Here is a 70,996-nt window from a genome sequence, read left to right as displayed (position 1 = left end):
CTAGCGCCCCGTTTTTGGCCGTACAAGGGCGAATTTACGGATTTTTTACGAGTTTACGGGGCTTTAAGGGCCTTAAACGTCAATGCAACGGGGACCGTTTTGGGGAAAGTTTCTCGGCTGGTGGTGGGGCACCTGTGTGCCGATTTTGAACGAAATCGGGGGGGACCCCCCATTGACCCAAAATTTTGATTTTCCCGTAAAAACTTTCCTATGGGAAAAAAGTGGAATTTTCCTGCAGGACTGTGTCTGGGTAAACGAGAGCTTTCGATTGATACCCATTTTTACCTGTTTGTGACGTCATTTCTAGGGGAAAACGGGTCATAAAGGTTTCCCTCTACCCGGGCCTTTTTTCCCCCTACCGAATCTGTGCTGTGCTGAATCTGTGCTGAATCTGTGCCAACTTCCGTTACATGTATCAGTGACGTCAAACGGATCTAGTTTGGCTCTCGGCCCGATGCGCATTACAAACGGAATAGCATACAAATGTGGCGCACTTCCGTAGCAATAGAGGTGACTAAATTAAAAATTTATTATCTTATGTCTTTTTTGCATTTAATCTGCTCAAAACATTCTCGATTAACTTAACAAAAAAAAAGTTGAACATAAAGTTGTCTTGCTTTGACTCATTGGGCAATTGCCTCTCTTGATTCGTCTGTAGTGCTGTCAGAAAAATGTTTCAACTGAAATTATGTGGATATTTACTACTTGGTTTTCACTATATTTATTGTTGAAAACTTGACAAAATACCGATATATTTTTTTTAAATATTATTTCAAAAGAAGAAAATGAAAAAACCTATTATTTTGCATTTTAATGTTTCTTTTTGCGAAGAAATAGTTCCTGTAATACGTATCTTGGTCCTATTCGCTTCTAAGACGTGCATATAGTTGCATCATATTCACATTCAGATTCGCGTGCACATTCGCGGACCCCTTCGATTTGGCTGAAAATTGCACAGCAGATAGACCATGAGCTCTTAAGTGCAAAAATCATCTTTCTATTTACCGACATTAAGTATTTTCCAAGTTATTCACGTTTGTTTTACTAGTACAATATTCTGGTTAGTAAACTTCCCGGAAAAATCGGACCTCATCAAATTTCAAGAAAATTTCAGAAATGATTAAGACTCAGTAGTTCTTTACAAAAAACTAATTTGCATCAAACGCGGTCGCATAGTTTTCTCAGTAGAAGTCTCTAAAGTTCAAGGTCGTTCAAGGTCATGCAATTTTTCTCACTTTTTCGAGTCGTTTTACACGTGACAGCTTCGTATTTATGAAGGACATTAGCTATACATACTGCAATAACAATATACTTAAGCACCAGAGGCATTGTTAGACCAAAGGGCGAAAAACAGTCGATAAACCTATCGAGCAAAGCCAAGAGGCAAATACAAGTGATATTCAGATTTCCCGTCCTAAAGTGAACTTGCCGGACCCCTCCGATTTCGTTCAAAGTCACAGGAATGATGCTCCTTGACCTCCTGAACACGAAAATAGTGCTCCTTTTGACCGACATCAAAGACTTTTCCAGATATACGCATGCGTGCACATTCAAATTGCATATGTTGCATATGGCACGTTGGGCGGACCCCTTCGATTTCGCTCAAAATCACAGGAATGATGCTCCTTGACCTCCTGAACACGAAAACAGTGCTACTTTTGACCGACATCAAAGACTTTTCCAGATATACGCATGCGTGCACATTCAAATTGCATATGTTGCATATGGCACGTTGGGCGGACCCCTTCGATTTCGTTCAAAATCACAGGAATGATGCTCCTTGACCTCCTGAACACGAAAACAGTGCTACTTTTGACCGACATCAAAGACTTTTCCAGATATACGCATGCGTGCACATTCAAATTGCATATGTTGCATATGGCACGTTGGGCGGACCCCTTCGATTTCGTTCAAAATCACAGGAATGATGCTCCTTGACCTCCTGAACACGAAAATAGTGCTCCTTTTGACCGACATCAAAGACTTTTCCAGATATACGCATGCGTGCACATTCAAATTGCATATGTTGCATATGGCACGTTGGGCGGACCCCTTCGATTTCGCTCAAAATCACAGGAATGATGCTCCTTGACCTCCTGAACACGAAAACAGTGCTACTTTTGACCGACATCAAAGACTTTTCCAGATATACGCATGCGTAATCACAGGAATGATGCTCCTTGACCTCCTGAACACGAAAATAGTGCTCCTTTTGACCGACATCAAGGACTTTTCCAGATATACGCATGCGTGCACATTGAAATTGCATATGTTGTATATGGCACGTTGGGCGGACCCCTTCGATTTCGCCCAAAATCACAGGAATGATGCTCCTTGACCTCCTGAACACGAAAACAGTGCTACTTTTGACCGACATCAAAGACTTTTCCAGATATACGCATGCGTGCACATTCAAATTGCAAATGTTGCAGATGGCTGATGGCACGTTGGGCGGACCCCTTCGATTTCGTTCAAAATCACAGGAATGATGCTCCTTGACCTCCTGAACACGAAAACAGTGCTACTTTTGACCGACATCAAAGACTTTTCCAGATATACGCATCCGTGCACATTCAAATTGCATATGTTGCATATGGCACGTTGGGCGGACCCCTTCGATTTCGTTCAAAATCACAGGAATGATGCTCCTTGACCTCCTGAACACGAAAATAGTGCTCCTTTTGACCGACATCAAGGACTTTTCCAGATATACGCATGCGTGCACATTGAAATTGCATATGTTGCATATGGCACGTTGGGCGGACCCCTTCGATTTCGCCCAAAATCACAGGAATGATGCTCCTTGACCTCCTGAACACGAAAACAGTGCTACTTTTGACCGACATCAAAGACTTTTCCAGATATACGCATGCGTGCACATTCAAATTGCAAATGTTGCAGATGGCACGTTGGGCGGACCCCTTCGATTTCGTTCAAAATCACAGGAATGATGCTCCTTGACCTCCTGAACACGAAAACAGTGCTACTTTTGACCGACATCAAAGACTTTTCCAGATATACGCATCCGTGCACATTCAAATTGCATATGTTGCATATGGCACGTTGGGCGGACCCCTTCGATTTCGTTCAAAATCACAGGAATGATGCTCCTTGACCTCCTGAACACGAAAATAGTGCTCCTTTTGACCGACATCAAAGACTTTTCCAGATATACGCATGCGTGCACATTCAAATTGCATATGCTGCATATGGCACGTTGGGCGGACCCCTTCGATTTCGCTCAAAATCACAGGAATGATGCTCCTTGACCTCCTGAACACGAAAACAGTGCTACTTTTGACCGACATCAAAGACTTTTCCAGATATACGCATCCGTGCACATTCAAATTGCATATGTTGCATATGGCACGTTGGGCGGACCCCTTCGATTTCGTTCAAAATCACAGGAATGATGCTCCTTGACCTCCTGAACACGAAAATAGTGCTCCTTTTGACCGACATCAAAGACTTTTCCAGATATACGCATGCGTGCACATTCAAATTGCATATGTTGCATATGGCACGTTGGGCAGACCCCTTCGATTTCGCTCAATATCACAGGAATGATGCTCCTTGACCTCCTGAACACGAAAACAGTGCTACTTTTGACCGACATCAAAGACTTTTCCAGATATACGCATGCGTGCACATTCAAATTGCATATGTTGCATATGGCATGTTGGGCGGACCCCTTCGATTTCGCTAAAAATCACAGGAATGATGCTCCATGACCTCCTGAACACGAAAGTAGTGCTCCTTTTGACCGACATCAAAGACTTTTCCAGATATACGCATGCGTGCACATTCAAATTGCATATGTTGCATATGGCACGTTGGGCGGACCCCTTCGATTTCGCTCAAAATCACAGGAATGATGCTCCTTGACCTCCTGAACACGAAAATAGTGCTCCTTTTGACCGACATCAAAGACTTTTCCAGATATACGCATGCGTGCACATTCAAATTGCATATGTTGCATATGGCACGTTGGGCGGACCCCTTCGATTTCGCTCAAAATCACAGGAATGATGCTCCTTGACCTCCTGAACACGAAAACAGTGCTACTTTTGACCGACATCAAAGACTTTTCTAGATATACGCATGCGTGCACATTCAAATTGCATATGTCGCATATGACACGTTGGGCGGACCCCTTCGATTTCGCTAAAAATCACAGGAATGATGCTCCTTGACCTCCTGAACACGAAAATAGTGCTCCTTTTGACCGACATCAAAGACTTTTCCAGATATACGCATGCGTGCACATTCAAATTGCATATGTTGCATATGGCACGTTGGGCGGACCCCTTCGATTTCGTTCAAAATCACAGGAATGATGCTCCTTAACCTCCTGAACACGAAAACAGTGCTACTTTTGACCGACATCAAAGACTTTTCCAGATATACGCATGCGTGCACATTCAAATTGCATATGTTGCATATGGCACGTTGGGCGGACCCCTTCGATTTCGTTCAAAATCACAGGAATGATGCTCCTTGACCTCCTGAACACGAAAATAGTGCTCCTTTTGTCCGACATCAAAGACTTTTCCAGATATACGCATGCGTGCACATTCAAATTGCATATGTTGCATATGGCACATTGGACGGACCCCTTCGATTTCGCTCAATATCACAGGAATGATGCTCCTTGACCTCCTGAACACGAAAACAGTGCTACTTTTGACCGACATCAAAGACTTTTCCAGATATACGCACGCGTGCACATTCAAATTGCATATGTTGCATATGGCACGTTGGGCGGACCCCTTCGATTTCGCTCAAAATCACAGGAATGATGCTCCATGACCTCCTGAACACGAAAGTAGTGCTCCTTTTGACCGACATCAAAGACTTTTCCAGATATACGCATGCGTGCACATTCAAATTGCATATGTTGCATATGGCACGTTGGGCGGACCCCTTCGATTTCGTTCAAAATCACAGGAATGATGCTCCTTGACCTCCTGAACACGAAAATAGTGCTCCTTTTGACCGACATCAAAGACTTTTCCAGATATACGCATGCGTGCACATTCAAATTGCATATGTTGCATATGGCACGTTGGGCGGACCCCTTCGATTTCGCTCAAAATCACAGGAATGATGCTCCTTGACCTCCTGAACACGAAAACAGTGCTACTTTTGACCGACATCAAAGACTTTTCCAGATATACGCATGCGTGCACATTCAAATTGCATATGTTGCATATGGCACGTTGGGCGGACCCCTTCGATTTCGCTAAAAATCACAGGAATGATGCTCCTTGACCTCCTGAACACGAAAATAGTGCTCCTTTTGACCGACATCAAAGACTTTTCCAGATATACGCATCCGTGCACATTCAAATTGCATATGTTGCATATGGCACGTTGGGCGGACCCCTTCGATTTCGTTCAAAATCACAGGAATGATGCTCCTTAACCTCCTGAACACGAAAACAGTGCTACTTTTGACCGACATCAAAGACTTTTCCAGATATACGCATGCGTGCACATTCAAATTGCATATGTTGCATATGGCACGTTGGGCGGACCCCTTCGATTTCGTTCAAAATCACAGGAATGATGCTCCTTGACCTCCTGAACACGAAAATAGTGCTCCTTTTGACCGACATCAAAGACTTTTCCAGATATACGCATGCGTGCACATAGTCGTATTGAATGTAGAAGCTTCTAAAGAGACCTATGTTTGTCTATGCACCCCTTAAGTGGTCTTTAGGCATGCGAGTCAATTCAGAGGTCAACTTAACGGTCTCTCCTGCCTAAACTAAGAAAGATACAGAAACCCTGTTACCGCCATTCGATAGTCCGTGAATGTATCTAAAACATATAGGAAATTCAAGGTCTTGACGTTTTTGGTCTGGCCGCCAGATGGCGCCAAATTTGACATATATTTGCGCCATCTGGTGGGCAGTTGTAGAAGTTCGACGAAAATGCGGTTCTAACATGTTGTAGCCACTTCAATTCTGCATCGACTGACACTAGAAACTTGAAGATCAATTCAGTCGTTTTGAGTCTAGAAGCTTCTAAAGAGACCAATGTTTGGATATACACCCCGTAAGTGGTCTTTAGGCATACGAGTCAATGCAGAGGTCAACTTAACGGTCTCTTGCCTAAACTAAGAAAGATACAGAAACCTGGTTACCACCATTCGATAGTCCTTGAATGTATCTACAACACATAGGAAATTCAACGTCTTGACGTTTTTGGTCTGGCCGCCAGATGGCGGCAAATTTGACATATATTTGCGCCACCTGGTGGGCAGTTGTAGAAGTTCGACGAAATTGCGGTTCTAACATGTTGTAGCCACATCAATTCTGCATCGAATGACACTAGAAACTTGAAGATCAATTCAGTCGTTTTGAGTCTAAAAGCTTCTAAAGAGACCAAAGTTTGGCTATACACCCCTTAAGTGGTCTTTAGGCATACGAGTCAATACAGAGGTCAAGTTAACGGTCTCTCCTGCCTAAAATAAGAAAGATACAGAAATTCGATTACCGCCATTCAATCAGTGGCGGCGGAAGGTAATTTTGGATGGGGGTGCAAAGTTTTCTCAAGGGGCCCCTCTGGAAGTTTTGGGCCCCCTTCAGTTTTTTTTTAGTGATTTTTATTGATTTATGAAAAACGAAGAGTTTGGAAAACTCTCCCCATACACACAAGTTCTGTAAAAGGTTTGAAATTGCAGTGTACCTACCTGTCTCAAATAATGAAAGCAAAAAGAAGCAAATGCAGCTAGTTTTTATCGGCTAATCTTTTAGTCTAGCCACCACCCGCAGCGTCTCAAACCACTTTTTCTGGATCCGCAGTGGACCATTGAGGGCCCTACGAGACCGTTCCAAGAAGACCGTGTTTAGAAGCCCCTTGGAAACCGACCACATAGAGACTTCTCCAGAGGACTACATGGCTCCCCAGACTGAATGAGCCCTCCGATCAGGGTCAGTCCCTTGAAAGTTGCTGAAAGGTTTCAGAAGGCAGTATAGGCTCAAAAGCCTTTTGAGGGCTCTCAGAAACCGGCATCGGACCCCAAAAAAGCCTGTATATGGAGGCCCTCCAAAGCCGGGATGGAGGCCACAGGAGCCGATGTTTAGCCTAAAGAGCTGGTATGGAGGACTGAATAGAGGAAAGGGGTCTCAGTGGGGCCTTCAGGGGCAAGCGTTTGAGCCCCAAAAGTATGTGTGGGGTCTTAGAGGCAGGTAGACCCCTGGGGTATGCACGGGGTCCCAGGAGCTCGCGTGTGAGCCCTAACCTAATATTCGGCTGGCGGCTACTAGAACCAGCATGGGGATTCTTAGAAGCCGCTTAGACCCACATTTCATGGGTCATGAGTCCCAAGAGTCGATGTAGGGGCCATAAAAGCCGGTGTAGGGCCCATGGCCCCATAAGTTCTGACATTGAGACTCTCAGAGGTCGGCGACGGGGCACCAAGAGCAGATAAAGTGCCTCAACAAGCCGACATGGGGCCTGAGAATCAGTGTGGAATTCCAGGAGCCTGCGTGAGCTCTCGGAGACCCTCGTATTTCGTAAGGTCCACAAAGGTCGTTGGATCATCTGAATCTGAACTCTGCGGGGCCCTCAGAGGCCAGCATGTCTCCTGGCACCTGCCTGCGTTGAGTTGAGACCCTCCGAGGCCGTCGTAGGGTTCTTCAGAGGCCAGCGTTGGCCCTTGAAACCTTCGTTAGGCCCTAGAAGCCGTCAAGAGGGCCCTCAGAGGTCAGCATGGCCCCTGGAGCCTGCCTGCGTCGAGGCCCTCAGAGGCCGTCGTGGGGCCCTCAGACGCCAGGCAGTGTGGGCCTTTGGAGCTTGCGTTGGGTCTTAGAGACCATCGTGAGGGCCCAGAGAGGTCGTCGTCAGGGCCCTCAGCCCCTCAGGGACCGTCCTGGGGTTCTCAGAAGTTGTTGTGAGGGCCTTTAGATGCCTTCGAGAGGATCACCAGAGGTCGTCATGAGGGTCCTTGGCCATATTGAAGGTCTTTATGGGTCGTCTGAAGCCAAATGGGCCGTCAGACTTGATTTGGGTCTAGGGCCGTCACAAGGGCACTCAGAGACCGTCGTAGAGGCCCTCAGAGGCCAGTGGGGCCCCTGGAGTCCTGTAGGACCCTCAGCGGTCGTCCTGAGGGCCCTTAGTGGTCGTTATAGGGCCCCAGGGGACAGAGTTCGTCCTGAGAGCCCTCAGAGATCATCGTAAGGGCCCTCAGAGGCCGTCATAGGGGCCCTCAGAGGCCAGCGTGGCCCCTGGAGTCTCCTTGGGGCCCTGGAGTCTCTGTGGGACCCTCAGCGGTCGTCATGAGGGCCCTTAGTGACCGTTATAGGGCCCCAGGGGACAAAGCCCTCAAGTGGGAGCCCTCAGAGATCGTCATAAAAGGGCCCTCTGAGGCCATCGTGGGGCCCTCAGATGCCGCGTGGAGCACCAAACGCGGCTCGGGACACTTCTAGCCGGTGTGGGGGCCCCAAAGACTAGCATGGGGCGTTCCTGACCATAATTGGACATCCCGGATGATTCCACATCAGTGTTCGTTTCCCGATCACTGGTTTTCAGGAGAAATGTATTGGATGGTGCGACGGGCCCCTTGTACGGATTTTGGGGGTGCAAAAAGATATGTTTGCACCCCCATGTTTTTCGATGGGGGTGCAGCTGCACCCCCTGCACCCCCTATTCCGCCGCCACTGCGATTCAATAGTCCTTGAATGTATCTACAACATATAGGAAATTCAAGGTCTTGACGTTTTTGGTCTGGCCGCCAGATGGCACCAAGCTTGACATATATTTGCGCCACCTGGTGGGCAGTTCTAGAAGCTCGACGAAAATGCGGTTCTAACATGTTGTAGCCACGTCAATTCTGCATAGACTGACACTAGAAACTTGAAGATCAATTCAGTCGTTTTGAGTCTAGAAGCTTCTAAAGAGGCCAATGTTTGGCTATACACCCCGTAAGTGGTCTTTAGGCATACGAGTCAATGCAGAGGTCAACTTAACGGTGTCTCCTGCCTAAACTAAGAAAGATACAGAAACCCGGTTACCACCATTCGATAGTCCTTGAATGTATCTACAACACATAGGAAATTCAAGGTCTTGACGTTTTGGTCTGGCCGCCAGATGACGTCAAAGTTGACATATATTTGCGCCACCTGGTGGGCAGTTGTAGAAGATCGACGAAAATGCGGTTCTAATATGTTGTAGCCACATCCATTCTGCATCGACTGACACTAGAAACTTGAAGATCGGTGTAGTCGTATTGAATGTAGAAGCTTCTAAAGAGACCTATGTTTGTCTATGCACCCCTTAAGTGGTCTTTAGGCATGCGAGTCAATTCAAAAGTCAACTTAACGGTCTCTCCTGCCTAAACTAAGAAAGATACAGAAATCCGGTTACCACCATTCGATAGTCCTTGAAGGTATCTATAACATATAGGAAATTCAAGGTCTTGACGTTTTTGACGTTACCAAGCGAATAACAAAGCTAAGGTCTCCAACGATTCCCCGATTCACGGACTACCTTCGCCAAGGTTCGTGACCTACAAGTTCATGACCTTCCAGGTCAATATCAAGGTCAAACGACGGGAACCGCTCTGCACGCCGAAGTTAGCGACCGATTTCCAAAGTTAAGGTGTCAAACGATTCCCCGATTCACGGACTACATTCACCGAGGTTTATGACCCTCAAAGTCATGACCTTCCAGGTCAGCACCAAGGTCAAATCACAGAAAGCGCCCTACACGCCAAACTTAACGACCGATTATTAAAGTTAAGGTCTCAAACGGTCTCAAACGATTCCCCGATTCACGGACTACCTCCACCGAGGTTCATGACCTCCAAGGTCGTGACCTTCCAGGTCAACATCAAGGTCAAACGACGGAAACCACTCTGCATGACAAAATTAGCGACCGATTACTAAAGTTAAGGTCTCAAACGATTCCACAGTTCACGAACTACCTTCTCCAACGTTCATGACCTCAAAGGTCATGACCTTCCAGGTCAACACCAAGGTAAAATGACAGGAAGCGCCCTACACGCCAAAGCTACCGGCCGATTACCAAAGTTAAGGTCTCAAACGAATCCCCGATTCAGAGAATACCTTCACCAAGATTCGTGACCTCCAGAGTCATGACCTTCCAGGTCAACATCAGGCCAAACGACGGAAAACGCTCTGCAAGCCAAAGGTAGCGAACGATTCCCAAAGGTAAGGTCTCCTGACTAGTCTCGTATGCCTAAAGACCACTTAAGGGGTGCATAGCCAAACATTGGTCTCTTTAGAAGCTTCTAGACTCAAAACGACTGAACCGATCTTCAAGTTTCTAGTGTCAGTCGATGCAGAATTGATGTGGCTACAAACATGTTAGATCCGCATTTTCGTCGAGCTTCTACAACTGCCCACCAGTAGGCGCAAATATATGTCATTTTTGGCGCCATCTGGTGGCCAGACCAAAAACGTCAAGACCTTGAATTTCCTATATGTTGTAGATAGATTCAAGGACTATCGAATGGCGGTAACCGGGTTTCTGTATCTTTCTTAGTTTAGGCAGGAGAGACCGTTAAGTTGACCTCTGTATTGACTCGTATGCCTAAAAACCACTTAAGGGATTGTTAGACAAACATTGGTCTCTTAAGAAGCTTCTAGACTCAAAACGACTGAACCGATATTCAAGTTTCTAGTGTCAGTCGATGCAAAATTCATGTGGCTACAACATAATTGAACCGCATTTTCTTCGAATTTCTACAACTGCCCACCAGGTGGCGCAAATATATGTCAAATTTGGCACCATCTGGCGGCCAGACCAAAAACGTCCAAACCTTGAATTTCCTATATCTTGTAGACACATTCAAGGACTATCAAATGGTGGTAATCGGGTTTCTGTATCTTTCTTAGTTTAGGCAGGAGAGACCGTTAAGTTGATCTCTGCATTGACTCGTATGCCTAAAGACAACTTACGGGGTGTATAGCCAAACATTGGTCTCTTTAGAAGCTTCTAGACTCAAAACGACTGAATTGATCTTCAAGTTTCTAGTGTCAGTCGATGCAGAATTGACGTGGCTACAACATGTTAGAACCGCATTTTCGTCAAACTTCTACAACTGCCTACCAGGTGGCGCAAATATATGTCAAATTTAGCGCCATCTGGCGGCCAACCCAAAAACGTCAAGACCTTGAATTTCATATATGTTATAGATACATTCAAGGAATATCGAATGGTGGTAACCAGATTTCTGTATCTTTCTTAGTTTAGGCAGGAGAGACCGTTAAGTTGACCTCTGAATTGACTCGCATGCCTAAAGACCACCTAAGGGGTGCATAGACAAACATAGGTCTCTTTAGAAGCTTCTACATTCAATACGACTACACCGATCTTCAAGTTTCTAGTGTCAGTCGATGCAGAATGGATGTGGCTACAACATATGAGAACCGCATTTTCGTCGAGCTTCTACAACTGCCCACCAGGTGGCGCAAATATATGTCAATTTTGGCGTCATCTGGCGGCCAGACCAAGAACGTCCAGACCTTCAATTTCCTATGTGTTGTAGATACATTCAAGGACTATCGAATGGTGGTAACCGGGTTTCTGTATCTTTCTTAGTTTAGGCAGGAGAGACCGTTAAGTTGACCTCTGCATTGACTCGTATGCCTAAAGACCACTTACGGGGTGTAAAGCCAAACATTGGCCTCTTTAGAAGCTTCTAGACTCAAAACGACTGAATTGATTTTCAAGTTTCTAGTGTCAGTCGATGCAGAATTGACGTGGCTACAACATGTCAGAACCGCATTTTCGTCAAGCTTCTAGAACTGCCCACCAGGTGGCGCAAATATATGTCAAATTTGGCGCCATCTGGCGGCCAGACCGAAAACGTCAAGACCTTGAATTTCCTATATGTTATAGATACATTCAAAGACTATCGAATGGCGGTAATCGGATTTCTGTATCTTTCTTAGTTTAGGCAAGAGAGACCGTTAAGTTGACCTCTGAATTGACTCGCATGACTAAAGACCACTTAAGGGGTGCATAGACAAACATAGGTCTCTTTAGAAGCTTCTACATTCAATACGACTATACCGATCTTCAAGTTTCTAGTGTCAGTCGATGCAGAATGGATGTGGCTACAACATACTAGAACCGCATTTTCGTCAAGCTTCTACAACTGCCCACCAGGTGGCGCAAATATATGTCAACTTTGGTGTCATCTGGCGGACAGACCAAAAACGTCAAGACCTTGAATTTCCTATGTGTTGTAGATACATTCAAGGACTATCGAATGAAGATAACCATGTTTCTGTATCTTTCTTAGTTTAGGCAGGAGAGACCGTTAAGTTGACCTCTGCATTGACTCGTATGCCTAAAGACCACTTACGGGGTGTATAGCCAAACATTGGCCTCTTTAGAAGCTTCTAGACTCAAAACGACTGAATTGATCTTCAAGTTTCTAGTGTCATTCGATGCACAATTGATGTGGCTACAACATGTTAGAACCGCATTTTCGTCGAACTTCTACAACTGCCCACCAGGTGGCGCAAATATATGTCAAATTTGGCGCCATCTGGCGGCCAGACCGAAAACGTCAAGACCTTGAATTTCCTATATGTTATAGATACATTCAAAGACTATCGAATGGCGGTAATCGGATTTCTGTATCTTTCTTAGTTTAGGCAAGAGAGACCGTTAAGTTGACCTCTGAATTGACTCGCATGACTAAAGACCACTTAAGGGGTGCATAGACAAACATAGGTCTCTTTAGAAGCTTCTACATTCAATACGACTATACCGATCTTCAAGTTTCTAGTGTCAGTCGATGCAGAATGGATGTGGCTACAACATACTAGAACCGCATTTTCGTCAAGCTTCTACAACTGCCCACCAGGTGGCGCAAATATATGTCAACTTTGGTGTCATCTGGCGGCCAGACCAAAAACGGCAAACCCTTGAATTTCATATGTGTTGTAGATACATTCAAGGACTATCGAATGGTGGTAACCGGGTTTCTGTATCTTTCTTAGTTTAGGCAGGAGAGACCGTTAAGTTGACCTCTGCATTGACTCGTATGCCTAAAGACCACTTACGGAGTGTATAGCCAAACATTGGCCTCTTTAGAAGCTTCTAGACTCAAAACGACTGAATTGATCTTCAAGTTTCTAGTGTCAGTCGATGCAAAATTGACGTGGCTACAACATGTTAGAACCACATTTTCGTCGAGCTTCTAGAACTGCCCACCAGAAGCTTCTAGACTCAAAACGACTATGTGCACGCATGCGTATATCTGGAAAAGTCTTTGATGTCGGTCAAAAGGAGCACTATTTTCGTGTTCAGGAGGTCAAGGAGCATCATTCCTGTGATTTTTAGCGAAATCGAAGGGGTCCGCCCAACGTGTCATATGCGACATATGCAATTTGAATGTGCACGCATGCGTATATCTAGAAAAGTCTTTGATGTCGGTCAAAAGTAGCACTGTTTTCGTGTTCAGGAGGTCAAGGAGCATCATTCCTGTGATTTTGAGCGAAATCGAAGGGGTCCGCCCAACGTGCCATATGCAACATATGCAATTTGAATGTGCACGCATGCGTATATCTGGAAAAGTCTTTGATGTCGGTCAAAAGTAGCACTGTTTTCGTGTTCAGGAGGTCAAGGAGCATCATTCCTGTGATATTGAGCGAAATCGAAGGGGTCTGCCCAACGTGCCATATGCAACATATGCAATTTGAATGTGCACGCATGCGTATATCTGGAAAAGTCTTTGATGTCGGTCAAAAGGAGCACTATTTTCGTGTTCAGGAGGTCAAGGAGCATCATTCCTGTGATTTTGAACGAAATCGAAGGGGTCCGCCCAACGTGCCATATGCAACATATGCAATTTGAATGTGCACGGATGCGTATATCTGGAAAAGTCTTTGATGTCGGTCAAAAGTAGCACTGTTTTCGTGTTCAGGAGGTCAAGGAGCATCATTCCTGTGATTTTGAGCGAAATCGAAGGGGTCCGCCCAACGTGCCATATGCTGCATATGCAATTTGAATGTGCACGCATGCGTATATCTGGAAAAGTCTTTGATGTCGGTCAAAAGGAGCACTATTTTCGTGTTCAGGAGGTCAAGGAGCATCATTCCTGTGATTTTGAACGAAATCGAAGGGGTCCGCCCAACGTGCCATATGCAACATATGCAATTTGAATGTGCACGGATGCGTATATCTGGAAAAGTCTTTGATGTCGGTCAAAAGTAGCACTGTTTTCGTGTTCAGGAGGTCAAGGAGCATCATTCCTGTGATTTTGAACGAAATCGAAGGGGTCCGCCCAACGTGCCATCTGCAACATTTGCAATTTGAATGTGCACGCATGCGTATATCTGGAAAAGTCTTTGATGTCGGTCAAAAGTAGCACTGTTTTCGTGTTCAGGAGGTCAAGGAGCATCATTCCTGTGATTTTGGGCGAAATCGAAGGGGTCCGCCCAACGTGCCATATGCAACATATGCAATTTCAATGTGCACGCATGCGTATATCTGGAAAAGTCCTTGATGTCGGTCAAAAGGAGCACTATTGTCGTGTTCAGGAGGTCAAGGAGCATCATTCCTGTGATTTTGAACGAAATCGAAGGGGTCCGCCCAACGTGCCATATGCAACATATGCAATTTGAATGTGCACGGATGCGTATATCTGGAAAAGTCTTTGATGTCGGTCAAAAGTAGCACTGTTTTCGTGTTCAGGAGGTCAAGGAGCATCAATCCTGTGATTTTGAACGAAATCGAAGGGGTCCGCCCAACGTGCCATCTGCAACATTTGCAATTTGAATGTGCACGCATGCGTATATCTGGAAAAGTCTTTGATGTCGGTCAAAAGTAGCACTGTTTTCGTGTTCAGGAGGTCAAGGAGCATCATTCCTGTGATTTTGGGCGAAATCGAAGGGGTCCGCCCAACGTGCCATATACAACATATGCAATTTCAATGTGCACGCATGCGTATATCTGGAAAAGTCCTTGATGTCGGTCAAAAGGAGCACTATTTTCGTGTTCAGGAGGTCAAGGAGCATCATTCCTGTGATTACGCATGCGTATATCTGGAAAAGTCTTTGATGTCGGTCAAAAGTAGCACTGTTTTCGTGTTCAGGAGGTCAAGGAGCATCATTCCTGTGATTTTGAGCGAAATCGAAGGGGTCCGCCCAACGTGCCATATGCAACATATGCAATTTGAATGTGCACGCATGCGTATATCTGGAAAAGTCTTTGATGTCGGTCAAAAGGAGCACTATTTTCGTGTTCAGGAGGTCAAGGAGCATCATTCCTGTGATTTTGAACGAAATCGAAGGGGTCCGCCCAACGTGCCATATGCAACATATGCAATTTGAATGTGCACGCATGCGTATATCTGGAAAAGTCTTTGATGTCGGTCAAAAGTAGCACTGTTTTCGTGTTCAGGTCAAGGAGCATCATTCCTGTGATTTTGAACGAAATCGAAGGGGTCCGCCCAACGTGCCATATGCAACATATGCAATTTGAATGTGCACGCATGCGTATATCTGGAAAAGTCTTTGATGTCGGTCAAAAGTAGCACTGTTTTCGTGTTCAGGAGGTCAAGGAGCATCATTCCTGTGATTTTGAGCGAAATCGAAGGGGTCCGCCCAACGTGCCATATGCAACATATGCAATTTGAATGTGCACGCATGCGTATATCTGGAAAAGTCTTTGATGTCGGTCAAAAGGAGCACTATTTTCGTGTTCAGGAGGTCAAGGAGCATCATTCCTGTGACTTTGAACGAAATCGGAGGGGTCCGGCAAGTTCACTTTAGGACGGGAAATCTGAATATCACTTGTATTTGCCTCTTGGCTTTGCTCAATAGGTTTATCGACTGTTTTTCGCCCTTTGGTCTAACAATGCCTCTGGTGCTTAAGTATATTGTTATTGCAGTATGTATAGCTAATGTCCTTCATAAATACGAAGCTGTCACGTGTAAAACGACTCGAAAAAGTGAGAAAAATTGCATGACCTTGAACGACCTTGAACTTTAGAGACTTCTACTGAGAAAACTATGCGACCGCGTTTGATGCAAATTAGTTTTTTGTAAAGAACTACTGAGTCTTAATCATTTCTGAAATTTTCTTGAAATTTGATGAGGTCCGATTTTTCCGGGAAGTTTACTAACCAGAATATTGTACTAGTAAAACAAACGTGAATAACTTGGAAAATACTTAATGTCGGTAAATAGAAAGATGATTTTTGCACTTAAGAGCTCATGGTCTATCTGCTGTGCAATTTTCAGCCAAATCGAAGGGGTCCGCGAATGTGCACGCGAATCTGAATGTGAATATGATGCAACTATATGCACGTGCTTCTAAGCCTCTTTCCCAGCGGATTTTGTTCGGACCGCCGATTCGTATTAGCAGGTGGATACATGAGTCGGTAGTACGCTCCTGATTCGCATTAGCGGTGAATCCGATCGTGATACGTATTTGCTTTGCTCATGTAACCGCGGATCGGATCGCCGATTCGTACTAGCAGGTGGCTACATGAGTCGGTAATGCGTTCCTAATTCGAATTAGCGGCTAAATACGTATTTACTGTGCTCATGTAACCCCGATAATTTATCGGGGTTACATGAGCACAGTAAATACGTATTTAGCCGCTAATTCGAATTAGGAACGCATTACCGACTCATGTAGCCACCTGCTAGTACGAATCGGCGATCCGATCCGCGGTTACATGAGCAAAGCAAATACGTATCACGATCGGATTCACCGCTAATGCGAATCAGGAGCGTACTACCGACTCATGTATCCACCTGCTAATACGAATCGGCAGTCCGAACAAAATCCGCTGAGAAACAGGCTTAGAAGCGAATAGGACCAAGATACGTATTACAGGAACTATTTCTTTGCAAAAAGAAACATTAAAATGCAAAATAATAGGTATTTTTTTCAATTTCTTCTTTTGAAATAATATTTAAAAAAAATATGTCGGTATATTGTCAAGTTTTCAACAATGAATATTGTGAAAACCAAATCGTAAATATCCACATAATTTCAGTTGAAACATTTTTCTGACAGCACTACAGACGAATCAAGAGAGGCAATTGCCCAATGAGTCAAAGCAAGACAACTTTATGTTCAACTTTTTTTTGTTAAGTTAATTGAGAATGTTTTGAGCAGATTAAATGCAAAAAAGACATAAGATAATAAATTTTTAATTTAGTCACCTCTATTGCTACGGAAGTGCGCCACATTTGTATGCTATTCCGTTTGTAATGCGCATCGGGCCGAGAGCCAAACTAGATCCGTTTGACGTCACTGATACGAATTTGCTCATGTAGTCGGTGCACTGAATGCGTTCTTGGGGAGCTGATGCGAATTAGCGATAGTGCGTATTTGGAACGGATCGCTCATGTAACCGAAACGTCCGAGGCACACGATTCGGGCCGTATTTCACAAGAACTATTCTTTGCTGACTGGAAGCGTCAAAATGCAAAATACTAAGCATTTTTTTTATTGGCTGCCTCGTAGAAAATAACAAAAAAATGTTGGTATTTTGGTTTAGTCTTTGCATGTGAAATAAAATGAATGAAATGTTTTGATAGATAATTTTTTCTGACCACCCTGCTGTCGCTGCATGGCGAATCAGTGCCCACTGACTTAAAACAAGAAAACTTTGTTTTCATTTTTTGATTTCATGTTAATTCTAGATGTTTTTGAGCCTATCAAATGATATAATTATTTAAAATTAAGCTCAGTCGTCCCGGTAAATGCCGCAACTGCGCCATGACTGTACGCTAATCCTATTTCGTTTGTGATGCGAATTACCGGCCGTCGAGGAGTCAGCCCGGGTGAGCCAAACAAGATCCGTTTGACGTAGATAAAACGAATTAGTCTCATGTAACCGGTGCCGTAGATCCGTTTGTGGGGAGCTGATGCGCATTAGCGTAGTGCGTATTTGGAACGGATCGCTCATGTAACCCCGGTAATTGACCTCTATAGTAACCTAGACGGGCGACTGCCGCGCCGCGGCCGGCACGAAATCGTTCCCGCATGGGGGCGCAGTTGCGCCACCTGCAAGTGGTCAGAAGTTCCCGGTCCCGGTAGACGGTCCATGTTAAGTGGGTAACTTTTTAAGTTGATTTTTATGAAAAATACAGCCTGCGGATGGCTGGAAAGGATTGTTATAAAACTGAGCATGCTTTCTTAAGATGTGCTGTGTTCGATTTCCAACAGGATGGCTCGAGCCATGCAATAAAGTGCATTATTTCAAATGACCCGGACGCTGGCATGGTGCAAAGCATATCGAAACGTGGAGAGGCTCCCTGCCGTAGGTAAGGCCATACGGGACGAGGAACGTACCCGCTTCCTACTCAAGTGGCAAAAGATGATCAATTAGCAACCGAAAGGGGGTTGGGTCGAACGGACCCCCCCCCCGGCCCCCACCTCCTCAGCTTTTCGCAAATAACTCGCGTAAAAAGCGACCGATCAATCGCGACGAAACTTTCAGTAACCTCGCGTAAATCAGTTTTACACCTACCCTAAAAATGTCATGACCCTGAGTCCCTGACCCAAATAACCTTTTGACCTGTGATCTACTTTTCGAGACCATATGTTGGGCCGGAATCGCGATTTGGCACATGTCGGCTCGCATTAGCCGCGCCTTTGCAGTCTTTTCGTGGTTTCAAGCGCTCAAACACATGGTAAAATGCTGCTCCCGTGCATTAGGGTGGGTGTCAAGGTCACCTGAAGGTCAGGTCAGGTCATTGACCTTTGATGACCTCGGTTCACTTTTTCGAGTTTTACATGCTTGTAGGCTAGTTTTGGAGCTGATTTTCGAATTTAACAATTATTTTAACGTTTACGAAGTAGTTTTGGTGCCTTCGTGTCATGTTACGAAGCTGTTAGAGGCGGTTGACACCTACTGGGGTCTGGGAATACCCGGCAGGACCCCTACTGGTTGACCTGGCCTGACCCAACCTGGCCTAAATGCATCCAGACATCATCTGTGATAAAAATGAACATGATATTCGTGATCAGCACCCCGAAAACCGCATATCAGCAACACTTAACGACGTTCTAACAGGTCCCGATTTTCCCGAAGCTTGGGTCATTGACCTGCCCGGCTGGAAGGTCAACCAATGACCTAGGACCTTAAAATTGCGTATCATCGGTTTCCTCTCGTCTACTTGCAATTCCATCCCTGATAGTCTGCCAGTGCTTAACCCTCGCCCGTATTGGTGTTTTTCCAGCCGCGAACGTATAAGGGGGGGGGGGTCCGTTGGACCCCCCTTGCCGTTTCGCCCCTGATCGAGCTAGAGCTTCGCGGAAAAAACGAGCGTGTTGCCCGTGACGAGAGGAAGCCGATGATACCCAATTTTAAGGTCCTAGGTCATTGGTTGACCTTGCAGGTCAGGTCAATGACCACAAAGGCGGGAAAATCGGGTCCTGTTAGAACGTCGTAAAGTGTGGCTGCCATGAGGTTTTTCGGGGTGTTGATCACGAATATCATGTTAGTTTTGATCACAGATGATGTCTTCATGTATTTAGGCCAGGTCGGGTCAGGTCAGGTCAGGTCAACCAGTAAGGGTATTCGTAGTAGGTGGCAGCTTCGTAACATGTTACGAAGGCACCAAAACTACTTCGTAAATGTTCATATGGTTGCTAAATTCGAATTCAGCTCCAAAAACTGGCCTAGAAACATGTAAAACTCGAAAAAGTGAACCGAGGACATCAAAGGTCAATGACCTGACCTGACCTTCAGGTGACCTTGACACCCACCCTAATGCATGGGAGCAACATCATATCACATGTTTGAACGCTTGAAACCACGAAAAGACTGCAAACGCGCGGCTAATGCGAGCCGACATACGCCGAATTGCGATTCCAGCCAAACATGGTCTCGAATAGTAGGTCACAGGTCAAAGGTCATTTGGGTCAGGGTCATGAAATTTTCAGGGTAGGTGTGAAATTGATGAACGCGAGGGTACTGAAAGTTTCGTCGCGATCGGCCGCTTTTTACGCGAGTTATTCGCGAAAAACTATGGGGGGGGGTCCGTTCGACCCCCCCCCCCTATACGGGCGAGGGTTAAATAGATCACCATCGATCTGGAATGATCATCTTTTCGCTTTTGCCACCTGAGTAGAAAGAGCAAGTACGTTCCTGGTACACTGCATGGCCTTACCTACGGCAGGGAGCCTCTCTACGCTTCGATACGCTATGCACTGCCAGAGTCCGGGTCATCTGAAATAATGCACTTGATTACATGGCTCGAGCCATCCTGTTGGTAATCGAAGACACCCACGCCTTAAGAAAGCATGTTCAGTTATAAAACAATCCCTTTCAGCCATCCGCATGCTGTATCTGGCATAAAAATCGACTTCAAAAGTTACCCACGTAACATGTACCGGGGTTACATGAGCGATCCGTTCCAAATACGCACTACGCTAATGCGCATCAGCTCCCCACAAACGGATCTACGGCACCGGTTACATGAGACTAATTCGTTTTATCTACGTCAAACGGATCTTGTTTGGCTCACCCGGGCTGACTCCTCGACGGCCGGTAATTCGCATCACAAACGGAATAGGATTAGCGTACAGTCATGGCGCAGTTGCGGCATTTACCGGGACGACTGAGCTAAATTTTAAATACTTATATCATTTGATAGGCTCAAAAACATTTAAAATTAACATGAAATCAAAAAATGAAAACAAAGTTTTCTTGTTTTAAGTCAGTGGGCACTGATTCGCCATGCAGCGACAGCAGGGTGGTCAGAAAAAATTATCTATCAAAATATTTCATTCATTTTATTTCACATGCAAAGACTAAACCAAAATACCAACATTTTTTTGCTATTTTCTACGAGGCAGCCAATAAAAAAATTGTTAAGTATTTTGCATTTTGACGCTTCCAGTCAGCAAAGAATAGTTCTTGTGAAATACGGCCCGAATCGTGTGCCTCGGACGTTTCGGTTACATGAGCGATCCGTTCCAAATACGCACTAAGCTAATTCGCATCAGCTCCCCAAGAACGCATTCAGTGCACCGACTACATGAGCAAATTCGTATCAGTGACGTCAAACGGATCTAGTTTGGCTCTCGGCCCGATGCGCATTACAAACGGAATAGCATACAAATGTGGCGCACTTCCGTAGCAATAGAGGTGACTAAATTAAAAGTTTATTATCTTATGTCTTTTTTGCATTTAATCTGCTCAAAACATTCTCAATTAACTTAACAAAAAAAAAGTTGAACATAAAGTTGTCTTGCTTTGACTCATTGGGCAATTGCCTCTCTTGATTCGTCTGTAGTGCTGTCAGAAAATGTTTCAACTGAAATTATGTGGATATTTACTATTTGGTTTTCACTATATTTATTGTTGAAAACTTGGCAAAATACCGACATATTTTTTTAAATATTATTTCAAAAGAAGAAAATGAAAAAATACCTATTATTTTGCATTTTAATGTTTCTTTTTGCGAAGAAATAGTTCCTGTAATACGTATCTTGGTCCTATTCGCTTCTAAGCCTCTTTCTCAGCGGATTTTGTTCGGACCGCCGATTCGTATTAGCAGGTGGATACATGAGTCGATAGTACGCTCCTGATTCGCATTAGCGGTGAATCCGATCGTGATACGTATTTGCTTTGCTCATGTAACCGCGGATCGGATCGCCGATTCGCACTAGCAGGTGGCTACATGAGTCGGTAAGGCGTTCCTAATTCGAATTAGCGGCTAAATACGTATTTACTGTGCTCATGTAACCCCGATAATGGACCGTCTACGGGGACCGGGAACTTCTGACCACTTGCAGGTGGCGCCACTGCGCCCCCATGCGGGAACAACTGCGGCGCGGCAGTCGTCCGTCTAGGTTACTATAGAGGTCAATGCGCTAGCCTTTGTTTCATTTCCGGCTGCTCTTTTACCGGGGTTACATGAGCGATCCGTTCCAAATACGCACTACGCTAATGCGCATCAGCTCCCCACAAACGTATCTACGGCACCGGTTACATGAGACTAATTCGTTTTATCTACGTCAAACGGATCTTGTTTGGCTCACCCGGGCTGACTCCTCGACGGCCGGTAATGCGCATCACAAACGGAATAGGATTAGCGTACAGTCATGGCGCAGTTGCGGCATTTACCGAGACGACTGAACTAAATTTTAAATACTTTTATCATTTGATAGGCTCAAAAACATTTAAAATTAACATGAAATCAAAAAATGAAAACAAAGTTTTCTTGTTTAAGTCAGTGGGCACTGATTCGCCATGCAGCGACAGCAGGGTGGTCAGAAAAAATTATCTATCAAAATATTTCATTCATTTTATTTCACATGCAAAGACTAAACCAAAATACCAACATTTTTTTTGCTATTTTCTACGAGGCAGCCAATAAAAAAAATGCTTATTATTTTGCATTTTGACGCTTCCAGTCAGCAAAGAATAGTTCTTGTGAAATACGGCCCGAATCGAATAACTCGGTTACATGAGCGATCCGTTCCAAATACGCACTACACTAATTCGCATCAGCTCCCCAAGAACGCATTCAGTGCACCGACTACATGAGCAAATTCGTATCAGTGACGTCAAACGGGTCTAGTTTGGCTCTCGGCCCGATGCGCATTACAAACGGAATAGCATACAAATGTGGCGCACTTCCGTAGCAATAGAGGTGACTGAATTAAAAATTTAATATCTCATGTCTTTTTTGCATTTAATCTGCTCAGAACATCCTCAATTAACTTAACAAAAAAAAGTTGAACATAAAGTTGTCTTGCTTTGACTCATTGGGCACTTGCCTCTCTTGATACGTCTGTAGTGCTGTCAGAAAAATGTTTCAACTGAAAGTACTTTGATATTTTCTTTTTGGTTTTCACTATATTTATTGACAAAATACCGACATATTTTTTTAAATTATTATTTCAAAAGAAGCAAATGAAAAAAATACCTATTATTTTGCATTTTAATGTTTCTTTTTGGAAATAAATAGTTCCTGTAATACGTATCTTGGTCCTATTCGCTTCTAAGCCTGTTTCTCAGCGGATTTTGTTTGGACCGCCGATTCGTATTAGCAGGTGGATACATGAGTCGGTAGTACGCTCCTGATTCGCATTAGCGGTGAATCCGATCGTGATACGCATTTGCTTTGCTCATGTAACCGCGGATCGGATCGCCGATTCGTACTAGCAGGTGGCTACATGAGTCGGTAATGCGTTCCTAATTCGAATTAGCGGCTAAATACGTATTTACTGTGCTCATGTAACCCCGATATTTGACGTTAAATACTGTTCTATCTTTTGTAGCTTGGTGATAGCATGGTTGTACCCAATCATTGACGAACAATTCAAGCTATAAATCAAATTACGAACTATTTATGATTTTTCTTCAGTTTCAATTTCTTTAGATTCAATATTTTTAATCCTATCAGAGGGCAATGGACTGAATTTCATGTTTGTTTTGCTGCAAGTTTATTGGACCATCTACGTTTACTGAAGTACGCAGCTAGAAATGAACAAGGTCCAACTTGCTTGCATTGATACGGGCTTACGACATATCAGTAGGCGGAACTATGGTCAAGCGTACCCATTTTCGGGAACGCATTTTCGTTCCCATGTTTGGGAACGATAAACCCAAATATGGGAACGCCATGTAGGCATTATTTAAAACAAGAAAAAGAACTGTTAAATGACGTCCAAAAAATATAAAACGATCGTGAACCGCCTGATAGTTGTCTCAATATTGTTGGGAAAGAGTTTGATATTGTAAGGCCCATCGTAGTTTCAAATCGTTCCCCTATTTCTAAAGCAGTCCATCACCCGGGCCGCGAGCCCAAATTTGGGAACGCTGTCGTACACTGGCGCTGCAAGCGTTCCTTATTATGGGAACGGCGTACCCAAAATTGGGAACGATTTCACCGACGCCTTTCAGGGGCTCTTTTCATTAACAAGCATCACGTCCAACGCCGCAAATTATTGTTAACGCAACAATCATCAGATGACCTTTCCGGCAAGACCGTTGCATGTTTCGCCCGGTCTTCTGCGCTTTTATTCCCGTCGATCTCGCAGCGGGCACGCCCCCCTCTGCAGGATTACGTAATCCACAACGCTCAGCGATGTTCAACAAGGTCTTCCATACCTATATCCACCGTCCGCGCCGAGGGTGGAGACATGTCAAGCACCTGTCTGCTAATCACCGAGAGTTGACGAGCACAAGAAGTATCCAAAAATGGGAACGCTGAATATGTTACACCCTCAAAACACCTAGTCCCAATGAAAATCTAGTTTTTTCCTTTCTTAATGAGTGTAAGTGGCAAAAGGCCTGGTAGGATGGGCACGACGTATGATCGAAATCAGCATAAAAATTATAAATAAGCCACACAGAGCGACCTATATCAGAGAAATTCCCCCAACCGATCATGCTTAGAAACGCCGAAGACAAAAACCACGCTCATGACACTGCTTATAAAACAACGCTAAACAGCTAGCATCCAAATAAAATATGTCTTTCAGGGCTGATAAAATACAGCTGAATGATTTTAAACCACTGAAACTGAGTTTACAACAGTAGTTCGGTAAAATCACTGACGTTCCACGCGGTCGATCGCCCCGACACCAAATGTCAACAATATTACCTCGGGACTGTCCGCGTGTTCGCTTGCATATGTCATCATCTGGTGTCGCTAGAATGAAACTTCATAACCAGGCGAAAATTATTATACTTGACCTCAAAATGTAAAAAATGCTTCATTTTCCTTAAACTTGCATGTTAAATGTCGTATAACCCATATTTCCACCATTCTGTCATTTTTAAAAAATCATTAAAAATATCATTCCACGGTCAATTTCCTTGTTCCACGGTCAGATTAAAGATAACTTTATGGAGATTTAGTAGATACTTAAATCAGCGTGCACTTTTTTGAGACGTGATGCACTTTTGAGTTTTAGTGGGCGAACGGCCGAAAAATTGCCTTCCGTTCTCATAAATGGGAACGCCCGTTCCCATATTTGGGAACTCCGTTCCCAAAAATGGGAACGTTCCTATATTTGGGTACTCATGACCATAGTTCCGCCTACTGATATCGCCTGGCATTGAATTGGATCACAATTGGATTGAATTGCTGCCTTGGAATTGCTGTGTGGTTACGTCCTTGGGGGTCATATATCAAGCTGCGCATTTGTCATTTGTAGCGAGGAGGCGTTGTTACTACAAAAATGCCCAAACGGGTCGAAGCAGCTGAGGCACAAGAGATTGTGTCCCCAAAGAAGAGAAAACGAGTTCAAAGCAACAGTAGCCCATCAAGCGGAGCCAAGACTGTAGCGCCACCTCCTGTTGTAAAAATAGTTGACCCTTATGAGGTAAGTTTTCATCTGCAGTGTGTCTGTTCTGTGTTGTCTTGGCAGTGTTTCACAGTCCTGCCCTGGGCCCTGTTTCACCGGTGATAGCAGCACGCCGATTTTACGACTTGTCAAATTGGGTTTCCATGGAGACATCAACAGGCCCATTGCTCCAACACTACCACAAGTGTGACGTCAGCTCGCACAATTTGATAGCAGCGTGGTAGCAGCAGCCCGTGAAACACCGCCCAGCAGTGCGCTGTACTGCTGTATTAGTGTGGTGTTGGAGACCAATTCGGCTTGGCACTCAAGCGTTGCAAGCGTGCGGGTTTATTGGGGTAAAACTTCAGTTTTTTACATTAAAAGAAACGCAATTTTGATGATCGTAACGGTGTTAACATGGAAACCCAATGCACTGCTGTGCCGTGCGCTGCCGTGAAACACCGCCCTTGTGCCTGATCACTGAGTTATTCTAAAAACATTTCTGAGTGGAAGGTGAAGAAGGCTTGGTCAAACTGGCTAGGATCAGAATATGCATGATCTTCCAGGAAATCATGTATTTCTTGTGCCTTTTTATGCTTTTGCTTGCAAAGGACTCACTGGGCAAGTCCAATCAATTGCCATAAGAATTAGGTACTCTGGATCAGCTACGTCATGGGTCAGGTTAGACGACTTAGTCAAGGAGATTGGTCGCAAGCAACATGCATGTAAAGTTAAGGGAATGCCTGATGATATAGATATAAACTTTAGAGCTTTGAACTTTTTTGCAGAATCTGTGTGTATATGTGTCATTGCACTCTATCCTAAACCCATCAAACCCTGGATTTAAAGGAAGATTAATATTCTCAAAACCAAATGGTCATGCTAGATAGCCCTGTTTGAAGTTTCTAGTGCATGAAAATGCTGATCTGACCAGCATTGAATGCCTAGTTACCTCCAGATTGGGCTGTTTGGCTGATGAGCTAGTTTGTTTCTGGTAGATACCTATGCTTTACAATGCCAGTCTGAGCTGAGCAGTTCTGTTTTGGGTAAGCTGGAATGTGTGTTTGGTGAGCTGACCTGTTAACTTGAAAAAGCAATAACTGCACTGGTTAAAGCTAGGATGGTACAATGCTACAACCTTTCATGTTAGCCAAGCTGTCTTGTGAGTCTGAGAATATAAGATATCCTATGAGCATGCCCTGGCCAAAGCAGCCACCATCACCACTGTGACAGGAAAACTTCCAGTGAGTGAATCCCATATGGATGTGGAGTGAGAATGGGTGATGGACAATGACACCAACTGTCAGATGCTTCTAAGCAATCTCGACGACGGGCTGTGCCGGTATCTTTCGGTTTGTCGGCTGGCCTTGATACTGACACTGAAGGCTAACTGATACATGTGTTTACTATGGAGCGCTGCATAGTTTACGCGAGAGACGACTGTTCACTCAGTGAGTATAGCGGCAATAAGACAATGGAGGGCCGAAAAACGCGCCGTTCATGGGACATGCCAGTCAGCGCACACACGGTGTCTAGCGTTGCGACAAAATTCTCGCGAGAAATGAGTAGAGTAGGCAGAGTTTAATAGCTGAAGCGAACTTCGTGTCTTCTGCGTGTCGCAGTCACCTCAGTGCTACGTACCTACCCAGCAGTGCGTGTTGTCAGGTGTAGCGCTTTGCGGTAAATGCCATCGTACGCGGCCTCACGAATGAAGTTGATCATATTCGGTGTCAAACTATCACAATGCCGCTACTCCGACACAACATGTAGCTCCGACGTTCCACAGAATAAGGGAGCGAAGAACACCATGAGGTGGCGGGCAAACTATCACAATGCACGCTACTCCGACACAACATGTAGCTCCGACGTTCCACAGAATAAGGGAGCGAAGAACACCATGAGGTGACGGGCAAAGTACTTGGGCAGGGGCTGTTATTCTTACTTGGACGACTGCTTGAACTCCGTCGACTCTGAGAGCGTCAATTCACTCAACTCCCTGCTGAGTGACAGTGGCTTCTATGTATTTGAAGCAGTGAACCAGCACGACAGCGAGTGTGCTGCCGACTCTCAGTTACCGCACCAGTACCAATTGTCACCGTCATTCACAGTCTCCCCCGGTCGGGCGCTGCGGCCGATGGGCGCTGGCCGGTCATTTACTTTTATGGTTCGTGTAAATCGTGTTATTGACTTCTCTTTACAGCGTCTGTACAGTGCCTAGGGACTGCCTCGGCTATGGACACCCAGCACTTACTAGGAGACTGTTTGCGATTTGCTGTGTGTAGTTAGAATGATTGCTCGCTAATTGAGTAGGTTACTTGAGTGTTTTAGCTGTTTTCATGGTCCCTCATTTTACCAATACCGCCATGGGGATACGGAAGATCAACATGACATTCGAACTTATTTATTCATTTATTTATTTCAGAATGCCATTGAATTTGAAGAAACTGAGTCGACTAAAAGGTCGTCGGCTCAAGACATGAAACTCTTCCATCTAACCTGTGACACAATCAGAAAATTGATGAGTCAAATTGAGGAATTGAAGAGATCGCCAGACAAGGTAAGTATTCTGGTACGGTGTACGCACGTCGCACAAGGTTTGAAATGTGTTTACGCACGGTGGACGGGGGTTCATTATTTCTGTTTATTTCTGTTGTACTGAAGTGGGAAAATTAGCGGTTTTGTTGTATCAAACCCGCCCGTATAAGTCCCCCGTCACTGATGGCCTGCGGCCGCCAGAACCGGTCCCGGATCGCCGAGCTGCGCGCGCTGGCCGGACTGCACGTGCTGGCGCTGAAGAAGATCAACCGTCTGGAGAAGGCGCGCCTGAAGGCGGCCCGCGAGAACACGCACGCCGCCAAACAGCGCGTGGACACCTTCCACCTGACGCTGCAGAACCTGCTCTACGAGATCGTGCACGTGCGCCGCGAGATCAACCGCTGCCTCGAGTTTAGGTCAGTGTGTCAATGGCGCTCTTGCAGCGACGATATGGCTGTCATCCTGTCTGGTATGGGGAAGGGGGATATATAAACAGCAATTTATTCAGTCATATCGAGTAACTTTTCATCTAGCTTGGCTTTGAAACCAGTCTGGTTTCCCTTAAGTCACACCAACAAAGATATCTTGCCGAAAAATCGCTGATCCTGTTTGGCCTTGACAGTTTTGGTTGAAAAACTGTATGCAGCCTTGCGGTTATGATGATAGCACGTCCCCTGCCTAGTTGATAGAACGTCGTACATTCAGAGCAGAGGATTTGAGTCGCTCCGATGTTCGATATGCGACGCTAGGTCGCCGCGATGTAACCTGCTGCATTGTGTGTGCTGTGTTGTTTGCGCCGACAGGTCCCAGGACGAGGACATCAGTCTGGTCTCTGAGGAGGAGTTCTACCGCGATGCTCCCGAGGAAATTAGCCAGCCGGTGAGCCGTTGCCTTATAACAGATTAGCCACCAGCCAGAATATTTGTTGGGTGCGTGATGCGCTCCGGTGGTGCTTTCTTACGTCAATTTGTTGTGTTCGCCATAGACCTCTGTATACCGAAGTATACAGACGTTTACAGAGGTATACAGAGGCATATGTGTTTGCTTATATTCAGATGAAAATAGTTTTTCTTTGTGCTTTTTGTGTGGGAACCACAACATGAAACTCTTTTCCGTTAATTTGACGTCAGTCCCCCTCACGGCCCCATCACTGTGGTGGCTGACCCTCGGTCGCTCGTGCCTAGTCGTCGACGCGCGAGGACGAACACCGTCGCCACCTGGCGCGTCTGGACTGGGAGCTGGAGCAGCGGAGACGTCTGGCCGCCGACTGCCGCCAGCTGGACACGGACAAACGGCGCATCAGCCAGCGTATCGGACAGCAGAGGAAGCGGCTCAGCGACCTGGCGCCCCAGCTCGCCGCCGTGCTACAGGTACGGGCGACAGTTCAGTAAAACAGGACTGCTAAAATGTTGCTTATTGTGTAAATTAAACTGTATGCTAGCTAATACTAATTGGTTTGGATAATCATTGGCTTGCCTTTTTGTGAGTACTAGCTAATTCTGGGCTTAGCTATTCCTTTTCAGTAATTTCTTGCTAAGATTTTCCCAAAGAGCCCCGGTCATCCAAACGATCATCTAGAGAGTCGGCAACGGTTGGTACGGTGATAGCTGTCAATAACGGCCACACTGCCATGTTGTCCTATCACGGACGGACGTGATCTCACCGCGACCGTTTTCAGACAGTCAGTGGTTGGGTTTCCAGACGGCTTGGGTGGCTGATGTAGTCTGTCTCATACGTGGTGGTATTCAGTTGCTTCTCAGAGGGTTGGTGTTGTGACAATGGGTGAACGCCTTAAAGAGGACGGGGTAGTCAGCTCTGGTTATGATCAGACGACAGACATAAACTAGGGTTACCCGCGTGCTCCGCAACGCGAAGGGGGGATTTTTTGACCCGTGGGTATTGGGTTAGTCTGTGTCGATTTGGTTGGTAGATATCCATTTCGTTCGATTGCTTTTTGACGGCCAAGCATTTTGTAAGAAAACAAAAAGATACATCGCATCGAGGTGCCCGTGTCGTATTATCATGCGTTCTACTTTAGAATGATTCGAAAACTGGCGTGAAGTCTTTTGAGGGCCATCGATGAATTTCGCTAAAAATGACAATGCAATGGTTTGGAACATTTACATTTTTAAGTATACTGTTGCTAATCATGCAAAAATGAAGAGTGAATATTGGACAGAATTGAATGCTCTATCCAATGGTACCATATTCAATTGCCAAAGGTATCAGGTTATGCAGCAAACCCCGTGTGATTAATAAAGTGGCACAAAATTGACAAACACCGTTTTCTCCTGTGATTTGCACCACCTTGATTTGGATCAATCAGCTTTCCACAATTTTTATATGAGAGGCGGTACCTTTCTCTTGCAAATAGGCGTTGATTCAACTCGCTCCATTTAACGGTCACCTAAAAATAAAATTAATTCCAAAATCCCTCAAAAACCGCAATTTTTCAAATAAAAGTGCCCTCTCCGGTGCACGTGACGCGTGTTATCCTCTGCATTGCACACCATTCAATAGCCCGTTCAATTCTGTACACGATGCTGTTTTCCCCGTGCCGGTCGGACCCCTGGTCACCAAGATATTGCACGGGAACTGGACCCGTGTCGGCCAAAATTAGCCGTTTTCGCCCGATTTCGCACGCCGATTTATACATGTAAAGTCTATGACGCGAATTTGCACTTTTTGAGCACGCGCCACGCGCTACCTATCAATCCGATCGAGCTGAGACCCCTCAAAGGCACGTCGCGCATCCTTGATCTATAAGTTGTGCAAATTTCACCGGGCTAGGTGCAACGGTCTGGCCTGTAGTCCACGCAAAGCACCACCAAGTCGGGACCTCGGTAACGGACAGACGCACCCTCCTCAAATAGTAATATAGATGTGGTGGTTCGTACAAGTCGTTTTGTGCTTTTGATTCAGAAAAGTAACCTAAGAAATAAGGAAAAGCAGTTACAGAGAATGAAATAATAACAGAAATAAGAACTCTTCAAAGGACGTACGCTGCTTCCTGGTTTGATATATTCTGAAGTCTGAAAGGCCACCGGAGTGTGCCATTTTAGGATTCGAAATTGCCTTCGTTTCGTTCCACATGGAGTATTTCGTTCCACCTCAAAAGGCACAGTCCGGGAAATATGTATTACAGCTCCTCTGGCTGTTACTCATAACAGTATGCCTTCCAGGAAGGCGGCTTGATTTCTCGAGCGATCTCTCGCGCGGTCGTCATGAGTAGGAAATGAAAACATTTGGTATACTTTTTGTGTTTCTAGTGAGCTCCGCCGTCAGCTCTCAGCGGAGTATGCATTGATCTGAGTCCGCCCATATCTACCACAGATAACCCAATGAGTGAAATGACCTGTTTGCCCGTGTTCTGACAGAGAGCCCTGAGTTATCCTGACTTCCCTACAGAGCACGCAGCCGCTGCAGGAGGAGCTGTCGCTGCCGCTGGACCAGCGTCGGCAGCAGCACCGTCTGGCCGCTCTGCTGCCTCGGCCGCTCTACCTGCTCTATGTGCAGACCACTGCCTACGCCGAGGCCTGCGGTGAGTTCAGAGAGCACAGCGACTTCGGCTAACTTAGACTCTGACGGTTGATATCTAACACAGAAAGCTTGCAAGTCGAGGATTATGAAACCATTATGCTTGTTCAACTTATCCAATAATCGCAAATTAAGCGCCGTTTATACGCTCTGCCTACACTGTGGCGTCTTGGATGAGCTTCACTAAAACTCTATGCATAACATACCGTGTGGATCGACATAGCGCGCCCCTCTGCCCGTACCTGCGCCCGTGCGGCGTGCCGGTCCCTCGGGTGTGCTAGTGGTGACAGCCGGTGTTGGCCCGTTACAGACTCGTCCATCAGCGCCACCATATGTGGCAGTGAGGAGGAGGCCGTCACCCTGAAAATGGCCGACCAGAGGGAGTCGGGAGACGAGTCAGAGTCAGATCAGGAGGCAGAGGTGAGTCGGAGTCAGACCAGGAGGCAGAGGTGAGTCGGAGTCAGACCAGGAGGCAGAGGTGAGTCGGAGTCGGATCAGAGGTGAGTCGAAGTCGCAGTCAGACCAAGTGGCAGAGGTTGTTGTTAATGTTGAGGTTGGAGTCGGATCAGGGGTGGATCAGACCAGAGGTGAGTCGGAGTCGGATCAGAAGTGAGTCGGAGTCAGGCCAGATGTGGGTCAGACCAGGTCGAGTCGGGAGACGACTTGGAAGAAGTCGGGATTGGTCGGAGTTGAATGAAGCGGTAGCCGGTAGGGCTGAGTCGCAGGCGGCTCGGCGGCGGCACGGGGCTAACGTCCGCCTGGCGGGGTCGGACATAGATTATTTAACCGGGCCAAACAGGGCACAGCCAGTGAATGGCCTCCTCAGCTGCGGCCGCCACATACGACATTTTAACTCGTGAACACGTGTAATCTGCGCCGCGGCTAGACGCTGAATGGAACGGGCTCCGCTGCGGTAACAAGTCGGCGCCGCCAAGTCTTCTCTTCTGGAAACTGAGGTAATAGTTTTGGGTGACTGAGTATATGAATGAAATGAGACATGCATACTATTGCATTTCGGTTTTGGCTGACAAAGCACAAACAATGCCAGTCGTGGTTTTAGTCACTATATAGTTTCTTGACCGTCATTATCCAGTACCTCGTAGACAGGAGTTGTTTTTGTGTTAACGACTCAGTGTCACTATTGACATTCGCCTTTCATAACAGATCCGCTTATGACTTTATCGACGCATTTCTTTTCCACACTGTCGAATTCTCTCGGCAGAAGTTGTTGACTCAGGCAGCAGTTGCTCATTCTGCATTCGCCTGAGGGTAACGTGTCACTTTGGCATTTACTCAATTTCATTACACCCACTTTTCTCGCGGCAGTCCCAGCGGGCCGCCTCGCACAGCACCCCTCTCCCCAGCAGCAGTCGGTCTGCGCGCTAATGCGGTCCATGCCACGAGTGATGTACTGGCGCTATTTCCGAGCACCGGAGAATGGACTGCCACCGACGTCAGAGCCCCGAGTATTTCTCCCCAGCATAGCGAATTGCTGTGGTTACACTGCCTTTTGTGGTGTGTAATTACATACGCTCAGTTACATGATGAGTATAACAGTCGCCGTAGAAGCAGTGGAATTGTCAGATTCTTGCTTGTTGATGTTGAAGGTGAATTGTACATTGTACGCTTTGAATCATGGCATGTTTTGTAAGGTAGTGTCAGTAGCGTTTTCAGAAGTCTTTTTTCCCTGTCTAGATTACCTGTTACTACCTATAACAGCCGACATCAGTCACTCTGCATATGGTATTCATTGTAACTGGCATTATCGGGCCAGTCTTGATGGCTAATAATCTGATCCGTGCTCTTGTTTGTCGGATATCAGGCTCTGTTTGTCTTATCGGAACCAATTAGTCCAAACCTTGTGTTATGACCTTCGGGGAACGCAGCAGAGCTCGCGGTAGCTTCTACCTTTTTTAGCTATGCTCTGGAGCATCCGTCAAAGTTCAGGGATAAAGGCAAAATCATAATCCGTTCGGGGTTCATGTCTGAACAGTCACTTCCAACATCACATGACATTGACCTAAATTGATGTTTGGCACTCTTTTTCGAGTTGTTTGGCTTGTCGTTAAGCATCAGCATCGAAACATCTATATTTGTTCACTTTTGGTGACCGGTACTGACCTAAAATTGACTGAAAAGTACTGTTGTTTTCACACATGCTTTAAATCCCACCTGCTGCTTCTTGCTGAGTGGCTGAGGTGTAAGTTGGGAGGATGGAGAGGACGTTGACATGACAGCCGCAGCTCTCTGCGGGCCGCAGACTGATTGAGTCTTTGGTAAAAACTGCTTCCTAGTTTGTGCTTCCTGCAATTCATTAAAGACCCTGGGATGTCTTGTTGAAACTTTACAACAGTTCACGCTTCGTTGAGCGCCGCGGCGCCGCTGGACGTGTGATGGGTTATATCGAATGAAAATATCGAACATCAAACAGAACTTCAGCCAGTGGTCAATTATAGCCGGTATATTTAGTACAGCATGCAGCGCACTTGGCGAATGTACATACACTGGCACAAAGGTATCCGGCGGGGACGGAACTGCGCTCGTCTTCATCTTGATACATATGTATGTCGTAATCAATACTGCGGCTGTAGACTTAGCGAGCGGCATTTTCAGAAACGACAAATTTAGATCAGCGAAGTCCGGCCTGGCTATTTACCAATATTCGGCAATATCTACTATCGGAGCTTGTCTTTTGGCTTTATTGCAGCTAAGCGTAGGATTGTCTCTGCGGGAACCGCTGTGGAGGGAAGTTCTAGTCAACTTTTTGTGTCAAGAATTTTAATGAAAATGACATTACTGCGCTTGTGTTGCATGATAGGTGTGACAAATTACTTGGGAAGAACCCCAGGTACAGTCAATGCTCACAACCAAACGGTTCATTTATGACTGTCATGAGATCAGCTAGGTCTATTCTAAACTCATCGTATTCAGGTACTGGTATTCTCTGCTGTCAACACCACATTTATGTCTCCCAAATATCTGGGACCTCACGTGCGTTCGCAAAACACGTCGTTTCCACACCGCCATTCGAAAGTCGGGTCACGTACGAAAAATAGTTGTTCCTACATTTCACCTCTAGTCACGCCACTGTCGCTGGCCTTCTTAGGTCACAGTCCCAGTCACTTTTTGCTTCCCGCAACAAGTTAGCCCGTGATATCTGACGGCCACGGCGGGCTATTCTTGTCTCAATATTAGGCGTAATATGTCAACACTCACACACAGTCGGCCAAGAGTAAATCCAAGTGTTCGGAGTAGTTCTCCTTACGGCGCAGCTTGATAATCTCGGTGCCGATGGGATCGAGACTCTGTGTGTGTAGGGGCCATATCGGTGGAGCACCAGCGCACGGAACGCTGGAAGAATTGTCCGAGAATGCTGACCCGTGCAGCGCCCCGCAGCCGTGTCTCCTCTCTACTCCAGATGAGGTCGAGCCGTATGTCTGCGTGGGTACTGCTCGGCGGGTATGCTGCTCTCTGTACCGTAGATGAGGTCAAGTCGTAAGCCCGCGTGGGTACTGCTCGGCGGGTGGGTTGTTCGTTGTACCCTAGATGAGGTCGAGCTTGGGTGCTGGTCGGAGGCTGTATGTCCTCTGTACCCTAGATGAGGTCGAGCCGTTTGTCTGTCTGTGTGATGACAGGCGAGTGGGCTGTCCTCTGTACCCTAGATGAGGTCGAGCCGTATGTCCACCTGGGTGCTGGTCGGCGGCCGCTCGGCGGCGGTGGCCACCTTCTTCCGTTGTTCGCGCACCTGGTGCCGCCAGCGGCCGGCGAGCAGCCGCAGCAGGCCGGGCCCCAGCACGCCGTGCAGCAGCGTGATGTGCAGGTGGTTGAGCAGCGCCTTGTTGCCGGCCGGCAGCTGACTGGTGTTGATCGGCACCAGCAGCGTGTCGACCAGCACCGTGCACAGACCCAGCTGCGCCCAGCTCTCCGAGGGCACGTAGTTGCGCGGCCGGTGCGTGCCCTGGCGGCCGCTGCTGGCGCGCAGCAGCAGCACGCAGCACAGGAAGTTGGACGTGTTGATACTGCTGTTGATGGCGAACAGCGCCAGCGCCGGCGGCCGCTCCGGCAGCGGTTCGCCGGTACACAGGTAGAACCCGAACCCGTTCAGGCCGAACAGGGGCGCCAGCGCCAGGCCGACGCCGGTGGCTGTGAGCAGGAGCCGGTTCTGCCAGCGCAGCCGGGTCTGTGTGAGGTGCGGCGCCAGCGTCGGTAGCCGGGCGGCGCTCACCTGCTGCAGACGACAGGCGCTCACCAGACAGTTGGCCGCCGAGATCAGACCCACCGTGTTAATCTCCACCATGGAGGCCACCAGACAGGCGGGACGCACTAGAGACGGCCACGCGTGCACGTGCTCGCTCACTGGCTTCCACAGATTAGAGAGCGTCATCATAACGATGCTGATGCGCATCCTGGTGAGCAGCGTGTCATCGCTGGCGGAGCGGGCCGAGCGCCGGTGGCGGGTCAGGTCCTGTGCTACGCAGAGCTGTGGCACCAGGCCGGCAGCGGCCAGCATGACGTACACCAGGTGACGGCTCAGCTGCCAGACGGCCGCGCCGCACTCCGCCGCCGCTGCCGCCGCCGCTGCTGCCGGCTCAGTGGTGTTGGTGGCGAACGTCATGCTGGTGCGGCGGCCGCCGACCGACTGGCGGTCGGGCGGCAGGCAGAGTCGGCGGCCGGCCTCTGTGCGCGGTCAGCGCTGTACGGACCGAGAGACTGCGGTCGTCAACCGACGATGAAACTGACGGAAATGAGGGGGAAATAGAAAAAAAAGATAGCGCACAAAGCTCTCATGGGCTGACATTGCCTCCAGGTGACAGGCCACGGCTGTACAGACGCAAGCGGTCAGCGTCGGATGGACTGAAAGCATGGTCAGCGGTCGGACGGGCCAATAGCTTCCAGTCGTGCAGTATGTAGGCGGAGACGGTCGAGAGCGAGACCCAGTTTAGCATAGCGTGACACGGAACAGGCTGCACTGCACAGCAACAGCATGACACGGAAGAGGCACGGAAGGTCTATTCAGGTGGCAGGCTGGCCTCGTTATGGCTTGATTTGAACTCGAAACAGGCGCTAATTGAAATGATACCGAGACAATTTTTAGTCCTAGACGATTCGGAGATAACTTCTGTTCCCCTACGGGTCGAGTGTGACGTGCTCCTGTGTGGGTGCGCGTCACCCATAGGTGCTGGTGCGGCTATCCATGGCCTGTCTCTATGTGACTGACCAGTGTCCCGCCCCTCTCTCCGTTCCCAGGAAGAGGCGAGGAGGAAGAAACGCCACCGAAAGTCGGCCCGGGACGAGGAGGCCGCCCGTCTGCGCAAACTGCTGCACAAACATCCGCTGCTAGTGGTGGTGGAGATCGTCTGCAAGGGTCAGTGGGGTCACCTGGGGTCACCGCCCGCCGCCCGGTCACCTGGGGTCACCGCCGGGTCACCTGGGGTCACTAGGAAGTCACCGGTCAGCGGATAACGCGATTTGTTCGTAGGCTTTGAGCCACGACTGTTGTAATCAGTTGTAATGTGAATGTCCAATGTCCATTGACTAAGAGGCTTAGCTTGATGTATGTATACTGGTTATGTTTTCCGGGCTACCACATCTTTGCTCAGCTGGCTGACAAGCCTTTATGGAAAGCAGTTCAGATCTTTTGTATTGTTATTTTAATATATGTCACTCGATGAGCTGAGTTGTTCGCTCTATTGGGTCTATTTTGTTTTAATATTTGTTACGTACAGAACGGGGAACCATTTAAACGCGTTCGATGTTAATGTGAGTTAATGACATTCCTTCAAGTTCAATATAGGTCCATCACTGAGTTTTAACAATGGGGGTTGGCTCGGTGTCGTAACTTAATTGCTCACTATGGCCTTCTTAGCCATTATCTGTAATGAGCTCGGCCTTACTGAGCAGTCCTCGAATCTCCGAAAATGGCCAGGCAGTTGTCATAGTTAGTAGTTTCGACCAGACTTGTGACTGATCGTGTTCTACTAACCCCTATATTTCTATCGATATGTAAATAGATAGTGACATGTTGGTAATGCGTAGAAATATTATTTTGTCAAACACAATTTGTCGCATTCATTATATGCATTTCCAAACACGAGTGTATCTTCCATAAAAGATGCACGACGAAATATGTGTATTACCGCATTTCTTCACTTTTGTTTCCTTTTCTTTCCTTGAATGCTCAGCAGTCATGGTTCTCGTTACATTTCACGGCCGTTCATTGAACGCCCTATTACCGGCCGGGCGGTCACCCTGTGTTCACGGTATGCTGCTGGTGTGTTTCAGATCTGGGCCGCCTGGTGCTGGAGTTTGTACACCTCACGCAGCTGGGTATCGTCACCGTCTCTGTCGGTATCCAAGACTGCGCCGTCACCGGGTGCGTAAACTTAACCCAGCTCTATCCACCGCTAATATGACCGGGGCATGTCTATTTTCCAAATTTACCCACCACTACTACTGACTTCAGGACTGCGCTGTTACGGGGTAGGTGTACCTTACTTACCCACTGTCTCTGCCAACTGTCTAAACACCAGGACTGTCTATTGGACCTTTACTAGTACCTCACACAGTCCTATCCTTCACTATTATTAACAGCACTTCGCACCGCTGCCGGATATTTCACACAGCAGTTCTGCCATCTTTCCTGTGCCACCCTCCCCGGACCTTCAACGATGCCCTGTACTTACGCTTATACAGGGTGTTTCACTAAAATTGTCAAAAAGTAAATGCCTATTAAAGATATATAGAATATGCAAATCACGTGGCTGCGCATGTGGCTTTGTTGCAAATTTTTGGACATTTATTATTTATCCATTTAAGATATATTTTACACTCATACGGAGCGAGGGCAGGAGGCCAAAGTTACTAGTTATTTTTTCCTTATGCAGAACAAGAACAGGTTATTTACACCGCAACAGGAGGGATGAATTACACTTTGTACATTTGGTGCCACCAGAAACATTGAAACCGTGTGCCGACTTTTCAGGAAACTTTTTACTCTCTCACCTCGCTACGTTCCAGATTATAAAAGTTTCAAAGGGCTTGTTGAGAGGTTTAAAAGGGTTCCTTCGATGCCGGTTCCAGTCCAAAAAAGGCGGGGTTGCCCCCACCTCTCGGCGGAAACCGTTGAGAAGGTCAGGGTCTTTTTGAGGGCCTTTGAAGATAACAAGAAGCTAGTTCCATCATCAGAAATAGCCAGGGCCTTACAAGTTATTAAAATCAACCACTGTAACGGCTGTAGCCACCAGGAACTGACTGGACCAGAAGCTCCTGGGCCGAATAATCAGCTGCCTCGCCGCCCGCCCCTGGCCAGCGCGAAGCCCCGATCTGTCACCGCTAAGCCTCTGGTTTGGTCAGTGACTCAGTAGCTCTCGCAGAGCTGAGGAAGACTCAAGTCGCATCACTTCGGGAGCTGAAGAGCACAATTCAAGGCTTTGCCGACAGTCTGGACGCTGAAGACGAAAACGGGCTGTGAGGTACCTCCGGACACGTGCCGAAACGGTGCATCAAAAGAAGGGGCAGATGTGTGGAATAGGTTTGAGTGACGGTGATATCGTTTTTATGTATTCAAATGTCCAACAATTGCGGATGAAATGATATGCAAATTTCCTTAGAAAACATTGTTATTATGTGCATTATGACCTTTTACTTTTTGACACTTTTAGTGAAACACCCTGTAGCCTGCAAAACAAATCGCCGCTCACAAATTCGCTCGCTCTCGGTGCTGGCTCGTTTGCAGGGCCGGGCCGGGAAACATCAGGTGTTTTCACCTGCCCCGTTGTGAGCGGATTCTATAAAGTAGTGCTGCGCCGTCTTAACCGCTTGTCAATAGTCAAACCAGCAGACTTAGACCTGGATCCGAGCTAAATTGGTGTTCAGCCTTGTAAAAAACTTGACTGAAGGTTAGTGCGAGTCTATTTTAGTGCAAGCCATTAGGGTGCAGTTTCAGCTCTCAAAACTGCAATATTTTTATTTCTGGGAGGGATCGTATATCTCAGAAAATTGCTTGAGCTAGCTCCAGCAGCCTGTCTGAACTTAAAAACGTAGTATCTAGGATGCTACCAAATTTTAGGCTTCTTCAACTTTCACTGCTTAGGCTGCTCCAATAAATTCAGGTAGCAAGCATATTATTTTGTTACTGGGTGATGGATGAAAAGCTACTTGACTTCTCGCCTTTTCATTGCATGAAAAGGCGAGAAGCCAAGTAGTCCCATAATAGTGCCCTCTGTATCTGTGCCACGCTGGCGCTCTAGGCCCGTTTGTTTGGACAATTAGCACTACCCGCTGTACCGTGTACCAGGGCCCGGCTGGTTCGTCAGTAACCAGCAATTTTTCTCCCTTTCCACTGTCTTTACCAGAGCCCTGTTGTCGGCCGAGTCGCTACTCGACTACCTGGAGCCGGGTGACGCCGGCTCCGACTCGCCGTCGGCGGCCACGGCCCACCAGCTGCGTCGGGCCGGCCTGTCGCCGCTGGGACAGTACATCACCGCCGGGCAGCTGGGCAAACCCTACCTGTGGGCGCAGCGGCTGGCCGGACTGGAGTTCATCGCCGGCACGCAGGTCGGTGGACGCCGGACTCATGGAGCGGAGGGAGAACGCACGACCGTAGTCTGACGGTGGTGTCTGTTTGTCTCCTTCCTAAGCTGACTGTTTGTCGATGTGTCCTGTCTTTTGATCGTTATTCTACTTTGCCATCCTCCATTTCTATCTGGTATTATCGTCATCTGACCGCTCATCATCTGAACGCCTGCGATTGACTAGCTATTTTGTCTGATTTGTTCTTATCGGACCGTCTGACCGTCTGAGGACCAATAGTCCGTCATCTGTCGGACTATTTGGTCTTCGTTTTTTTTTTTTGCTTTTTTGATTGTCATTCCCCGGCCTTCTGTCTGTATTTCTGTCTGACTTTTTGCATTTCGTTGTTTGACCGTTTTTGTCCTTTCGCCAGGACCCTCCGGCGCCGGCGGCCGAGTCGGTGGCCGCCCTTCATGTCGAAGCCACGATGAAGCAGATCCGCGCCCGACTCAAGGCGCGCGTGGCGCTTCAGGGCCAGCTGGACGCCATAGGTGGGTGGTAGAGGACTGTGACGTGTACTTCGAGGGGGCAGCAGGATGTCTCCTCCCCACACTTTTTGTGCTAGTTTGCAGTTCACCGAATCACTGTGCTGCATGTGCTTTAATTTGTTTTGGTGCGCCTTGAGCAATGTTTTTTTTACGAGTGTAGCTTTAGTGAAACTGTAGGCCCGACGCAGCTCATTAGTCTTATGTCACCAGTCCTCATTTCTCTACCTCGTCTGTGCCGGCTCTGCCTTGCTAGGCTCCGGTCATCTGCTGCCATCCTTTTCTCTCCCACCCCTCCCGCGCCTATCTGTGACTCGCCCGACGGGGGTAACCTGTCGCCGTCCCCCTCAGCTCTAGTCTCACTGTACCTCTCATCTGTGCCTGGCGAGGCGCGGGTAACCTACCGCCATACACCCGCTCTAGTCTGACTATGCCTCTGGTGTGTGTCTCGGCAGGCGCGGGTAAGCTGCTGCCGCCCCCCCCCCCCCTCCCCACTTTAGTCTGACTGTACCCCTTGTCTCTACCTCGGCAGACTAGGGTAACCTGCCAACCCCCTCTCTAGTCTGACTATGCCTCCCGTCTAATCCTTGCCAGGCGCGGGTAACCTGCCACCTCTGTCCTCTCTGTTCTGACTACGCCTCTCGTTCGTGCCGCCCCAGGCTCCTGTGTTCTGTCACCACCCCCTCTCTAGTCTGACTGTGCCTCTCGCCTCTGCGTCTCGCCAGGCGCGGGTAAGCTGCCGCTGCCTGATCCGGTGTCGGCACAGCTGCCGGCCGCCCGTGAGTCGCGCCTCGTCTCGTGGCACTCCATCAGCCCCGAGACGTACCGCGCCTCGGGTGTGCTCTGCGCCGCCGAGCTGGACGATTGCTGCGCCTGCTTCCTGGCGAAACTGGAGCACCCGGCAGGTAGGGACGGCGGCGCTGGGTAGTGGGCAGGACTCAAAGCGGTGCTGGTATGACAGGAGATAAGGGTGAATGCGTTGTGCATGCATAGGTACTGGGATGGAGCAGAAGCACTATCAGTGGAGTATGCATAGGCTACAGCGGACAAAGGGAGCACCCGTAGAGCCGTGATAACTGATAAAGCGCCCATGTGACGCAGACAACAGAGAGGTTAGAGCATCTTGCTGGTAGGGTGCTCGCTTTTTAGTGTACATCTGGTGTCACGCTCTAGGCTGGCCTGTGAAGGCGTCTTGCTCAAACTTAGCCGATGAGTTCAATGAGCTCCGCTCTCGCGACTGCAGCCATCATCTGTGACGTGGTAAAAATAGCGAATAAATGAAATAGGTATGTAACAGTACGTATATAAGGGGCCAGGGGGAGTACTTGGCAACAGCTTGAATACTTGTGACGCATAAAATAACCGCCAGTGAGCATCTATTTCTGTGTTCGCCTGACGCTGATGGCCGGGTGGTGTATGGACATTTGATCATGAGCACTGTATTCTCGAGCAGTGATGCCTTAACATTGCTTTATTCGCCCGATATACCCTCGACCTTTCTGCTGTATCTCAGTTGCCCACGCGACGAGGTCTTTTTTTATGTGCGTTATAAACACTGACAGATTGTGCTACCGTGTAATGACGCGGCTAATGGGCGGTATGCGGGGATGTCTCCCGGTAATCGCGCTGCCCGCGGCGGTCGGCACCGTGTAATGTGAGCACGCCACACGGCATGTCAGACACGTGCCTGCACTGCGGTGGTTATGTAGTCACATCAGGCACACAGACATCTAAATACATGTCCAGAATTAGATACATAGGCATCAGATCTATTCAGTGCGACTCAGGCTACCAGCGCTCTTGCACTTACAGTCTCAGGTTGCATGGTAACTGGACCCAGGGCTATAAATGTAACATCAACTTGGCTAATATGTGTCATTAGCTTAGAGTGATTCTTGCGTCATCTCATCGATTCTTGTTCATTAAACTACAAAACCGTGTGCTTTTGGGAAATGATGTAGTCGCTGACCTAGAATTTCACGACAGCTCGAGAAAAGTGTCACCATCCGCTGTTTTTTTTTTTTTGTGTGGCAACGGTCATTGCCCAGAAACCCAGAAAATTGTTGGTGCGAATATGTGGCTTATTTTTAGGCTACTTCAGCCGACAAAATTCACCTCATGTGTCGTGCACAATGGTCTGGAGACAATGGTCTGGGCGAGCACCCTGGTGAGTCGCCTGGGCTGAGCTCGTCCAGAGGACAGGCCGACCAGCCCCCCAAGCACTCACCGCACCCGGCTACGGGCGTGCTCTTACGGGCAATCCCGCATGGGATAAAGTTGCCCGTCCAGCCCGGAGCAGGGGAAAAAGACGTGGAGGAGAAGGATTTGTCTGTCCTAAGGATGGGATCCAGGGAACGGAGGGAAACGGAGGGGATGCAGTTATAGTCGTGTCAGTCACTTAGCAACATTTTGTGCACTTATTGCCCCGTGCAGTAAGTGTGGTTTGATGCCTTAGATATATTTGGCCTTAGACAGCTGAATGATTGCTTGATACAGATGCTGTGGTGGCCTCATACGACTGCCTTATCCCCTGCTGCAGTTTTTGCCTTTCCCGTACTTATACCGCTGAATGCTGAACGCCCCCACATTGAACTGTACCCGGCGCTGAGTCCTCCCTCTGTCGGCCAGGTCTACAGCTGAGCTGTTACGTGGCGCTGAGCCCGCCCTCTGTACCCGGCGCTGAGTCCTCCCTCTGTACCCGGTGCTGAGTCCTCCCTCTGTACCCGGCGCTGAGTCCTCCCTCTGTACCCGGCGCTGAGTCCTCCCTCTGTACCCGACGCTGAGTCCGTCCTCTGTCGGCAGGTCTGCAGCTGAGCTGTTACGTGGCGCTGAGTCCCCAGCACCCGCGGGTGCCGCCGCTCGTCGGCCTGAAACTGGCCACCAAACGGGGCGCCAGCAGCCCACTTACCGCCAGCTCGTCGGCACTCAGGGTACGTGACTAAAACAATCTGTGGAGCTCAGGGTGTGTGGCTGCGGGGACTGAGATTATGAACTGTGGAGCTCAGGTTACATGGATTTGCATGGGCGCTGTCTGATTACTCATTACCCCTCATTATAGCTGACATTGCATCATACGTAATGAGCTTTTTTCTTTTGTCAGATGTTCTCCGAAATGTCTAGCTGGCCTAAAATGGCAAGTAGGAAGAGTAACGAATAGGTCCACGCAGCCGCACCTCAATGCTTTCTGTCTTTCTCCCTGCCCAGCCCCACGCTCACCGCGCCAGCCTCATATCCGCCGTTCTCTCACCTCAGGCGCTGGAGTGTGAGCTGAACGTCTCTGTACCGAGCCGTCTGGTCGGCGGCTCGAGGGCTGCCGTGCTGCCGGCCGTGCTGGCTACGGCGGCCACGGCGCTGGACGTGCTCCAGAGAACGGCCGACGGGGGCGGGGAGCCGACCCACCACCGACTGACGCTGCGTCCCCACCGGTGAGCGGGGAGGGGGGGGGGGCGGGAGACAGCAGCGGGACAGCTGCAGCACTGGGGACAGTTGGGGCACGGGTGGACGGTCGTCTGTCCATATTTCTTTGCCTTTCGCTGAGAAACTGTAGACCACAATTAGATAATGCTTTCCAATGTTCATTATGGGGCACAGACGCGATACAAGGTAATGTTGAGCCGATTATATAGCTGTCCGCGTACCATCTGCTTTGTGTTCCATCTCAGTCTGAGTCTGACCCAATCGACGTTCCATGTACATGTTCCGTGTTCCATATACTGCGTTGTTCTGTTATTACCAGTATAACGCCTTTTGTGGCGACTAACGGAGCGAGCGAGAGGGTGGGCCTTGCACGTGCGAAATTGCGAGGGGGTACCTCCAACTGACTTGTGCACGGCACCTTACTAACCGGTCTCTAGCGATGTGCCAAATTTGAGCACAATCGGCCCAGCCGTTCTCGAGATCTGGAAGCGGCACCCTGCACGTGCGCACGTGCAAAATGGGTCCCAACTGACTTGTGCACGGCACCCTACTAACTGCTCCGTAACCGTGTACCAAATTTGAGCGCAATCGGTCCAGCCGTTCTCGAGATCTGGAAACGACCCCTGCACGTGCGCACGTGCAGCAGCACCCCAACTCTGGCACATGGATATGCATTGCCTAGTGGGTGCCTACCTACATGCCAACTCTCAGCGCAATCGGCCCAGTAGTTACCGAGATATTGCAACAATTACAAAAGTGACACCTCTTCGTTTTGCACGTGGCACGTGCATAAGGGGTCACACACATGCATCGGGAATAGTGCAATACTTGGTAGAAGGAATGGAGCTACCCTACAAAAATTACCGCATGTAAATCGGTCAAGTGGTTGCTGAGATATAAGCCTCGCAAAAGCGTGACCACGGCCGGCCGGCCGGCCGGCCGGCCGCTCATACTCAGAAATTTCCGTTAATCTAAGGAAAGACTACGCTCGCTTCGCTCGCTCCGTAATTATGAGCACGGCGCCAGTTACATACACTCCACGCCCGCACCTGTCCGTTCGTGTGTATCTTCTGTTGATGAGGCAGTCCCGCTCGCCTCCTTGTGTCGTCCGCTGCCCACGCCATCGCAACCCCACGCTCCTCCACTTACCCAGGAGCATCTGTCTGACACAAGCATGTTCAATTTTTATTTGGTTTTCTTTAGAGCTTGTGGGTATTAATACACCGTCGCTCCATATTGGTGGAAACTGAGCCGCTCCCTCCAGTTACCCTTGCCAGTTACCTGCCCACCGCGGCTTGTCCGCTCAGGATGGCTCGTTATTTGCCGCAATGTCAGAGCCGGAGGCAGGCCGGACAGCTTCCCGGAATGGTTAGTTTTTATTTGTCGTTCGGACAACGGCTAATGCACTGTGCGCTGGCCTCAGCGGATGTATTTAGAGCGGCTTAGGCTCTGCTGCCATCCCGTTCCGAAAATCGGGATTAGGTAGCATTGCTGCTCTGACATTGGTGGTCGTTCGACGACGGATTCTGTTCTGTCTCCTACAATATCCGCCTGGTGGTTGCCCGTAGTTAACCTCTGTGTCCCACAAGGTGCTGTCTGTCTCCCCGTAGGCTCGCTCCATCCCCGCTGATCGTTACCTGCCCGCAAGTATACCCAATATCCCGGACTGACGGGTGTTTGTCGCGTGTTTCAGCGGCCGGGACCGAGTGCCGCCACTGCGCTACGACCCAGCGCTGCACATGTTCACGCACGGGACCGGCTGAGACGCTGTGGCAGCTCAAGAGGCTTTCGAGCTGGGACGGGGGGGGGGGGTAATGCTGCCCGACCGCTCCCGGTGTTTGACGGTAATGGTGGACCGTCGGTAACCGCTGCGCTGTTCGTAAACGACCACGACATAGAGTGAGGAGGGTTTGGCGGCGGTACGGGGAGGGAGGGCGGAGGGGAGGGGAGAACTGGTGAGCCGGCAGGGGATTGTATGGCTTCAGGAGCGGTGCGGAGTGAGTGCGGTGGAGTGCAGAGCCGACCGACCGCCGCGATCCGGCGTGACGTGGCGCCCGTACTGGCTAATTGGAGTTGGCAGTCCTGTTTGACCAGCGATGGATGGTGTTATAGTGTCTGGACTACCGGCTAGGAGAATCGCTTGCCGATGAAGCGGTAAAGCTGCGTGTTTCTCAACCACATTTCATGCAACATTTGTTCAACAAATTGTTCCCTGTGTAACTGACGGCTGCGTCATCCCTTGGAAGTTCAAACAGAATCATCTGAATACGCATTGATGTGTATTGTTCGAGTTCAACCATTCACAGCATACAGTATACATGGGAATATATTGCGTTTTGCGTTTGATATATACGTCCGTGGCGGTGCGCGTGGGCGTTATACGAGGGCGGTACACGTGGGACGGCCGGCGGGCGGCCCTGCTGGGACGGTACGACAGTGGGACCGCCCGGCACACAGACCGTCGCAGGCACTGGGAACGGCCGTGCGCCGGCCGATATACACTCACTACGGCGATAAATGGAGGGGTGGCGGCCTCAGCGCAGCGCACACCAATAAATGGGGTGTGGCAAATGGGCCGGTCGACGCACAAGACCAGCCGCCGCGCTGGGCACCACACGGGTGTAAGTGAACCCACTGCGTGGCCGCGGTGCAGCTCAGTGAGCGGCCCTCACATCCCTCACGGCCCGATTAACAGGGCGGTGATACAGGCGGTATACAGGTATACAGAGGCAATACACGCACACACCGCTGTATATACCGGCGGTCCCTCCCAGACTGACCGCGCCCCGTCCACCACACGACACCATACTGACCACAAAGGCATCCTCCCAAAGGACGTTCTGCTTGCGCACAACCATACACCTGAACACTTATTCACACGTTCAACAACTGGAAGCAACTGCTTGATCAGTATTGCACAGACACGTTGCGATTTGCAGGTAGCTGCCAAAATTTTCAGTATACCCGAAACTGCATCCACAAAACTCACAACTCAAGAAATCACTAAATAAACCACTCCAAGAATAAAACAATATTACTACGCATGCACTATCAAATAGGCATATCATTAACCCAAATATGGCTCATTTGCCTTCAATTAACCGAAGACATGTAAACCGACGCAAAAATCATCAACAAAACGGTAGGCAGCAGAATTCACAGCGCCTTCATATCATTTTCACAAACAATACTGCCTCCAAACAACTACAAGTCGCTCTCAAAACATGCACTGACCCGCACGCCCCTTCAGTAATAATTCAGAGCCTCTCGGTTGGCCATTGATAACACACGTGCCACACGGAAGCTGCGCCCGTTACCCGCGGGTGTTGCCTCGTGGCTGACCCGCCCGCCGCCGCCGACCCCGCTCGCGTCGCTAGCAGACTTGACACGTCTCGGTGGCTCCGGTCCCGGGACGAGTCGGTCCGGCTGGCCTGCGGGACCACTTCGACCCACTGGTCTATGGGGCCAGATGGTCCCAGAGGCCAGTAGGTATTGGAGACCACTCGACCAGCTGGTTACCGCTGATCCGACGCTGGGGCCACTCAGACTCGCTGGTCTGGGACTGCGGTCTGACTGGACCCGGGGTCTGGGAGCCGCTCAGACCACCAGCGGGTCTCCGGGTCCGAGGACGGCTCAGGCCAGCCGGTCTCCGGGTCCGAGGACGGCTCAGACCAGCTGGTCTCGGGACCCCTCAGACCATCTGGTCTCCTCCGGTCCGATTGCGCCCGCCCGGTGAGCTGGTCTGCACCGAGTGACGGTCCACCTGGGGGCGCCGGGGATCAATCAGTTCAGGTCGTTCAGGATGATTAATTTATTATCTGAGAGCATGGTCAGAGCCACTGACTCACCATTTTGATGGTGAGTCATTCAGATGGTGGGTAGCCAAAGAAGGGCTGATGGACCGGGACGAAACTTAAGACTACAAATAACGTTCACTGCGGCCACAGCGGCACCAATCCAATATCTGCTCATGGCGAAAGGTTGTCACTTACGAACGGCGGCGCCGGTGACGAGCTGGGCTCGGAGTTGAGGTCCTCCTCAGTGAGTGGGTCCTCCACGAGCAGAAGCTGGTCGCCACTGGGAGCGGCGCCGGGTGCCAACAGGTGACGGGCGCCGCCCCTCCGGTTAAAGTGAAACAGCCGCGCCAGCTGCGAGAACTTCTTCCGAGAGGCTGCAGGAGTGGCAGGGGTCGGTCAGTGTTACAGGAGGGATGGCGAGAATGGGTGTCACCGGGTCTATCGTATCAATATACGCATTATCTAGTCAGACTGCTGGTTAGACTACTTATCTGCCTTGTGTCTCGAGTAGCCGTTGGCAGTTAGGCATTTCTGTTTCCCGCAGCAACGAATGAGAGTGCCGCTTCCGTCTCCGATTGGTGCTCTGAGTGGCCCCGCAGACAGACCGACCTTTTCCCATGTGTTTGAGCCGCTCCCTGAAGGCCTCGTCGTCTGGGTACTTGGTGAAGGGCGGCCCGTCCCCGCCTGCGGCCGGCCGACCCGGCTCGTCCAGCGATTCTAACAGAGCGGGGGACATAACACGGTCAGACAGCTGGGGACAAATAGAAATGCTGCGGTGTACACTATTATAGGATCACCCTCAAACACTAACTTATAAAAAAAAATCACAAATGGTCAAGTTGCGTCAACTGTGCCTACAATAGTGATTTCTTCGAGGTGCATAGTGTGACGAGACAATGCTCTGAAATATGTCATCTAACGCGGGTGATGGTGATGAGTTGCGAAACAAAACAAAATATTCAGGTGAATCTAAGCACATTTATCCTATATCTTACCGTAGTCACGCCACTGGGGACCGTCTAAATGGGCGGTGTCTGCGGGAAAAACCAAACAAACTTCAAACAAACGTAACAAAAAGAGGCTCCGGGACCGGGACACGTCCGCACACCATGCAGGCAGTCAATATCGTATCTGCGGCCAGGGATCCACCCAAGGGCACCCCACACGAGCCTCTGACCAGTCGGTCCGAGAGCATGCATAGCAGGTGTGTCTTTGGGGCGCCAACATCAACATTGTGAACTCTGGCAACTACAAGGGGAACAGCCCATGTAACATGCGTCTTCTATTATCGCCTTCAACAACACGAGACACAATCTAAAACACAACAAAATAAGACGAGCAACGTGAAGGGGATGACACATGAGCAATCTATTGAACTATCGAAAGTAGCTGACTCGTGGCCTCGTGGGGAAGTGAGCATAAATGTTGCAAAATATACTTCAAGCAATTAAAGCATTCTCATGTTTACACTGGGGCACACCAACGGCAAACCAAACACTCAATCACAACCAGACTCGTTCCAACGACCGAACCACACACACCCTCCCCATTCCAGCCAGCCCCGACCACTAACAAAGCACACCCCAGCCTGACGCCGTCCCGACCACTGACCAACATCGAGCGCGTCCATGAACTCTCGGTTCCTGCGCAGCTCGTCCATGAACTCGTCATTCTGCAGCATGAGCGCCACCCGCTCGTCCTCCAGGTACTGGGCCAGCTCGGGGTCCGGCTGGGAGCCGAGAGCCGCCAGCTGACGGCGGTTCTCAGCCAGCCGCTCCTGCAGGCCGGCAGAGTTCAGCGGGCCGCCGCCAGGGGCGCCACCGGTCGGCGAGCGCTGCAACGAGGCGGGAGGGAGGGCAGGTGTGTGAGCAGTGAGCAGGACAGCAACAGCTGGGGTGGGGCGGGTCTTGGCACTGCTGCTGTGTATCAAAGCCATGGACATAGGCCAAGTGACACGTGGGTGGCTCGTATAACACAAGAGATGCGCATGAACTAAAAGAATTGACGGTCCGAGCAAGCCGGCTCAGCTCGTGGACGATCCAAGACCCAGTGAGGGCAGGTTGACCGCTTCCACTCGGATACACAGCCTTTTTTGCGACTACCCAAGAGTGTCTTTGTTTCACTTCCCGGTTGTGTTAGTGGACGGCTGTTGTCAGGTGGTACCCCTCACTAGGCGGCTGCCCAATATGTGTCGCTATGAAGCTCTCATGGAGCACTAATGCTATAATGCTCTGCCGTCGGTGGGACTCCCAGTATTCTGGCATCAGCACCCGGAAATAATACAATAATGGAAGATCCTATTCGAAATAATTGTTGTATTAAATATTCTACCCTGCAGTGTGCATGACAACCCTGAGCGATATGAACACAAGTGAGCTTATAAACACCTATACGGACGCCTATCATCCGGCCCATTGCAGAACATCGGTTCATGGCGTATGTGCCCATCGGACACACCGAGAAATAACAAACAAACTGGCCGACAGACAGACCGGTCTGGCCTTGGACCAGTGACCAGTGAGGGGACGGGAGGGGAGGGGAGGGGAGGGGAGAGGAGGACAGGGCGGGACCGGGGCGGCAGACAATGGACAATAGACAATACCATGGGGCTCTCACGGTACACGACAGCGGGGCGAGACGGGCTGGGCAGCCCGCTGATTATTGCGGGGTAGTGAATTATGTGAATATCACCGCCCATTCAAACTTTAGTGACTCAGACGATGGTCTTCAGTGAGAGACGGAAATAGTGTGTGAGTCATCGCCCCATTTATGATGCTATCCCTAAGTAAACGAGAGGGACAATGAGATTTACGACTTGTTGTTCATCGTTCACTCGGAAGTGAACTAGTACCCACTACCCACCCTTGGATTTGATGCGCAGCCTCCAAGCCAGTTATGGTGAATTACGCTGAAACTGTTGTCCTGCACTGCCTAACCAGGGAGCGACCAGTGCAGTTATGGCTATCACACACCGCAAACAAATGGGAGCGTGCGCCGCGCTGCAGATACCTGTCCCACTTGATAACTCAAATATTGGAACAGCGCATCGCTAAACACGCCCACCCTAACACCACGGCGCACTAGGCAGTTCCACGGTGAATAACTTTATGTAGAAAAACATTGCAAAGTATGTGCCGCGCATTGCAAGAATCAACATGCAATAACAGTGACATAACTTTGAAAGACTAGCCACTGGCCAGAGTGACTCCCCTGTACAAAAATCCTCGATCATCAGAGGACTACCTCGGTATCCAAACATCTTAACCGATCACCCTGCAAACCTCAGCTTTCGTTTCTACTAACCATATCTCCGTCATCTGCGCCCGGTCCTTCCGACATCCGTCCGTCCCCGGGCACCAGGTGTCCCCGCTCGGCCTCAGCGGCCGCCATGGCCGCACAATCCTCCTGCCAACGCCGCTGGCGACGCAGGAAGCGCCGCCGCGCGCGAGCATCGTACCAGCGTACATAAGCCTCCTTCAGCAGCGTCACGGGGCTCGGCAGGCAGCAGAGGAGAGACCACAGCCATGACAGCCACGAGGAGCCGCTCTCCGGCCGGCCGGAGGCTGTGTCGGCGGGGGCGGAGGCGGAGGCGGGCGGAGACTCGTCACCGCCCAGGGGCTGCAGTAGCAGACGCTCCTGAATGAGCGGCTGTTGTTGGAGACACATGGTGGCGGGCTGTCGCTGCTCACTCCGAGGAGTGAGCGACACGGAGCGTCCGCCGCGCACTGGCGGCGTTGGGGTCAGCCGCGGTGGTCCAGCAGCTCTCGAAGCTGGCAGTTTCACAGGACAATGTAATATGTACCGCCCATCGTCAGGTTCCGCTCAGTTGGGTACTTGCAGCGGTCACTCTCAATCAGAAAACCAGGAGCACACAGTCACTCCCACAGCACTCTAAGACTGCCTGGCCCCGAGCAGTGTCCCGTTTCGAGGCACCGGTGAGGTCCACGGCGGCAATGTGGGCACAGCTCACAGCTCCGTCCTCGGCTGCACGTCCACCCTTCTCAACACGACACACCATCAATCGTACCGCACCGTCGTACTGCGCCCGCCGCTACGACCGGTCGCTCCGCACCGTCGTAACGCACCAGACACGACAGGCCGTACCGCACACAGAGCCGTGCGCCCATCGCTGAGCACTATCTCCCCACTGACCAGTGGCCGGCCTCTATCGGGCAAGGAGCCGTGCTGCGATACAGGTCACACAGCGCTCAAACAAACACCGGGCCACCGCGGGCGCGCCGGGCGACGCACTGAAGTGGCACCGGCCGCGTGGGCCGCTCGGTCCCCAGCGATTACAACACCGGGGGTGCTCAGCGCGTGACCAGCGGCTATATCGCACACCGGGCGGCGCGGCGGGGAGTGCAGTGTTCCGGTCACACTGGGTGGGGGAGAAGAGCGGCCATAGCACCCCTGTGTCGTTGACAGAGTACAATCAGCAGAGAACAGACGAGTGGATGAGTGGCGAGTGACGAGCAGACCCGTGGCCTCGAAGGTCGACCCTAGACCGAGGGGCCCACCAGATACATCCTCGGACAGGGCGAGACGGTGGAGACAAATCGGACTCGTCCGTCTGACCTGAGTAGAATTTTAATGAATGGAAGTAGACGGTCACATGCGGACTAAGCGAATGCTTTTTGTGGCGGGTATGATGGTGAACTTCACGCCTTAATTGTAGTAAAGGTGGTTTCGGCCTTTGTGGTGCTCATTGCAACTAGCGGTCTGAGTTCTGCATCATCCTTTTTCTGAATTTGACGATCAATATTCACTAAATAATATCCAAAAGCCACGATGAGCTTCATCCATGTTAGACTGATTAAAAATACCTTTTTTCATACGTGAATTTCAAATTTTAAGTTACGATTAGAATCCAGAAGCAAGAGTACTGGAAACCGTTGACTTTAAAGTGAAATCGATTAACTCTGTAATAAAGTGGAATCGTTATTAATAGCACCAAACAACGCACTTTCGTTGCGTATTACCTTTACGTTTTTGATCCGCAATAAAAGTTGTCTAATAAAATATATCCCATAAAATGGGACAACGTCTTTCCAAATGTGAAAACGCCACACGAATCTCGGGAGCACTATGGTCGTCGTGGCACTGATAAAAATTGAGTTGAGGGAAGAAGAGCGATCGTCGAGTTGCACAAATTGATATCTGAGAGACCGAGTCTCCATTGGAAGTTACAAGTAAAGGGAAGAATTCAGTGTCGATAGCCCCCCCCCCCCCCCCACTGACTTCATCTGGGCTACAAAGTGATAACTATCACTGACGGCATACCAGCTGTGTTAGAACCAAACAACGAACGCCGGGGCAGGTCAAACCGGGCTTACAACACCAGTCTCCGAATACTTGGCACCCAGCGTTATCTCAGCAGGGTTAATGAGGCGGTTTTATGCAGAGTAATTTCCCTGCACAAACCAAAACACTATTACCCACACCCCGATTATGGAGAGGACGGCCGACCAGCCCCCGTTAGGTATGATGTAAGCGGTAATTGCTGTAAAAGCCCGGTCTCAGAAACCAAGTGATGATAATGAACTGGTGGTGCAGTACAACGGGTCACCAGTGAGACGGTACCAACCGAAACTGGTCTACGATGTCGCAGCCCAGTAACACCACGAACACATCGTCCATCTTAAGTGAGTCATTTTCATAGCCTCTGATCGAATTACTGCAGCCAACTACTGGCGTCTAATAAGTCGTTCGTATTGAGTTCATAAGAACCAGCTGGGAGAAGTTGAACCCTGCACAATTTGCTTGTGCACAGTTCCCGAGTTTTCTACTATGGATGTTTGCCAAATGGTGCCAAGTTGGCATCAGATCAAAGCTATCATTTGGCACAGAATTATCGTTGCACAATACACATCAATCGATCTGCATTGGTGAGATTGACGCATCACCACCATCACAACAGGGTATGTGATTTGTCCATATCAATAAGGCCATCGGACAATCGCTGTTGCTCGCATATTCTGATAAGGATGCATGCGTTCAAAGCATGATGTAGAGTCAATAAAGGTAGAAACTTCCATTTGTACAAGTAGCATTCGACATAAAAAGACTCAAAAAAAAATCTGAAGATTTTGAATGACTGATTCAAAACTGAAAGTCAAATAAATAACCTCAGGTTGAGGCCGGAGACTCAACGTTGAGAAAGCAGTATGGAAAATGAACGTCAATTTTTTGTTAGTCATGGTACTCTTCAAACACGACATGAAGTAAAATATAACGCAAAATTGCGAGTGCTGTGGGAGAACTTTGAGCGTGTTTCTTTGCTGCGACCCGGTGAATGCCGCGGGAAGCCGGCCACTCGCCGCGTGTACCAGTAGATTCAGGTACTCACCACAGCGGCCGGCGGCTCCACCCGCAGGAAGTCGTCTGGCAGCGGCAGCAGCAGCGGCGGCCGCCACCGGCGCGAGGCTGATGGGCCCGGGGACGCCCTGTCCATACACAGAGTAACGGTCATACACCATCCAGACACAATGCGAGGCACTAGCGACAGCGCCGGACACTCGGCACATCGCGATATTCAGACCTTTTTCCAGATATTACCAGACTCCCCACGCTGGAAAGCCAGCACTGACTGAGCTATCTTATAAATTCTTATTTATTCGAATAATATCTTCTTTCAAATCTTATTTTACAATGTGACTATCTGATATCTCATTATGTTTAAACACTTTTATGAATCACATTGAAAGTAAAATACAGCGCACTTCTTTTCCAAAACTGCCGCCACAACACCCGCGACGAGAGTGGTGCCCTACCTAGGTGCGGCGCCATCCGTCGCGTCGGCCGTAGACATGCTGATCAGCTGATCGACGGTCACATCCACCAAACCGTCGTTGGACCGCAGAACGGCCTGCGAATAGCGCGAGGTGGAGAGGGGAGAAGCGATGACAAAAACTCTTTGGAACTGGTCAATTTCTTCACGATCACGGAGTTTCTCCGACGAGTGGGGCGCGCCGATCCCCCCCCCCCCCGTCGACGTGCTCCCGCGGCGGGTCCCCTAGGGGGCCCACGCGTGGCGTGCAATAAGAGAGAGAGAGAGGAGGAGCAGGAGCCCTCCCATAAATGGTACAAGCTAGCTCAATGGAGAGAAGACTGAAAAATTGTTTCTACTCAGTCAATGAATTGGGTAGAAATGTTCTTGCAGTCAAGTAGGTGGGTAGGTGTAAATAAGCACAGTGGCATGAATCGTCAAAATGGAAACACTAAAAGATACAAGTGACATCCAGGCGCAGTAGGCCCTGGAGGAGCAGCATATCAGAATGGGAGTGCATCATCAATTGTCATTACAAACCTCAATAACATCAGCATCCATTCCAGGGAACATACTCTTGAAATCTTGCATAGCATTCTGGAAGTTCAGTTGCCCTTTGCTTTTGGGAGTTGTCTTGTTGCTTGACCCAGTTGGTTCCATTATATTCTTATTAGTAATCAACACAACTTGAATGTTTGTTCACAGCACAGCACAATGTCACAGAATAATACAGATGACTGATGAGATTCAATTAGATTCAATACACCTAGAACAAAAACAATTGTCAGCTCTCAAGCCATAATGGAATTTTTTACAGAAAAAATAAGCCAAATGAAATACCAGCAGTCAGCAGGTGGCCAAAATAAACTAGATGCCGGCAGCGCTCGTGCGTTGTGCCTTGGGTGGGCCAGAATTGGAGGATCAGGAATGGAACCACGGGATGGAACTGGAATTAATTTGACAACTCTCCTAAGGCATTGCATTCGGCACTGACGTCACTTTCATAATGAAATTGAATAGTGATAGCGTTAGTATGTAATGTGATTTTTCACTCAACCTAGCCTAGAAATTTATCCTTCCAACGCGGGTGAGGGCGGCGGGAGGAGTGTTGGGGGTCTGTTGGTGATGGTAAATATTGCAAGTGTGTAATGCACTTGGTTGCACCATGAACATCATCAGATATGAGCTCAGGAGGTCAAAATGTATCATGTGGTATGACTTCTATAGTGACATTCCTGATCAGACTCTTTCTGTAATAATACCAATGAATCTGACAAGGGTGACAAGCAGGCCACTGCTGAACAAATGGCTGTCTGCAATCTGCAACATCACCATTTCGGAAGTGACTTCCGAAAAAAAAGCTGTTGCATTTTACTGGCAGGGAATGTTAGATAGTTGGATTATAGCATGTTGTGATACTAATTGGATTCATATAATTAAAACGAAAATGCTTGGGGACCTCCGTGTTTTCGACCCACCAGCCAGAGAAAATAATAAAATGCACACCTCTGATCTCACTTCAAGCTTGCTTGAAAATTGAAAACTTTGAATCCACAACAAAGCAATCCAATTAGAGAAAAATGTTCAGTCCCGCCGGATGTAGCGGTAGCAAATAGCGGAACAACAACAAGAAATGAATGCTTTCAATGCAAATTAGCTGATTTCATCGTTAAACAATTGGTTAAGAGAGAAACAAAGCACATAGTTAAATAGTTTCCAGCTAAAATTACTTGAACAATATGACCGAAAAACTGTATGAATATAATAAATGTCCACTGTATTCTGTCAACAAACTACAAAAGCGTCATCGTCGAACACAAGATTTTGCCGCAAAAGAGGCTGCTGCGCAGTTTTAAAGTAACTTTTGTGTTTCCATATGTCCAGGGCTGTACAAAGTTGTTGCAAAGTTGTAAAGTAGGTAATAGCCGCATTGTGCATCTGATCTTTGTTGTGGACGGGCTTCGTTTATGTTTTTTAGGCTATTTATTACTGCTTTTATAATTTCTGACCTGTAACCAAGTAGCAAGAAGTTGTATGACCATGCAGCTTTGCACGGATCCGGGATCGTCAACGTCATCAGTTGAAGGTATGGGACTACGGCTGACTCAAGGCTATATAAACTATATAAACCGGCTGACTTCAGGGCTGAAGCGACGTCATCGCCCCAAGGTCCTATATACTGGACCCTATAGACCAGGAGCATGAACTCGTACCATAAATGAAGTAAAGTAATCCGTGATTCGACCGATCCGTTCTAATCGGCCGGAAAATTATGTGCCGCATACCACGGTCGAGACCTGGGTCGAGACTACCTATATTGGTTTGGATCCCGTATTCGCGTCGCTCGAGTTGATCGGCTCACTCTCATTGGTCGGCCGGTCCGCCGCCAACCGGCCGGCTCGGCAATCGCAATCGCTCAACTCCACGACTGATTTGTACCACCAGTCTGATCGATCGCCTGATTCTCCATTCGCACAGAAAGTGGAGCGCAGCCTACGCTAATGCTGACGATATCCTACCCTACGAACGAGCCGACGTGAGTGGTTTTCCGGCCACTGCCAGCCTACTGGGGTCTGACCCAAGATGACTAATGACCGAAGTGAAGTCTCAACCCCTCAACCCACCCTCTGCTAGCAAACGTTTCGTTTGTGGTCCCTTATGGTCGTAGGACCCGCACCATTTCCAATTGGCGACACGGCACCCACCGATGGCGCCCGCCTGGTGGCGTCCAAGACCGTATGTGGCGCCCTCGGAGGGAGGCTGCAGGACCAGAGAGCTACCCCCATCGACGAGTCTGTAAGTACAGGTGCTCACCGCGCGGCTGGTCCTCAAGTAAACGGGTCCTGAGTCGTCCTCGTGTTCACGGCGAGCTGCACCCCGCAAGGCGTAGGTAGTTACTCGACGAGTCATTTACCTTGACCTCGCGAGTCGCACTCGGCTGCTCCAGGGCGCCGCTATCAGCACTGATCAGAGCTCACTGAGCTCAGTGCGCTGCGTAAACCGTCCGGCCGCTCCTCAATCCTCGCCGCTTCGTTTGTGTCAGTTCCATCCTGTATGTATGTAGGTCCCTGATTCCGCCTTGACTTACTTCAAGTAGGTGATAGGTACCCGCTATATATGATCAGCATCGCCGAACGGGTATTCGTTTGATTCAGGTAGAGGCTTGGCTAGTCTAAAATTGTATTTGGCCGTTAAACATCGTAAAGGGCAAATGATAAACAGTTCCAATCTGGAATCCAGACGGGTGGAACTGGCCCACTGCGGTCTGTTGAATAAACTGTACTGGCCCTGTGTAGGCCAGTCTAAAAAGCCTGAGGCATAGACATCCTTGTACCGAGGTCTACAGAGATCTACGCCTCAGGCAATCTGCCGCGGTTTCTCCAGGCTGGTTCCGGTGCTTTTGTCTACTGACGAACTGGCCTGCAACAAGTGGCTGCGAAGCCCTACCCTATTATCAAATGTTGATTGTTGAGTCTACGGATATTGGATCGTAGGAAATTCTTTAGACACGGCAGTGAAACGTTTGCTTGTTTTCTGTTGTTCGCCAAAAATGCCCCGACCGATTGGTGAGCCCACGCAACAAGCTCACGATGGACGCTTGGTTTTCCCTAACAGACAACATGCTAGAGCACATTTTATATTACCTACCGGCTACCAACGAAGATCGTCACCCTATAGTAATCATGATTGATCAGGATGCAAGGCTCCTGGTGTTGCTAGGTGGCAACTGGCGTATCAGTATCAGTATCATGTATTCAACAGCATCCTCAATGCATATAAGACTTTTCATGAGTCACGTCAAAGGTAAAAGATAAAAGGTGAGTAAAAGACAAAAGAAACATTCATACAGTGACAAGATAAACACATGCGCAGTTACACATCACACGTTCATTTGTCACTGAGTGTGGACCTCAGTGCGCGCTTAAAACCGGCCATGGTCACAGCTCCCTTCACTTCGCGCGGTAAGTTGTTATATTTTCGGGCACCTACGTTCGAAATGCGCCTTTCGCCCGCTTGGGTTCTGGCACGAGTTGTCACTAATTGGTCTGCGTACCTAGTGCCATGTTCGTGGTCGGGACTTGTAAAAAGTGACCTCAACTCTCGTGGGCACCCGGTCACCAAAACACGGCGCACTAAACAAAGCTGGTGATACGCAACAAGCTGCTGTGCTGTCAAAAACCCAAGACGGTGTGTTTCATGACTAATGTGGTCGTACTTTTTCTTGCGACAAATGATTCTAGCACTAAAGTTGATCAGTTTTTGAACGCGGTGAAGCTGGGTTACGCCACAAGTGCCATAAATCGACATACAATACCGGATGGCTGACAGTACCAATGACAGCACGATCTGCTTGATAACAGAACGTGGGATGACATGACTCGCGTGGAATAAACCTATCAAAGTACCAGTGCATTTTCTCACAAGCTGATCGATGTGGCCCTCATAAGTCAGATGTCTATCCATGTATACCCCCAAGTTTTTGACCTCTCGACATTCACTGATCACTGTATTACCCATTCTGACATGAACAGCAGGCAAATCTTTCAGCATGGCCCTGGTTCCAAAAACGATCACTTGAGTCTTCGATGAATTCAATTTGAGTGAATTTTGTGCGAACCAGTCAAAAAGTAGGGACAACTCCTTTTCTAGACAACTGATCATATCTGTGATGTCCTGTTTTCGGCCTGATGTCCTGTTTTCGGCGTCATAAGGTGTCAAGCCGTAGCAAACATTTTCCGGCATTCAGCCTACACATGTAAAACAAAGCAGACTACCATGACGCATCTCTTGCCTTCGGCAATTACTGTTCCTGCTGCCCCGGGCTGAGTTCCAGGCCATGTCAGTACCCCAGGCCCTACAGGACGAGTTCCAGGTCCACCAGGCTGCCCCGGCCATCCAGGTCCTCCAGGCATTGTTCCAGGTCCTCCAGGCTGTCCTGGCCATCCAGGTCCTCCAGGCTGAGTCCCAGGTCCTCCAGGCTGCCCCGGCCATCCAGGTCCTCCAGGCATTGTTCCAGGCCCTCCAGGCTGTCCCGGCCATCCAGGTCCTCCAGGCATTGTTCCAGGTCCTCCAGGCTGTCCTGGCCATCCAGGTCCTCCAGGCATTGTTCCAGGTCCTCCAGGCTGAGTCCCAGGTCCCCCAGGCTGCTCCGGCCATCCAGGTCCTCCATGCATTGTTCCAGGCCTTCCAGGCTGTACCGGCCATCCAGGCCCTCCAGGCTGTCCCGACCATCCGGGTCCTCCAGGCTGAGCCCCAGGTCCTCCAGGTCCTACAGGCTGTCCCGGCCATCCAGGACCTCCAGGCTGGGTTCCAGGTCCCCCAGGCTGGCCTGGCCATCCAGGCCCTCCAGGCATTGTTCCAGGTCCTGCAGGCATTGTTCCAGGTCCTCCACGCTGTCCCGGCCATCCCGGTCCTCCAGGGTGTGTTCCAAGTCGTCCAGGTCCTACAGGATGTCCCGGCCATCCAGGGCCTCCAGGCTGTGTTCCTGGTCCTGCAGGCTGGCCTGGCCAACCAGGTCCTCCAGGTCCTACAGGATGTCCTGGCCATCCAGGTCTTCCAGGCTGAGTTCCAGGTCCTCCAGGTCCTACAGGCTGTCCCGGCCATCCAGGTCCTCCAGGCTGAGTCCCAGGTCCTCCAGGCTGTGTTCCAGGTTCTCCAGGCTGTGTTCCAGGCCCTCCAGGTCCTACAGGCTGTCCCGGCCATCCAGGTCCTCCAGGCATTGTTCCAGGCTGTACCGGCCATCCAGGCCTTCCAGGCTGTCCCGGCCATCCAGGTCCTCCAGGCTGAGTTCCAGGTCCTCCAGGTCCTACAGACTGTCCTGGCCATCTGGGGCCTCCAGGCTGGGTTCCAGGTCCTCCAGGCTGGCCTGGCCATCCAGGTCCTCCAGGTCCTACAGGCTGTCCCGGCCATCCAGGTCCTCCAGGCTGAGTTCCAGGTCCTCCAGGCTGTGTTCCAGGGCGTCCAGGTCCCACAGGCTGTCCCGGCCATCCAGGTCCTCCAGGCTGAGTTCCAGGTCCTCCAGGCTGTGTTCCAGGTCCTCCAGGTCCTACAGGCTGTCCTGGCCGTCCAGGGCCTCCAGGCTGGGTTCCAGGTCCTCCAGGTCCTACAGGCTGTCCCGGCCATCCAGGGCCTCCAGGCTGGGTTCCAGGTCGTGCGGGCTGGCCTGGCCATCCAGGTCCTCCAGGCTGCATTCCAGGCCCTGCGGGCTGGCCTGGCCATCCAGGTCCTCCAGGCTGAGTTCCAGGTCCTGCGGGCTGGCCCGGCCATCCAGGTCCTCCAGGCTGTGTTCCAGGCCCTCCAGGCATACCTGGCCATCCTCCGGTGGCACCGGGGAAGGGCCCTGAGATCGGTAGCGATACATCAGCGGCGCCGTCCGGCCTCATAGAACCGCCCGCCATCCCTATGGTCCCGCCCGCCTGTCCCGGAGCCACGTACGCCGTCATGGAGGGCAGGCCGGACGCGGCGCCGCCGCCGCAGCCGGAGCAGTCGCCCACCGACGAGGCAGCGGCGGCCAGCCCGGCGCCGTGTTGACCACCTGCGGCACACGGAAACACCGCCGCGGTCGAATACCGGGCGGCGGCAGATTGTCAGCCGCGCGGTAGTATAACGGCAAGCCAGTTGCTTCTAGAAATAATACGCATTAGTACTCAAGAGATGTTGTTTCCAAGACTTGTTGAACTTTATTAACCACCCGCAACATTGCCTACATGTATAGTCTTCAGTTGCATGTTCTGGCATGAGCTGCTTAGAACCTGAGCTGACAAGCTACGAGTTGTGATCTCTGCTGATGGTTGCTTATAGCGCAATTGTTTGTATAGGAATCAAAACATGAGACTAGCAGTTGGCTTTGAACGAACGAGAATACCGATGACTTTTCGAACCAAAAGCGCGTGCGAATGGTCGTTTACGTACGGACTTCAGTCTCGGCCTTGAGCGGTACAGCGACGGCGCGTCCGAAGCCCTGGCCGTCGCCATAGTGGCTCCACGATGACATTGCCGTGCCCGACCAGCGGCCGCCGGCTACGTTCCGCTTCCGTCTCGCTGTAAACACCGGAGATGTAGTGGAACGTGTCATCATTACCCAGCGAAAGTCGGCGTATTATCAAGCACAAACATATAACGTAGGTATAAGTTAAAGTAAAGTATCATTATCCGCGCCATGAGATGACTCTCGGGACGGCTGGATGGCTGTTTATGCGGAGCTTACCGAGCAGGCCATTGGCATTTTCGGCAGAGTTGGGCGACAGTACTGCCATCTGGACGAGACCTTCGGGAACTGAGTTTGGCGCTCGCTCCGCCAGCCAGGATAGCCGCCGGCCCTCGCAAAACTTGAGCAGGTTTTCTCCGAGCTGCGTGATCGGTCCATGAGAACGAGATGAAGTCAGGGGAATTACTTGATTGAAGACTACCTCAATGATTACAGACAGTAACTCGGTAAGGATTTACATCAGGTGAATGGCGGGCCGAATGGACTATGACCGTATACAAACCACCCTCAAAGATTACATTTTTACTCGTGAATCTGACAAACAATACTGAGGGAAATTCATGTTAACGATGGATTTGGAATTGGAAATGCTTCTTTGAAAGACATTAATAAAATACAACTCGATTATTCGGAAATGAATTAACACGGTGCGATGCCGAACCATTCGGCGAAACGCATCAACTCTTCCCGCAAAAGAAAAACTAACCAATGATTGGAGACAATGGTCGCGTCAATCATTTAACGATAAAACGTCTAGCTTTATCAGCACTGTCCAAGTGTCTCGTAGCTCGACAGTCAAGAGTAAAGTGAATTCTGGGAGATTATCTGACCTTTTTAGTTTCTAGCATGTCATCCTCAGCTGACTTGTCACGTAAGTTTCCGTTATCCTTGTCGCCCGTTCAGCGCCAGTCTCTCACCTGGGTGTCGTCGGGGCTGGCGTCCCAGGTGAAGACGGTCCGGGGCCGGGGCGTGGCCGCCTGGCTCCGCACCCAGTCCAGCCATCGCTCCGGGTGGGACACCGTCTCCCCGAGGGTCAGACGCTCCAGGGTGCAGCCGGCGGCGGCCAGTGTCAGGTGCGAGGCGACCCCCTGAGGGTTGATTCATTGACATATTGTCATACTCATACATACACGTTTGGGGGTCGAGTCTGGGCTGATTATGACTTGTCTTTAGGGACTTGTTTCACACCGACATAGACATGAGTGTCATATAGAAATGCATAATTCTGCTTATAGCCATATGCCTCCGCTCAATTTCGGCACCGCTGCCAGTTTTAAGTTGTGTAAATTTACTTCTCTTACCATTTACTGGTATTTCAGCTACATGGGTGAACGCTGAGCTAGTTATTCTGGCGCTCGTAGCGGTTGTGGATTATCACCACCTTTTTCAGCCAGCTCGAAGGACCGAGGCTAGGCAGTGTCGATCTCACCTGTCCAAAGTCGTACAGGCTGGTGCCGACGCCGTCGACGGTGACGACCACGGTCCTCCGACCGCGGTCCAGCTGCACCCGAGCCGGGAGCGCGTCACCGACACCGCCATACTGCAGGGTGATGTTCTCCGCCTGCCGCATACATCGAGTTATGTCGTATCACGGTCGGAAGAGGAATGAAGTGAGGGCTATATGAGGGAGTGGGCATATGAAAAAGTAAATTAAGAAAGTCTGTGTAATCTGCAGAATATTGGTCGGGATATCTTGGTCGGGATGACGGTTCATTGCCCCACTTTGATATGCAGAAATACCTTGCCATTAGGTATCCCTTATATACTGAGCAGATACAAAAAAGGTACTTACTACTCGTGTACCAGCGCTTGCTGTATCGCACTGGCCCGCTTACGAAAGCATTGACCATACGGCTCTGTCGCGCCGGCGGTGTGACATTATCAACTCGCCTCAGGGATCCTTGATATACGACCAGCCTACCCTTATCCCAACATGTTTACTCAATTTGATCTTTTCGAGATCGTGCCCTTTCCGTCGTTGTGAATCGTGAACGTATGCTCGCTGGCCGCCGCTGGAGTGACGGACCGCCGTGATGCTGTGCCGCAGCGCCCTCTAGCCTTGCGGGACAGCCTACCTTCAAGGCACTCTACGAAACGGCCATAGGGCTGCGTTATAAACGTTCGCTGATGCGACCCGGAAGCTGTTTGGTTTTGTTTTCTTTAGGTTCCGCCTGTATTTATATTTTACGAAAAGGAAGGTGCTTTTTCATTATCAGTCCCGTCATGACAAGGTAACTAAGTGCAGATCTGTTCATCATATAAAAAGACAATTTTCACGAACGTAGTCTTCCGTCTTCAATGCGTTCAAAGTTACCTACTGAAGACTGAAATGATTATGAACGGCTCATGTTTGGTATTAGCATCTGGCATCTGTGCGCCTGGTGTCTGCAGCGCTGGCGGTTGCAAATGCAGGCTGCAAACACACACTCCGGCGAGCTGATCGCTGATGCCATGGCGATGTGATGTCTGAGATACCTACGGATCGGTAGTCTGCAGCACTCTGCACAGTGCACGGGCACGCCCTCCAGACTCTAAACAAATGGCAGGTCGCAACATCGCCAGACCATGATGTAAGGAGCAGGGTCCGAACGGAAACTAGAGCTCTGCCAAACATACCAATAGGCAAGACGGTTCTGTTTGGTTGGCGCCAACCCGGCCGAGTAGGGTTAAAGTAATTTTTTACATGGCTTCTGACGCTTGTTGCGTTAACTCGTAACTTTTTAGCGATGGAGAGCTGAAAGTTGGCATGCCTGACCTTTGGTTCAAGCCTGATCTTGCGACACCAATTGCATTTTCAGGTCAGGTCAGGTCATTGACCTTTGACGTCATAAGTAAACCCATGCCTGGCCCAAAAATGTCGCAACTTTGCAACGCTCTCAGTCTCAGGGAATCTTTCACAATGAAGTGAAACTTACAGGACGTAGCAAACTCTCCAGTACCCACAAACACATTTTGTCTATATCTGATTTTTCCTTAAGGTCAATTGAGGTCAGGTTGTTCACACTTCACGTAGGCCTACTCCACCATTATTTGTGAATTGGGAAAATATGAAAACTGTTATTTTGCCCTCCGAGTCCGAAACTAATCCAAGCAAGGAATTGGAATCTCATTTAATTCTACATAAGATGTTAATTACTATGCCTAATTTTTACATTGCTGACTTCATGATATATGACGCCACTAAGGTCATCGGAGTTTTTCGTCAATAACTTCCGATCAAATTGATCTAGCCTAGCGAGTCGGGAAAGCACCCATTGAGTCTAAAAGACCTGCCGAATCGAATGATATGCTGCATGACCTCTTTCGACCAACTTTGTGATCTGAACGGCTCTGACCTAATTTGACCCAAGGTCAACATCCGACCTCTTACAAACAAAAACAAAATTTCCGACGCGCCTGAGCATACGATGGTAGAATACGATGGTGCCAAAATTACGGCTGTGTCCCAATTTCTGTCGAAGTTTTTAACCCGCGCCGTGCTGGTGGTCTGTGTTTTCCGTGTCTGTCGTGGTGGTGGTGGTGTGGGGGGGGGGGGGAGGGGGGATCGTTTTCACGCCCCGTCTAACTCGGCTCATGGGCCACGTAGCGACACTCGGGATAAGCGGCAATCGAAAAAGCGTAAAAAAAATAATGAAGAAAATTTATCGGTCATTTTTTAGGTCAGGTCAAAGGTCAGGTCGTCAGAGGTCATCAGTCAAATTTTTGCCTTTTTCAAAAAATTTCGGAAAACTGGGGCATAACTTGGGAGCCAACAAAGCTACAACGCCGCGGAAAAGCTCGTTTGATAGCCCTTTTAATGGGCTTTCTGAAGCGTTAGGCACCTCAGATTTGACCTCAGGTCAATGGTTTAGCCTCCAGAGGGTAAAAACTCTACGAGAGATGTTTTTTCTGTATGTAATAACTTTTGACTCAAGGGAGTCACGAGTATTACTTTTGCCAGAATCGTGTTCCTCTCACCTCTGGTCCAGACGCGTCGAATGAACTAGGTATAATTTGATCTCGAAAGTTCATTTTGAAAATTTGACCTCACTAACCGGAAGAGGTCATGTTGCATATAAGTTGATCCGTATCGTCGAGCTGAGCACATCTGAGGTGATTTCACTACTTTTCACCGCTCTAATATGTCTCTATCAAAAGTTAATGTAAAAACTACTAGGGACCTTCATGACCTGCGATGACCTCAGGGGCTCAGAGAGGTCACGGGTGCAATTTTCCAATTCAGTTTATCATGTTTATACCTCCTTTATCGATAAACCGAAGTTTGAGTGTTTAGAATGACGTTCGTCCAAAAGAGGCGCATTTCAATTTTCCCCATTGACTTATAAGGTCGCAAAATTGACCTACCCTTGGGTCATCGATGTCAAAATTTCGAAATAAGCATTTCATACATACTATCGCTGAAAGTCTCAAAACGATCGTTCAGTCGGTCTCGGTGTAGCTATAGGAACTTTTCTGACCTTTTCTGAGGTATGGTCACGACGTGACCTGGTGACCTGACCTTGGACGACCCGAGTCTGAAATTTTCACGTCATGTGCAGAAAAGATGTATGAGTAGGTGTGACAAAAAATGCCGGCGGCGCCGTCTTTGAGATATTTGCAAAAACCTTGCGGGGGGGGGGGGAGGGAGCGCCCCAGCACGGCACGAGTCAATCAAGACTCGTGTTAACCTCCAACTTGGAGCATTTGACCTGACTCTAGAGGTCACTAGTTGACCTGAGACCTTGAAGTGATTTTTTTTTTAATGTATAAACCTTTGATCCGAAGTTATTGCTATCCTATGTGACTAACCGTTCACCATTGATCCATGCTCACTGACTCATCTGTTCACCGTACGTCAATTATGACCTGCTCACCGCTCACCAGTGATTCGCGCTCACCTGCTCACCGCTCACCAGTGATTCGCGCTCACCTACCTAACGCCCACCGATTGACTTTGCTCACCATTCTTCGTTGAATTGACGGTCGTCAAGTTAGATGTAAGTGAATCCTAATCTATAATCTAAGATTCGGAATCAGGTGAGCCCCTACGATTTGGACCAAACTTGGTCAGTGGATAGTACGCAACGTCCTGATTACGATGCACCCAAAATCTAAGCTCGGCCCGCCATATTTACGAAGTTACGGATGTTTGAATTTCAAGGTCATTCGGGAGAGCCCCTGCGATTTCCGTCAAAATTTGTGTACGGACACTCTAGACGCTCGTCATTACGAATATTACAAAATTTAAGCTCGGCCCGCCATATTTACGAAGTTGCGGAGGTTTGAATTTCAAGGTCATTTTGGTGAGCCCCTGCGATTTCCGTCAAAATTGGTATACGGACATATTGCATCCTCCTCATTACAAATATCATAAAAGTTAAGCTCGGCCCGCCATATTTTTCAAGTTACGGAGTCACAAAGTTACGGAATTTCAAGGTCATTCGGAGAGCCCCTCCGATTTTTGTCAAAATTTGTATGCTGACACATTACATGCTCCTCATTACGAATATCGTAAAAGCTAAGCTCGGCCCGCAATATTTCAAAAGTTACTGACGTTTGAAACTCACTGAAATTCAAACAGCTCTAACTTTTGAAATAGTGCGGGCCGAGCTTAGCTTTTACGATATTCGTAATAAGGAGCATGTAATGTCCCCGCATACAAATTTTGACGAAAATCGGAGGGGCTCTCCGAATGACCTTGAAATTCCGTAACTTTGTGACTCCGTAACTTGAAAAATACGGCGGGCCGAGCTTAACTTTTATGATATTTGTAATGAGGAGGATGCAATATGTCCGTATACCAATTTTGACGGAAATCGCAGGGGCTCACCCAAATGACCTTGAATTTCAAACCTCCGTAACTTCGTAAATATGGCGGGCCGAGCTTGAATTTTGTGATATTCGTAATGAGGAGCATCTAGAGTGTCCGTACACAAATTTTGACGGAAATCGCAGGGGCTCTCCCGAATGACCTTGAAATTCAAACATCCGTAACTTCGTAAATATGGCGGGCCGAGCTTAGATTTTGGGTGCATCGTAATCAGGACGTTACGTACTATCCACTGACCAAGTTTGGTCCAAATCGTAGGGGCTCACCTGATTCCGAATCTTAGATTATAGATTAGGATTCACTTACATCTAACTTGACGACCGTGTTGAATTGCGCTTACCTGCTCACCGTCAACACTCTCCTGCTCCCCAGCGATCCGCGCTTACCTGCTCACCGTCAGCACTTACCTGTTCAGTCAGCGGTGCCGCCGACGCACCGAGCGCCAGCAGCAGCAGCAGCAGCGGGAGTCCCGGCGCGGTAGCCATCTCTGGCCGGTCTGAGCGGGCGACACGGGCCAACCCGGAGGGCGAGCGTCACGGGTGGCGTATACAGTATACACAGCAGGCACCGGCAGCTGTGCCAGAATCTCAGGCGTCAACTTCGACCGCTCCTGATAGCATCTGGTGTCCAGGAGTGTAGTTTATGCCACACCCGCGCCACAGCTCCCCTCTGGGTCACCGAGAGACAGTGTTTACCTAATTATGTATTCACAGACGTTGTGAGATAGTGGTATAAGTGAATCGGCGACATACTTGCACTCCATTTGACGAAAATGAAACATTGTCCGGATCATTGTTCTTTATATATATATTTTTTAAACAAATGTGCAATACCTATTTGTTGCGGACGCGAAACATTGGAGAAAAGTGTTGAAATGTGTTTCGAAAACCGTTGTTGCTATTCAGCAAGCTGATCAATCATGTCCATTACCTTCCGTTACTCTATGATACTACAACCAACGCCTAACACAGACAACAAACAAAGAAAGTACGGAGGTAGTTACACATGTGTATTCTGGGCATACAAACACTTGCATTGCGCGACAGACTCGTCTCCAAAACAATACGTTATCGCCGAACCCTGACGACCTCCATAAAAAACAACACCTGGCCGGCCTGTGTGTATGGTGGGGTGTCACACGCGCACACGCCGGTCGTACGTACTTAGAGATCTTTCTCACAGCGCACGCCGCCCGTACTGGGCGGCACAGTATCATCGAAACAATGTTGGGCGACCCCACTGACCTTCCTCCTTCCTCCAGCGCCAAACTAAAATGCGCCTTATGGAACCACAGCACGTGACTCTGAGCGAATGGAACTCTGATTGATCAAATGGCCATTATCAGTTGCAGTGTACGACGTACGTGGTACCTCAAACCCGGTAGGGACTGCACCGATATGACGATGGGCAAGATACGCGGCTAAGGCGACATTTTACTGCCGCCGCAGACATGCTGGACATCGCTACGGCAGTGTAGACCGGAGAGGACTGACCGCTCAGGTGACAACCTCACTGTCCTTTATGACTATGAAAACACCGTCCTATTAGATCCATGATACTGCGTTACGCTTTCGCTTTCCGGCAGGTGGCGGTTTCGTTCGCCGACCGGCCGCGGTAGTTATAGCGTTTGCGCATTCGGACGATACAGTTGTGGATCTTGGTGGCCGTTCCTAGTCTCACCTTCAGTATTGAACAGAGGTCGTCCCGCGTCAGCAGCAGCAGCGCCTCGCCGTCAATCTCCTGGAAAACGGAGCCGAGACGTCAACCACCGATAGCACCGGCTGTTACTAGATGCACCCCGGAACTCAACTCGTCCCTGAAGTTCCCGGGAGCGCCGGTCCTAAACCCACCTCGCTCTGAAGATGCTGAGAGCGTTTGACCCCACCCCACCTTGTTACCGTGAGCGCTTCGTCCCAGACCCACCTCGTCTTTGATGATGTCGAGCGACGACCCGGCGTCTCCGGTCGGGCCGAAGTGGCCCAGGAACCGATGCACGGTCTCTGCGTCCCACACGTGGATGGCGCTGTGCATGGCTAGAAACCGGTCGACAGTGTTCAGCTTCTTACAGGTCGGCCAGACTCCGCGCCGTTCTGTGGAAAGAGGGGGAGGAGGAGCAGAATTAGAGACCGAGAACAGGCAGAGAGCGAGCAGACATTAAGAGCAGAATACAAACAGGAGCGGAATATAGATCGGCTTCGCTCCGTACCGGGTGCGGGCGCGTCCTTGTCGAAGACGGAGTCGGTGACCTCGCTGGCGATGCTGCTGATGTCCCGGGAGAGGGTCACCACCTTCCTGGCCGGAGGCGGCGGAGGGTCGGTCGAGCTCGGAGGGTCAGTGGCGGGTACCGGCGGCGACGGTAGCTCCACGCTGTGGCACACAACACACAGTCAGCACAGTCAGTACGCACAATACACATAGCAAACATAACACGGTCCGGACCAACCGTCGGACCAAACCGGAAAAGGGGAACACTGCCAGATATTTATTGAAACAAAGCGACTCATGCAAGCTGAATTTTATTTCTTGCTGCAAACTTCCCCACCGTTCTTAGAGCCATCTATCCGTACCACAAAGCTGTCTGAACCCCCAGCGCCGTACCTGTCAAGCCCCCCCCCCCCCCCCGGCGCACCCACAGAGCCTCTCGGAGTCAATATACCCTGTCTCTGTCCTACCTGTCGAGCTCCTTCTCCTCCGGCAGGGCCGAGGCGCGCCGGTCCGGTGTCACCTCCCGCTGCCCCCGGTACGGACACTGCTCGGTGACGATATGACGCCGGTAGCGCGGCCCGCCGGCGTTCCCCAGGCCGGCACAGCCCGGCGTGCCGCAGCGGCCGGCCTGGGGCCGCGTCACCGGCGGCGTGAGCGGGTGGCCGGTGCGGCGGCACCAGCCGGGCGCGTACAGGCCGGGCCCGTCGGCGGCCACCCACTGGTCGGGCGCGCCGCGCCAGCCGTCGGGCCGCAGCCGCACCAGGCCGTGCCGGCTCACCTCCACCACGTGCATGACGCGCACCAGAGCCGGAACCTGGAGGGGAGCGGGACGTCAGCGCAGGCCGGGGACCAAAGACGGAGGGACTGGATGTGCCAGAGCTGAACGGTGTCACTGCTGAACGACATCGCGAAAAACCGGCAAGATCATAAATAAGAGCAAAGGAGCTGGAAAACACAAACATGCCAGCTTTAGCGTCATCCACGGGAAACAAAGTACGTACTGAAATAAAACAAACACTTACTCAAAAGATGAACCCATCGACCAACCAGACTTGGTTACAAGATAAGTGGATGCACGCTAAATAACGATCACAGAGCTCATCCTCTCAATCCCACCATACCTGGTTATCTCAGTCAAACGGACAAACGCCACACTTACCCTGACATCGACGGCCTCGACTCGCATGCCCGGGTGTAGAGTAGGGATGTTCCGTGTGCGTAGCATCCGGGCTGGCACCGGTAGGGACCGGGTACGAACCAGGTGAGTCTGCCACCGGAACGGGCCGTCCGCCTCCGTCCAGTCTGCGGCCGGGAGGAGGACACGGGTCAGCGCGGAGCACGGCGTACGGGGTGGTACGGACCAGTCAGCTTGGAGAAATAAAGCTTGGAGTAGTACCAGTTCACGAATGAGCGACGATAGTTACGATTTCAGGAACGTCCAGAGCAAAGCAAACCATCAATTACTGTAAGCAACTATCACAAACACCTCATCGCGCCGGCAACCTCTCCAACGCACAGACTCGATCGTCAAGGTCCTGGCACCTACTATGGACGTCAAACCGCTTGAGACCCCACTTTTTTGCGATAATTTTTAAATGCGTCATCTCTCGTTGACAATATTGTGGCAATGTG

General features: G+C 49.4%; 3 protein-coding genes across 13 annotated transcripts in view; 1 reads left to right on the top strand and 2 right to left on the bottom strand.

The window, feature by feature from the left end:
* Positions 1–21,497: 21,497 nt before the first annotated feature.
* Positions 21,498–46,126, top strand: LOC122369169 (THO complex subunit 5 homolog). Of its 4 annotated transcripts, none has more exons than XM_043343675.1 (16): positions 21,498–21,524; positions 25,126–25,293; positions 27,677–27,811; positions 27,991–28,205; positions 28,593–28,668; positions 28,974–29,159; positions 31,198–31,330; positions 31,637–31,746; positions 36,574–36,691; positions 37,609–37,699; positions 39,681–39,882; positions 40,271–40,388; positions 41,108–41,287; positions 43,185–43,312; positions 43,635–43,807; positions 45,493–46,126. In XM_043343675.1, the coding sequence occupies exons 2-16, from the start codon at positions 25,150–25,152 to the stop codon at positions 45,560–45,562; spliced, it is 2,079 nt and encodes a 692-aa protein (XP_043199610.1). In that variant the 5' UTR covers positions 21,498–21,524; positions 25,126–25,149; the 3' UTR covers positions 45,563–46,126. The 4 variants fall into 4 exon arrangements, with proteins under 4 accessions (XP_043199610.1, XP_043199611.1, XP_043199608.1 ...); XM_043343676.1 differs by lacking the exon at positions 21,498–21,524 and adding an exon at positions 22,977–23,013; XM_043343673.1 differs by lacking the exon at positions 21,498–21,524 and adding an exon at positions 23,117–23,144.
* On the bottom strand, positions 46,059–56,213 carry LOC122369170 (CUE domain-containing protein 1-like). 7 transcript variants are annotated; one of them, XM_043343679.1, is made up of 9 exons: positions 55,869–56,213; positions 54,903–55,128; positions 54,367–54,461; positions 53,943–54,039; positions 49,208–49,430; positions 48,592–48,630; positions 48,206–48,313; positions 47,792–47,970; positions 46,059–47,562 (listed from the first exon to the last, which is right to left on the bottom strand). In XM_043343679.1, the coding sequence occupies exons 2-9, from the start codon at positions 55,020–55,022 to the stop codon at positions 47,491–47,493; spliced, it is 933 nt and encodes a 310-aa protein (XP_043199614.1). In that variant the 5' UTR covers positions 55,023–55,128; positions 55,869–56,213; the 3' UTR covers positions 46,059–47,490. The 7 variants fall into 7 exon arrangements, with proteins under 7 accessions (XP_043199614.1, XP_043199616.1, XP_043199615.1 ...); XM_043343681.1 differs by having other exon boundaries at positions 55,881–56,213; XM_043343680.1 differs by lacking the exon at positions 55,869–56,213 and adding an exon at positions 55,841–55,867.
* Positions 56,214–68,155: 11,942 nt separating this feature from the next.
* LOC122369168 overlaps positions 68,156–70,996 on the bottom strand; it is a 14,730-nt gene continuing 11,889 nt past the window's right edge. For both annotated transcript variants that reach the window (XM_043343671.1, XM_043343672.1), the window contains exons 11-15: positions 70,524–70,666; positions 69,832–70,178; positions 69,366–69,526; positions 69,083–69,249; positions 68,156–68,899 (exon numbers count right to left, since the gene is read on the bottom strand). In XM_043343671.1, the coding sequence (XP_043199606.1) occupies positions 68,723–68,899; positions 69,083–69,249; positions 69,366–69,526; positions 69,832–70,178; positions 70,524–70,666 (995 nt within the window). In that variant the 3' untranslated portion in view covers positions 68,156–68,722. The remainder of the gene's footprint in view (positions 68,900–69,082; positions 69,250–69,365; positions 69,527–69,831; positions 70,179–70,523; positions 70,667–70,996) is intronic.

This window comes from Amphibalanus amphitrite, unplaced genomic scaffold, assembly GCF_019059575.1.
Source record: "Amphibalanus amphitrite isolate SeventyFive unplaced genomic scaffold, NRLGWU_Aamphi_draft 001012F_arrow, whole genome shotgun sequence".
NCBI classification, from domain to species: Eukaryota; Metazoa; Arthropoda; class Thecostraca; order Balanomorpha; family Balanidae; genus Amphibalanus; species Amphibalanus amphitrite.
The sequence above is the reverse complement of the archived record's forward strand: the minus strand, read 5'-3'. Positions and strand labels throughout refer to the sequence as shown.

Excerpts from the sequence above, each read along its gene's own strand:
- LOC122369170 (XM_043343677.1), bottom strand. The coding sequence starts at position 51,262 with ATGTGTCTCCAACAACAGCCGCTCATTCAGGAGCGTCTGCTACTGCAG. Across the intron at positions 47,971-48,205 it reads GCTCAAACACATGGGAAAAG|CCTCTCGGAAGAAGTTCTCG; the intron begins GTCGGTCTGTCT and ends CCACTCCTGCAG. Across the intron at positions 47,563-47,791 it reads CGTCACCGGCGCCGCCGTTC|GTGGACCGTCACTCGGTGCA; the intron begins GTAAGTGACAAC and ends CGGCGCCCCCAG.
- LOC122369169 (XM_043343675.1), top strand. The coding sequence starts at position 25,150 with ATGCCCAAACGGGTCGAAGCAGCTGAGGCACAAGAGATTGTGTCCCCA. Across the intron at positions 31,331-31,636 it reads TGCCTACGCCGAGGCCTGCG|ACTCGTCCATCAGCGCCACC; the intron begins GTGAGTTCAGAG and ends GGCCCGTTACAG. Across the intron at positions 37,700-39,680 it reads CAAGACTGCGCCGTCACCGG|AGCCCTGTTGTCGGCCGAGT; the intron begins GTGCGTAAACTT and ends TGTCTTTACCAG.